Below are 71,733 nucleotides of genomic sequence, written 5' to 3'. Positions count from 1 at the left end.
TTTTTTATCCTGCCCCCCAAGTCTCCTCCCATCTATCACCCCAATAAATCTAGTACCCATCTGACATCATTCATAGTTATTACAATATTATTGACTGCATTCCTTATGATATACCTTACATACTCATGAATACTGTGTAACAACCAATTTGTACTTCTTAATCCCTTCCCCTTTTTCACCCACCCCTAACCCTCTCATATCTGGCAACCATCAAAATGTTCTCTGTATCTATGAGTTTGTTTCTGTTTTGTTTGTTTGTTTATTTATTTATTTTGTTCTTTAGATTCCACATGTAATCGAAACTACATTGCATTTGTCTTTTTTTAAAGATTTTTATTGGGGAATTGGGGGAAGGGAACAGTGCTGGGGAATCGGGGAAGGGGAACAGACAAGTTGCCATCCTTTTGTTCTTCAGTCTAGTTGTGGAGGACGTTGCTTCACTGGCCCACGTTGGTATTATCATTGTGCTCTTCCCAGTGAGGCAGTCGGTCGCCGGCTTCTGGACGGCCGCTCATGGCGACTCTTGGCAGGTCATGGCAGTTCTCGCCTGCTGCCAGCCGCTCACGCTGTCTGCCAGTCACTCATGGTAGCTCATGGCAGCCACTGCTGCCCCACTGCAGCCTATGCCGTTGCCAGCCACTCACGGCAGCTGAGCTCCAGGTCGAGCTGTTGTTCACAATCTTAGTTGTAAAGGGTGCAGCGTCACTGGCCCATGTGGGAACCGAACTGGAGGCCCTGCCACTCAGAGCCTGCACTCCCAAGCCAGCTCTTAACCAACTGAGCCACCTGGCTGGCCCTTCATTTGTCTTTCTTTGTCTGACATCCTCCACACAGCACAATACCCTCCAGGTCCATCCGTGCTGCTATGGATGGCAAGAACCCATTTTCTTCCATGGCCGAGCAATATTCCATTGTATATATTTACCACCTACTCTTAATCCATTCTTCCATCGATGAACACCCAGGCTGCCTCCACATCCAATGAATATATGTATACACATGTCCCCTTGAAGTAGCATTTGGGTTTCTTCGGATAAATACCCAGAAGTGGGATTACTGGGTTCTTCTTTGTCTTTTGTTATAGACTGTTTTAAGGTCTACTTTTTTTTCTGGTATAAGCATTGCTATTCCAGCTTTCTTGTTTTATTTTTGTTTCCATTTTCATGAAATATCTTTTTCCATCCCTTTACTTTTATTCTGTGTGTATCTTTCAATCTGAAGTGAATCTCTTGTAGGCAGCATATGTAAGAGTCTTGTTTTCTTATCCACTCAGCCACCCTATCTTTTGATTGGAGCATTTAGTCCATTTACATTTAAAGTAATTGTTGATAGATATGTAGGTATTGACATTTTATTATTCATGTTTTTGATCTTTTTCTTTTTTTTGTCTTAAAGAAGTCCCTCTAAGATACCTTATAATACTGATTTGGTGGTGATGAACTCCTTTAGCCTTTTCTTGTCTGGGAAGCTCTTTATCTCTCCTTCGATTCTAAATGATAGCTTTGCTGGATAGAGTAATCTTAGTTGTAGGTCCTTGCTTTTCATCACTTTGAATATTTCATGCTAATCTCTTCTGGCCTGCAAAGTTTCTGTTGAAAAATCATCTGATAGTCTTATGGGTGTTCCCTTGTAGGTAACTAACTGTTTTCTCTTGCTGCTTTTAAGATTCTCTTTTTGTCTTTAACATTTGGCATTTTAATTATGATGTGTCTTGGTGTGGGTCTCTTGTTTGGAACTCTGTGCTTCCTGGGCTTGTATATTTATTTCCTTTGCTAGGTTAGGGAAGTTTTCAGTCATTATTTCTTGAAATAGATTTCAATTTCTTGCTCTTTCTCTTCTCCTTCTGGTACCCCAGTGATGCAAATGTTGTATGACTGTTGTTGTTCCAGAGGCCCCTTAAACTATCCTAATTTTTTAAAATTCTTTTTTTTTCTGTTCTGATTGGGTGTTTTCTGCTACCTTATGTTCTAAATCACTGAATCGACCCTCTGCTTCATTGAATCTACTGCTGATTCCCTCTACTGTATTCTTTTCTTTTTTTTTTTTTAAAGATTTTTTTGGGAAATTGGGGAAGGGAACAGAGTTGGGGAATTGGGGAAAGGGAACATTGTTTTTTCCCAGGACCCATCAGCTCCAAGTCAAGTTGTTGTCCTTCAATCTTAGTTGTGGAGGGTGCAAGCTCAGCTCCAAGTCCAGTCGCCACTTTCAATCTAGTCATGTGTGTGTGGGGGGCACAGCCCACCATCCCATTTGGGAGTCTAACCAGCAACGTTGTTGTTATAGCATGTGCTCTAACCAACTGAGCCATCTGGCTGCCCCTTGGCAGCTCAGCGGCAGCTCAGCTCAGGTGCAGTTCACTGGCCCATGTGGGAATCAAACCAGCAATCTTGTTGCTCAGAGCTCACGCTCTAACCAACTGAGCCACCTGGCCAGCCCTCTAGTGTATTCTTTATTTCAGTTATTGTATTATTTATTTCTGACTGGTTCTTTTTATTTTTAGTTTTTAAAGATTTTATTGGGGAACAGAGTTGGGGAATCAAGGGAAGGGGAACAGACAAGTTGCTGTCCTTTTGTTCTTCAGTCTAGTTGTGGAGGACGTTGCTTCACTGGCCCATGTTGGTATTATCATTGCACTCTTCCCTGGTCACTTGCCAGCCATTGGATGGCTGCTCATGGCAGCCCACTGCAGCTCACACCGGCTGCCGGCTGCTCACCCTGGCTGCCAGCCACTCACGGTAGCTCATGGCAGCCCACTGCAGCAGGGGCTGCAGCCTATGCTGTCACTGGTGACTCATGGAAGCCCAACTCCAGGTTGAGCTGTTGTTCACCATCTTAGCTATAGAGGGCGCAGCGTCACTAGCCCTCATGTGGGATCCGAACTGGGGCCCTCTGACATCCCAAGCCAGTTCTTAACCAACGTGCCACTCGGCCAGCTCGGTTTTTTTAACCTTTGAGAAATTTTAGGAAAGTCTGCAATATGAGCCAAGACAGGCCGTTTGTATCGAAAAGCCACTGGAAGTGGCTTGGTGTGCCCGAAATTTGGGTGGGACAAGGTCTCAGGGAATCACCAGGGTGGGGCAGATGAATGGTGTTAGCCAGGTTGATGGAGACTCAGATATGGTGGCACCTGTGTCTGCATGCTGGGAAGGGGGAAGGCTCAGCAAAAAACAATGGCTTCTGCCAGCTCCTCTGTTCAGGAGACAGCTGTTCCACCAGTCCTTGCCCTGGAGTCAGTTCTTCCATGTATGTATCTGGCATCTTTTGAGCTGCTGCTCCAGCACTGGAGCTCAGAGCAGGTGAGTCTGTCAGTGAGTAAGTCTGTGCATGGGCCCTTTAACAGGAGAGAGAGTCTGGGACTGCAGCCGCTCTTGTCTCACTCAGCCACAATCTCAGCTGGTTTTCCCAGCCAGAAGTAATGGGGACTTTTCTCCCTGGCACTGAAACCCCTGGGTTGGGGGGCCTTGTGTGGGGCTGGGACCCCTCGCTCCTTTGGGTGGGGGGAACAACCTTCACAAGCCAAGATTTTTAATGGTCACACGCAGGTGTGGGACCAACCTTTTCCATGTCTCTGCCTCTCCTATCATTATTGAGGTGGCTTCTTCTATATGTCCTTAGTTGTAGGGCTTTGGTACAGCTAGACTTCAAGTGATTCTCAATGATGGTTATTCTGTAATTTATTTGTAGTTTAGACTAATTTTGAGGTAGTTGTGACAGGAGGTAAGCACATTTATCTATTCCTTCATCATGACTGGAAATCAGTCCATTTCCTTTTCAATTGGAAATGGTTCTATTGGCCATCACAGGATTGTTAGTAGGGAGCAAATGAAACAAGCTGTATGAGGCTGCTTTGAAACTACTCCAATATAAAAATGGTGATGAGGGCTGGCCGAGTGGCGCGTTGGTTAAGAGTTGGCTTGGGATGCCAGCTCTGAGCAGCAGGGTCTGGGTTCGGATCTCACATGAGGGCCAGTGACATTGCCCTCTACAGCTAAGATGGTGAGTAGCAGCTCGACCTGGAGCTGGGCTGCCATGAGTTGCCGGCGATGGTGTAGGCAGCAGCCCCTGCTGCAGTGGGCTGCCATAAGCTACCGTGTGTGGCTGGCAGCCAGCATGAGTGGCCGGCAGCCGGTGTGAGCTGCCAAGAGCCGCTGTGAGCGGCCGTCCAGAGGCCGGCGACTGATCTGCCTCATCCGGGAAGAGTGCAATGATAATACCAACATGGGCCAGTGAAGCGACGTCCTCCACAACTAGACTGAAGAACAATAGGACAGCAACTTGTCTGTTCCCCTTCCCCCAATTCCCCAGCACTGTTCCCCTCCCCCAATTCTCCAATTAAAAAAATAAAAATAAAAAATAAAAATAAAATGCATGTTATTTAAAAAACAATGGTGATGAAATAGTATGAAAAAAGAGCCTATGATGTGATAACAGATAACTGAAAACATTGGCCAAGGCCATCTATCACATTCAAAGCCTCTTAAACCAGAAGTGATTGCTTTTTCTGTTGACACCCACAGTAGTTTGTTGTAGGCTTTTTTAACTGCTAGGAAGTTCAGCACTAAACATCATGCTCCTTTATTATAGCCATTTCAGTCTAGGTTTGTTTTTGATTACTTCTTCCTCTTATCTTTGTACTTGTTGATTTTAAATGTCCATTTAATGATTTTGAACATGTAATTTTTTTTGTAACAGTTTTATTGAAACATAATTCACATATCGTATAATTCGCCCATTTGAAATGTACAACTCAGTGGTTTTTAGTGTATTCACAAAATTGTGTAACCATTACCACAATCAATTTTAGAACATTTTTATCACCCCAAAAAGAAGCCTGTACCCTCTAGCAGTCATCCCTTACTATGTCCACTTCCCCCAGCCCTAGACAATCACTAATCTACTTTTTATCTGTATAGATTTGCCTATTCTGGGCATTTCACATAAATGGAATCATAAATGTGTGGTCTTTGGTGCCTTTGATGTCTTCAAGGTTTATCCATGTTGTAACATGTATCAGTACACCATTCCTTTTAAAAAAATTATGGTAAAATACGTACACACACACACACACACGTATTTATATATATAAAACATAACATTTGACATTTTATCTATTTTTAAGATTACAATTCAGTGGTATTAATTATCCTCACAATATTGTTTGACCATCATTACTATGTATTTTCAAAACATTTTCATCACCCAAAACAGAAACTCTGTAACGATTAAGCAATAATTCCCTATTCTCTTCTCTCCCTAGCCCCTAGTACTCTGATCTCTTAATCTATCTTCTGTCTCTATAAATTTTACCTATTCTAGATAGTTGATATAAGTGGAATCATACAATATTTGTCCTTTTGTGTTTGGCTTATTGCATTTGACATAATGTTTTCAAGGTGTATCCATGTTGTAGCATGTGTCAGAACTTCGTTCTGTTCTATGTCTGAATAATATTCCATTGTATGTATATGTGACATTTTGTCTATCTATTCATCTGTCAATAGATATTTGGGTTGTTTCTACTTTTTGGCTCTGAACAAATAATGCTGCAGTGAGCATTCGCATACCTGTATCTGTTTGAGTCTCTGTTTTCAATTCTTTTGGGGATACCCCGAATGCTGGGTTGTATTGTAATTCTATAACCTTTTGAGGAACCACCAAACCGTTCTTAAGCATGCATCTTTTGAATATGTTTCAGTCCCCTCAAATTGTGAATAAGCAAATTATATGCTCCTGGACATTTATGGAGAAGTAGGCCTAGTTCTCATAAGTGAAGGTAATTCTAGTAGAAGATATGTAAGATCAGGTTCTAACTACCAATTAAGCACACAGAAGAATCTAATCCTTCTGCTTCCTTCCCAGCCCTGCTGCTGATTTGTATCTGAAATCCTCCTCCTCACCTTCTGATCACTCCTCTGAAATCTCACTGCCTAAAGTCCAAGAGGATAAATATCCCGAGGAGTTCAGCCTTCTTAAGTTGCAGACAAGTGAGTAAGTCATAGATTCTTCTCCACATGCCTCCATGCCCAGGGTCTTTTCAGAAGTCTGCCATAGTGTTGGGCATCATACACTGAAGACCCACTAAATGCCAGGCATTCAACACACTTCATCTCTAACTCTCACAAGAACTCTGCTGGGGAAAATATCATTGTATGTTTTTCAAAAATGAAATGCCTTTATGTAAAACCATAAAAGAACTGTATCAAAATGCTAAAATAATAAAGAAGTATACAGAGTCTAGAAACCCCTTCCCCCAATATTCTCCAATATTCCCCATTCTGCCCAATAGTTATGAAGAGTTTGATATATACACTATTCTTCCAGAATTTTGAAATGCATATGTGTTCATACATATATATACACACACATACATATATATTCATTATATATATATGTACATATATATACATATATATAAAAATATATATGTATGTGCGTATATATATATGGTGTAGTATACAATCATATTTTCAGTAGTAGAATATAGTATACAAACTATTTTCAAAGTAAATAAACCATGGACCTCTTTCTGTGTCAATATGTATAGATCTGTGTGGCTAATAGAGATCTACCCATTTTAGAGAAAAGGAAACTGAGGCTCGGAGAGATTCAGTCACCCATACAAGTATACATAGCTAGGAAGTAGAGTGATGGGATTAGAACTCAAACTTGCCTGCCTCCAAAGCCTGCATTCTTTCTTGGCCACCAGATAGTCCAAGTGTTTCTCAAGCAATTCTAGAGCTGTTAGGAAATCTTTTATTGCTTAAAATCTCTTTATAGGAAAAGTATCGAATGAGGAAACAAAGACACTGAGAGGTCCAGTAACTTACCTGAGGTCTTACAACAAACTTTTTCATTTGCCATAATCACATGTATACATAGTCCGGTGTCATTATAGTACATGCATGTGCTATTGTTGCTGCCAACACCATGTTCCATCAGTTAAGTTGCCATGGTTGGCCCAACCCGTTGATGGGAATTCTATTCTTCCTACCCATTTATCAGAGTGAAGGTTGGACCATAGGTACTTGTAAAACTGCCTCTGAGCTTCCCAACCCACAGATCACTTCCAACCATAAAATTGGCTTTATTTTTGGAGGAGAGGATAAAAAGGAAAAAAACAAGAGGCCTCTTAGACCGCTTTCTCCCTACTTCCCTTCCTTTCGTGCCTAGTCCCACAGAGGCTAACCCTGCCCTGATGTAGAACCAAGGAATTATACAGGTTGATAAATGTTGTACAGCCAGATAGTGCCTGGGGAGTTTTCACAACCTTTTGTCATCCCACTGCATTATGAGCCTGGGAGTGGTGATAATAGAAGGATTTCTGATGTCTTGCAGAAGATGGGCAGCGTCCTGAGTGGACATTTTACCCGCGGTTTAGCAGCAGTATCCACACCTACCATGTTGGAAAGCAGTGCTTCTTTAATGGGGTCTTCCTTGGAAACAAGAGGTCTCTATCAGAGATGACGGTGGACAAGTGCTTTGGGAGGAAGAAATATGGTAACATTTTCCTCCTGGACCTTGACTGTGCAATGCCTGAAAATACCCTTGAAACGTAACTCTGCAGGCCCAGCATTCTGTGGCTGGGGGCAGCCTGCAAGGTCACCATGCCACCCAAGGGCAGCCAGGAGGATAGGAAAGTGAAGGCGATGGTTGGCAGGCTGCGCTTTTTGGCAAAGAACTCACAACATACGCTGATCCACATTTTCGTTTTTCTCTGAATTTCATGAAATGCTAATGTGACATTTAAGTCATCAGATAAGTTCTCTCAGATACTTATTAATAGAAACTTTCATTGAAGTCTGGAGAAAATAATTCATGTTTCAATTAGATGCTGCCTCTCATATGCGTTTAAACTGAACTTTGTATTCTTCACAAGGAAAACATCCCATAAACCTTAGCCTGACATACATGTTATTTCATAGCTTATTTAATTACAAGTAATTGAGATGAGCATATCTATCTGTCTATCTATCTATCTATCTATCTATCTATCTATCTATCTATCTATCTATCTATCTATCATCTTCTTTATCCTTGGTTTGTAACTTGGTGAGTTCTCTGTCCCAACCTACCCATAATTTATTGAAAAACCCTAAAGAGTTGCTGAGTACCAACTGACCGTTTACGGCACACTGTTCTGCAGAAATACCTGTGTAGGAGGCAGCCACCACTTCAGGGATGATTAGAATTACTGTTGCAGGAATACAAAGAGAAAAAAATAGAAAGTTCTCATGTTTGAGTTTTAAAATGGACTTTTAAACTCATATCGGAGACAAAAAGTTTTGAAAACCAAGGCTTTTATTTGTATAGAGAATACACGAAAAAGCCAGGCTAGAGGAGGGGGGAGAGTAGCCACTGATGGGGGGACTTTGAGGAGCCCTGCATCCTGCCCAACTCCTGAGATCAAACTCTAATGGGTGATTGGACGTGAACCTAGCTGGGGCGTCTGTCTCAGAGTTTGGCTGGGGGATGACCTTGAGCCTCAGAGGGAAGTGGCATCTTGTCTGACTCTGAGCAAAACAGTAGTGATAGCTGTGGGCAATGGATGAGCAGAAACCAGCCTCAGGTCTCACCCACCGAGGAGATGTAGGAGAATAGCTGCGTTTCTGTGCCTGTGATGGCTGTGGGGGTTAGGACAGAGAGAAAGAATGAGAGAAAGAGAGAGCAAGCCAGGAGAGCTGTGCAGGTCTCACACTGGGACGCGGGAGGCCACAGTATGATGCGCTGTGGCTCATCAAGCCAGGGATCTGATGAGAATGAATTTCTGCTTCACCTGTGGCATTGTGGAGGGCGATGGCTTCCTGAGGATCAGACTGGATGACACATTTTAGCAGACAATAAAAATAGATGCCAACTCTCAGAGAGTAGCAGAGGTAAGTTGAACAGCAGATAACCAGTGTGGTGTGCAGACAGTAACCCAGGCCCCAAAGCCTTCTACAAAAGCCTCGATGTCCTGTAACCCTGCTGTGCACACCCCTACTTCCCGCTCCCAACTGAGATGCAGCCATAAGGTAGAACAGGAAGGATTTATTTAACTGGTTTAAATCTGAAACAACTGAGAAAAACCAAGAAGGTACTAAGTTTAGCTGTATGTTACTTAGGAATACTCTTGGCTGCATGTAAGAAAAAACCCAAATTATCAGAGGCTTAAATTGTAAGATATTTGTTATGTCCTTAACAAGAAGTTTTGAAACCTAGGTGGCCTGTATGGACTGGTTTCCCAGGGATGTCATCAAAGATATAGGCTCATTTTGTCTTTGTGCACTACCGTTCTCGGTAGTGTCGGATTTTTATCTTCATGCTTATCATCTTATAGGTAGAAGATAACTGTTGCAGTGCCAAACATCAGGTCTATATTTAAGACACGAAAAAGAAGAAATCCTCTTGTTGCCTTCCCCTTTTAGAAGGAAGGAAAAGTCTTACCATATGGTCCTTCGGAGACTTTCTTCCACTCGTCTCACTGGCTAGAATGGGAGCCAGCTGCAAGAATATATCAAAGCGAATGGGATTATCATGATTGTCCAATTCCTAACCATAACCTATCGCTTCTCTCCTAACTCAACAGTAAACATTATCCTGAATTTTGTGTTTATTATTCCTTTTCCTCCCTTCCTTCCTTCCATCTTTCCTTCCTTCCTTCCTTTTATGGTTTTTATAAATACTGAGTAAATGCAAAGGTATATTTATGAAATATTTATTGACTGTGTAGAATAAAATTTTCCAAACACTTGTATGCTTCTCATTCTATTTAAGAAATGGAATATCTTTATATTTGAAGCTTCCAATAGGCCCCTCCCTGAATACAGCATCTTTCTTTCCCCCACTCTAGTGGTAACCCCTATTCTGCTTTTTTTTAAAAAAAGAAACAGATTTTATTGGGGACATTTTTAAAGGAGTCAAAGTAGAGAGAAGAGCATAATGTAACCAAAGGTACCCATCACTTAGCTTCAACAATTGTCAAAATGTGGCTACTCTTATTTTCATTTTACCCCTTTCCCCCAGGGATTATTTTAAAACAAATTCCAGACATCATATACAGAGGGTGCCAAAAAAATGTATACACATTTTAAGACAGGAAAAAACTGTATTAAAATTGTATGTACTGATAACAAAAGATGAATACAAGTCATGTGTATACATTTTTTTGGCAGCCCTGGTAGTTTAATCTGTAAACATATCATTATGTACCTCTAATAGATAAGGATTATTTTTATTAACATGACTGTAATCCCATTCTCATATCTTTAAAAAACTAACAATAATTCTTTAATATCACCAAATATTCATTCAGTGCTCAAATATCCAATTGCTTCACAAATGCCGTAATTTAAAAATATTTGTAGTTTGTTTAAATAAGGTTCACATTTAGCAATTAGTTAAAAAGCCTCTAAGATCTCTTTAAATATAAAGGTCCTCCCTCCCTTTTTCTCTTGCAATTTATTTGGTGACGAAACTAGGTCATTTGTCCTGTAGAGTTTGCCATAGTCAGGGTTTTGCTGATTACATTCCTTGATACCATTTAACAGGTTCCTCTGCCCTATGTATGTCTTGAAAACTGATACTTGATTTGTCTTAGTGTGATGATCTCAGGTGATGTTGTGCAATGACTTATTTAAATATCAAATGCCATGGTCTTTTTCCATTTCTTTTCTTTCTCGATTTCACTGCAGCACTTGATATTGTTAAGCTTGACATGGAACACTTCTTCCTTTGTGAAATTCTCTCCTCCCTTATTATTTCTTTTTAAATTAAAATTTTTTTACAATTACAGATGACAGCCAATATTATTTTAGTTTCAGGTACACAGTATAGTGGTTCGACATTTATATAACTTATGAAGTGATTCCCCCCATAAGTCTAGTAACCCCTGGCACCATACACAGTTATTACAATATTATTGACTATATTCCCTATGCTGTACTTTATATCCCATGACTGTTTATTTTTTTTTTGTTTTTTTTGTTTTTTTTGTTTTTTTTTAGCTGAGCCATCCTGCTACCTGTTGGCAGCTCAGCGGCTGCTCAGCTCGGGCTGGACTTGAACCGCTGTTGCTCAGAGCTCAAACTCTTGAGCGAGCTCTTAACCAACTGAGCCACTCGGCCGGCCCCCATGACTGTTTTGTAACTGCCAATTTGTACTTCTTAATCCCTTCAGCTTTTTCACCCAACCCCCGCAAGCCCTCTCCCACCTGGCAGCTATCAGTTTGTTCTCTGTATCTAACCCTCATTATTTCTTGAACAAGATGCAGAAGCATCATCAGGGACTGCCAGCCAACTGCCATGTTGAACTGTTATCAACACATTTATTATAGAAAAGAAAATATTTAATTAATAGTTGACTCCCAGCTGCTATGATCAGGCTATTGGTAGAGTTCTCTAAAGGCCTAAATTGTTGTCACAGGTGGAAGAACAAAATGTTGTCTGCGGTTCTAGGTTGTAAGGAACTAGACCTCAAGTATATATTTTTTTCTCTTGTATGGGTCGTTCTACAATATAGTATATTGTAGTCAGAATAGGATGGATTCTGCTGCAGTAACAAACATCTGCTGAAATCTCGGCAACTTAACATTAAGGTGTGCTTCTTTCTCTCGCAAAGTCCACTGTGGATCCAGGGGCAGTGACTCACGGATTCCTTTTGCTTTCACCTTGTGACTTCTCCATCTCAGCACATGGCTTCTAAGGTTGCCATAGCAACCTTAGTGCTGGAGAAAGAGGATGTGCTGGAGAGTTCCACATCAGCTCTTAAATGCTTCTTTCTGCACGTGGCACACATCATCTCTGCTCACAGCCTATTGGTTAGAATGTGGCTCTACCCAGCTGCATCGGGGTGGAGAAATGGGGGGCAGAATATGTTATTTGGTGAACAGTTTGCTCCTTCATATAGTTCTTTGATTTTAATGTATACATCCCATTTTCTGCCTGCTGAACATCTTTATATCTCAGATATTAGATGGTTTGTCTGAAACACAAACAAGCATCAGAACTGATCATGATGTGTTATGGATCTATCAGCTATTAATACACAGTGGCTAGCAAAAACGGTACCTGTATTTGTGGACTATTCAGGAATTATACCAAGATCCCATTATTATACCTGATAGTGTTGTTTGGGAGATTTTCCCCTGAAAGTAACATCTTATACTTACACACAAGCCATTGGTTCTTTTTCTACTTGCTGACATTATCTCGTGAGATCTTTGACAATAGTAGATTTCTAAGTGTTGTCTTCAGACCACCTGTATCACAATCAACTGGAAAATTTGTAAAAAATGCTGGTTCTGGGAACTACCTCAGACCTTCTGATGTGTAATTTCTTTGGCTGGGACCCATAAAGCTGTGTTTTTAACAAGCTCCCTAGGAGATTCTGAGGTATGCTAAAATTTTAGGACAACTGTTCTGTAGTGTATGGGTGGCATTTACCACCTTATATAGCATTATTTAATCTCCTGTATACATGTCATCTCCCCAACTAGATAAGATTCCCTAGGAAAAGGTTTATACCTTAGCTAGATGGCAATTGTATTTTCCAGATTAAAAAAAAGAAATTGGAATTGGGGTGGTATTAGGCTAGTCTTGATTTCAAATAATAATAACTGCTACCATTTCTTGAGTGCTGATGATGTGTCCAGATTATTCTCACTTAGGACTCATGGTAACGCTGCAAAGTAGACATTTGAAATAAACAGTTTATAAATGAGGATTCTAAGGCTTAGGGAAGTTAAATAAATAGCCCAAGGGTACAGAACTAGAAGGTGCAGAACTGAATTTGCACTCAGGCATGAGGGACTCCCAAATTCAAACTCTTCTCACAGCCTTCTGCTGTTTCCTGACTTTTACTTGTCAAAAGATAGGGTCTCTCTACCCTCCTTGCTTTGAATCCCCTGCACCTCATGCCCAGCAGGCGCTCAACCCATGGGTATAATTGATGGTATTAATATTTCACTACACTTAAGAGCTAACAAAAAGTTTAAATGAAGAGTCTTAAGTATTGAAAAGACTTTTGAAGGAGAATAGTGAAAAACATTAAGTACTCCAGTCACTCAAGCACTGCCACCTATTGTAAGTTGGCTTCTCTGAGTTGGCAGAGGAATTTGGGTAGGTAGGAAACAGCTTTTCAAAAATCCTCCCTCGGGCCGGCCGAGTCGCGCGATGGTTAAGAACTGGCTTAGGACGCCAGAGGGCCCTGGTTCGGATCCCACATATGAGGGCCAATGGTACTGCCCTCCACAGCTAAGATGCTGAACAACAGCTCAGCCATGAGTCGCTGGCCATGGCGTAGGCTGCAGCCCCTGCTGCAGTGGGTTGCCATGGGCTACCATATGTAGTCAGCAGCCAGCGTGAGCAGCCAGCAGCGCAGTGATCGGCCGTCCAGGAGCCGGCGACTGATCTGCCTCGCCCGGGAAGAGCGCAATGATGGCGCCAACTTGGGCCAGTGAAGCAACGTCCTCCACAACTAGACAAAAGAACAAAAGGACAGCAACGTGTCTGTTCCCCTTACCCTAATTCCCCAATAAAAATCTTAAAAAAAAAAAATCCTCCCTCGCTCTCCCTCTGGCTTGCATCGTAGGTACAGTTGAATAATATCAAAACAAACATTTAAAAAGAAAAAAAAGAGTTTTGTTCATTGGGTGTGTGGGCTAAAAAGGAGGACGTGCCTCCAGCCACGCATCCCTGCTTCTGACCCTAAGGCGGGCTTGTCTTGCAGCCCAGGCTTGTTCTCTTCAGAGGTGCATCTGGTGGCAGGTGTATGGGTTTAAATGACCATCTAGTGTCAGCTGACTCCTTTCTAGCTCATGTGATTGGTTACGTGTTCCTGGGTTAGTTAAAGGGACTGAGCTGTCAGCATATGCGCTGAATAAGCAGTGTGCCCAGCTGCAGTAGACTTTCTCCCGACTCCTTTTCACCAGGAGCTGCACTGCCCTGAGTTCTTGAAGCAGGAGGAGCAGGACTCTCATTAGCTGATTTCCTCCTGAGACCCAGTCGGAGAGGCAGAGCCCCAATCACAGTTGCTTTGAGAGCCTTGTAGAACTCGGGATTGAAAATGCACTGATGCTCAGGAATGAAAAGATTTTAAGTCAGAGCTCTTGCTCATCATGGCAGAAATACCTCTGATGCACCATTCATTTTAACATCCCATCTGAACCTAAGCTAGTCTTCTTTCCCAGGGTGAGATAATCATAACAGCACTTTCTAGAAAATGTCCCAAACATAGGCTCACTTTTATCTTCTTCTCAAGGTGAGACAATTACAAACAGAACTTTAAAACACCTATGCATAGCTCATAATAAAATACTAAATTATCTTATTGCCATTGTCATGGCAAATCTGTGTATCATTTTCAACCCCCCCCTTTTTTTTTAGATTTTATTGGGGAATTGGAGAAGGGGAACAGTGTTGGGGAATTGGGGGAGGGGAGCAGCCAAGTTGTCCTTCAATCTTAGTTGTGGAGGGTGCAGCTAGCTCAGCTCCAAGTCCAGTTGCCATCTGGCTGCCCATTGGCAGCTTGCTGCCGCTCAGCTCAAGGTGCTGTGTTCAATCTTAGTTGCAGGCGGGCATAGCCCACCATCCCATGTGGAATTGAACCAGCAGCCTTGTTTTTAGGAGCACGTGCTCTCACCAGCTGAGCCATCCTGCCACCTGTTGGCAGCTCAGCTCAGGCGCAGCTCACTGGACCATGTGGGAATTGAACTGGCAACCCTGTTGCTCAGAGCTCGCGCTCTTAACCTACTGAGTCACTCGGCCGGCCCTCAACCCCTTTTTTTTTTGGCCGAGCCATCCTGTCACCTGTTGGCAGCTCAGCTCAGGCCAGGCCAGGAATTGAACTGCTGTTGCTCAGAGTTCAAACTCTTGAGCGAGCTCTTAACCAACTGAGCCACTCGGCCAGCCCCCTCAACCCTTTTTTAATGATTTTGTTTTTAAATGTCTTTCACAGATATTGATCCCAGGAACGGAATCCCAAAGTTAACTCCAGGAGACAATCCATATATGTACGCAGAACAGAGTAAGGGCTTCCACAAAGCAGGGTCAACTCTCCCACCTGTGAATTTTTCCACGTAAGTGTATGTTAATACCAGGACTATTTAGTTAACTTTAAAGGAATTGTTATCTTTAAAAAAAAAAGTAAAAATGAAAAAAAAAATAAAGGAATTGTATCTTTCTCTACTATATATAAATTATACTTTATAAGGGGTAGATCTCAATAAGACATGGTTGGTGAAAATTTCTAAAAAGTCCATATTTCGTTTTTAGTGTATGCATGCATATGTGTGTATAATTAAAATTATACACAGGATCTCAACTACAAAGAAGTGTTTGTTTATTTTATTCCTATTGTTATTACCACAAATCTGAAAACTTTTCAATTTTCATGCAGAGTAAGGTTGTTAATTAGTGCCTACTATTTGGGTTGACTTACACTTAAAACTAAACTTAGACCAAAGCAAGTGAGGAGAAAACAAAGGTCATTACATTAAAAGAAAAATAGTTGGTGTATTACATTAAAAATGCAAATTTAAAAATTAGCCATGTTTGATTTAGTGATGTTTACTGAAAATGATAAAAATAATAAGAATTGTGGCCCTTCCAGTTTTGAAGGCCATACGTGACAATTAAAATGAGAAAATAAGACATTTTATTGAACACAGTGATGTATTGATCGCTTTGCTGTAGAAGCCAAGCCAATTTTATCATCACCTTTTCTGTTTTCCAGGGTACCTTATGAAAAGAAATTTGATACATTTATTCCACTTGAGCCTCTTCCACAGATTCCTAAGTGAGTTCTCCCACCATGTTTTATATTATCTTATCTTTATGAAAATATCAAATATTTATTACTTTCGCCTATGAAGGAACTCACAGACACTCAACACATAGGAACCATCTGAATCGCAGCAGGTGGGTGGGGCAGTGTGTACGGAGGGTTTTTGGTGAGACACTTGGAGGCAAGTGTCTTTGGAGTCTTGCAGCTGGGTTTCTCACGCTTCAATGTGATTGACAGACTGACTACCAGATGCCATGTGGTGTGCTGGGTATGCATTATGGGGGAGTGTTATCTAGAGCAAAAAGACAGGGCCCCTGATTTCCAAACCATAAGGGTTTGTTGGAAAAGAAGGACGCATGCTTAAATGAGTGCAGCCAGGGAGAATGGTTAGAGTTGGAAGAAGCAGAGAGAAAGCCATTGGCGTTTTCCTGTATTTGAAGGAAGTATCGTGTCTCTGATCTAATATTTTTGCTCAGTTCCCTTTTGAACCTGTTTTTTTTTTTTTTTCCTAAACAGTGGTATCCTAACCTAGAAAGAGGTATACGTCAGTATATTGCTCTTCATCCTGCTTTTCTTACTTGGGCTTTTACTGTTGGGTTGTCAGCTTTCAATGATAACCTTGACTCCCACCTATTACCTAAGTGGTGATCCTGCACTTCCTTCTTGCAGAAAAGTCCCTACCCTCCGCAGGTTTTTCAGGGCTTTTTCCCAATCATGTTGCATTTCTCCCTAAAAGAGTGAAAATTCTAACTGCTAAAAGAGAAACACGTTCTTCAGCTCCCTGCTCTGACTCATCCCAGGAGTCACACTGCCTTGGTACCTCTTGGAACACCCAAAGTGCAGCCCAGCATGTGCCATTTCAAATCTCAACAGACCCGAGGACGCTGGGTGTCTGCATCAGCTGAGGCCCCAGCAGAAAACAAGGCGCACTCATCTGGGACTCTAAAGGCAGTTTAATGAAGGGACTGTTTACAGATGTGGGAGCAGGTTGAGAGATCTCACATGGGAGGGCGAAACATCCAGGGGCTCCCGACAGTGGGGAGCTCTTACTACTCTAAGGTCTGAGCAGCAAGAGGGGGACCATGGTTCACGGAGCCGTAGGAGATGGAGAAGGGCTGTCCAGAAGGAGTTGGGCAGTGGAGATGCAGCCATTGCCAGAACTGGGATATCTCAGGAGACAGGGCAGGAGCTAGGTAAGAAATACCCAACCTCTCTCTTCTCACCTTCTGATCTCCTGGGGGTGCCTCCTATTAGCCAAGCCCAGCTCAAAGGTGGGGGCAGGGAGGAGTCAAGGTGATGCCATCTGCAGGGGTCAGCGTCCTGGGCAGAGAAGGGCAGATCAAAGATCTGGGTTTGGGGCAGGAGCAAATGCTGAACGACTAACATGGTGTTTTATTTTGACACTGATCTTCTAAATTGGAGGCCATTTTACTTTTGGAGGCTGTCAGACAAACTCAAACTCAGGGTGCTGTTTTCTTCCTCCAGCTTGCCTTTCTGGGTGAAGGAGAAGGCCAACAAGCTGAAGAATGAGATAAAAGAAGTTGAGGAGCTTGACAAGTGGCAGCCAGCTGACAAGTGGCAGCCAGCGGTCCCCTTGATATACAGTTTATTCTCTCCTGGTGGGTTAAAGAGCCTTCAAAGAATAGCATAAAAACTGGAGGTGAGCCCAGAAGAGCAGGCTTTTGAGAGGCTTCTCCACAGAGAGGAGAGAAGGCAGAGCATCTCCCCGGGTAGATGGTGTCTTTTGTCCCAGGTGGTCCCTTCTGCAGATGTCGTGAGCCGAGTGTGTTGGTTGAAAACTCTTGATGGAATACAACCTTTAACTCCATGCCTCTGTCCACAGATTCTTTGGACTCCCCAAGGCAACCTTGAGCAGAAACAGGCCCACAGAGCACACACTGACTGAAAACTCCAGGGAGCCTCTTCCAGTTGATTGCTTCTGTCAGTGTGACTGTTCTAAATCAAATATTTGACTTTGATAAGGAATCAGTGTGCTTTGCTTTTTTTAAACTTTATATTTCGAAAAATTTCAAATTTACAGGAAAGTTGTGAGAATCGTACTTGAACAATCAATTGAACAATCTATCACCTAGATTCTACGATTGTTAATATCTGTCCAAATTTGTGCATATGCTCTCTCATATTATTACTATTATTATTTTGCTGAATTATTTGAGAATGAGTGGCAGACAGCATAACCTTTTACTCCAACATACCTTTATACTTCAGTATGTATCTCCCAAGGTCAAGGGTATTCTCTAGCAATCACAATACTGATATCAAGCTCAGAGCATTTAATATTGAGACAATACTCCTACTATACACTCCACATTCAGTTTTATTCAGGTAAATTTTGTTTTCTAAGGATGTCCTCAAATCCATGGTAAGATACACACAATATGTGGGCTTTCATTAATTTTGGTGAAACTATTCTCATTTCATTAATTCCTTTTGAGATTTTCTCTGCTATTCACTTGATATACATGTCAGAAAAACACAAAGGCTGATCTCCACAAGGCAATTAATACTATTGCCCGGTAGCTCCACTCCCCACTTTAGTATTGTCTGTCGACACAGCCAAGCAGGGTGACAGATCAGCCAGCACCAGTCATGAGTCTTTGGGTCTCTCATCACAGGTGAGAAGCAAACCTTTGGAAGAAAAGGTGGCAACAAAAGCCAAACCTATACAGTCAGGCTGTGACTCTCAGCAGTCAAACCAATGACTTCAGCATATCCATAGCCAATCTCCTTCTCCACTAAGGAGACCCCACTGGTAGGTTAATGAGGGGTTCTGATCTGGTCTGCCCAAAACCTGAAAGTGGAGAGAGACAATTGGGGCCCATGCTGAGACTCCAAGTGCCCAAGACATAAGACACACTTTCTTTCCCTGTCAAAACATTGTCTTCAGACAATTCCAAAGCAAATGAAACAGGCTTAGAACATGGTACATTCATGCTCTCTTCATACATGTCTTTACAGAAACTAGGAGAGATCACGTGGCCCAACCACTCCTTAGGTTAACATCAGCATATCTCTTGCCTTTGGGACACAAGGCCCACCCCACTGCCCAACAGAATCCAGGAAAAATAAAACCAAATAATTTAGAAAAGGAAAACAAGAGGTTGCCAACAGATTTTCTCAAATACGTTAACTTCTGAAAACAATTTTTTTGTGTGCTTCTATTACTTAAAATACAAAAATGTCAACTGCAGGGGTAGCAGGTTAGCTCAGGTGGTTAGAGCGCAGGCTCATTAAACCAAGATTGCCGGTTCGATTCCCACATGGGCCACTGAGTTGCACCCTCCACAACTAGATTGAAACAACTATTTTACTTGGAGCTGATGGGTCCTGGAAAAACACATTGTTCCCTAATAAAATGTCTTAAAAAAGAAAGAAATGTCAACTGTAATCACCTGAGTGGGTGGATAATGGAGAACACAATGTACATGAAAAGGAAGGTTCGGGCCGGCCGAGTGGTGCGATCGTTAAGAACTGGCTTGGGACGCCAGAGGCCCCGGTTCAGATCTCACATATGAGGGCCAGTGACACTGCCCTCCACAGCTAAGATGCTGAACAACAGCTCAACCTGGAGCTGGGCTGTCGTGAGTCGCCTGTGATGTTGTAGGCTGCAGCCCCTGCTGCAGTGGGCTGCCATGGGCTACCATGTGTAGCCAGCAGCCAGCGTGAGCGGCCAGCAGCCGCAGTGAGCGGCCATCCAGAAGCCGGCGACTGATCTGCCTCGCCCGGGAAGAGCGCAATGATGGTGCCAACTTGGGCCAGTGAAGCAATGTCCTCCACAACCAGATTGAAGAACAAAAGGATAGCAACTTGTCTGTTCCCTTTCCCCAATTCCCCAGAGCTGTTCCCATCCCCCCAATTCCCCAATAAAAATCTTTAAAAAAAAAAGAAAAGGAAGGTTCTTCAGGAATTTCCAGATGGGGTTATCTAGGTGGAACAGGAAACTGCTCTCAGTAGATACTCTGGTGTTTGGGGGGAAAGAGCAGTCCTACACAGTAAAGGTAGTACAAAAAGCAACCAAAATACAGTTTCAGAAGATTCGTAGTAGTCTTTAGATTTCAGAGGTCTGTAGAATTCCTCAGCACTGCTCTAAACCTGAATAGATACGATTTTTAAAAATGATTAAATGATTCAATTTCTGAAATTGCAGGGCCACATTCTATGCCCTGAAAATCAGGGCAATTTTCACTGGATTTGGGGTTCTCTGTGGGCACATCTCAGTTGTTCAATGGCAACTTTATTCAGTGGCACCCCTAATGGCTGATAGGTGAAGAGTTCCTTCACCAAATTTGGGCAGGCCATAGCATGAGTGTTTTGAGGAGACTGAGGCCAAATAGGAAAAAAGTGAGGGTCATAGCTGTTCCAGCCCTTTCTTTTTTCTAGGCACAATGAGGTTGAACCCATTATACATGAAGATCCCCTTCACCTCACTTTAGGTTCTTTAATAAATAAAAACGTGTGTGCCCAGGGTGTGTGTGTGTGTGTGTGTGTGTGTGTGTGTGTGTGTGTATTCATTTCTTACTTTCAATAACTGAAGTTTGCAGGTTTAATAGAAGCAATCTGTACATGACATTTCCAAGTAAATTCATTAGAGTACCAACTTACATTGCACATAAGATAGTCTAATCTCAGATCCCGGGAAAAATGAAAAATAGCCTCTGCGGACTAGAGGGAAAATTATGTTATACAGCTAGAGGCACTCACATCCAAATAAGCTAAATGAAGAGAATTCAAATACTGTTTTTATAGTCTCTATACTCTAAGTTATGAAAATATTAAGATATGAGGGCATTAAACTTTTAAAATTCCACAAACAATTTAGGAATATTCTGTGTGATTTCATTGTCGTATATTTCTGGTGTGAGGTATTCAGTTGGTTAGACTGTTTCCTTTTGCTCTTAGATATTCAGCCCTCTAAAGGTAGGTAGGTAAAAGCCTTGTTGACAGCATTTGACTCGGTGAAGTATTTTTGAGATGGAACTCTTCAAGATCATGGAACTGGTCCAAAGAGGCTTTTCTTTCCTGGCTGGAAAATCAGGAGAGAGTGCTATCTCGGCAATGTGCCAGGCATGGTATGGTGTCCCTTTTAGGGGGGCTACTGGCCAAGTTCCCAGTGGACTCTGGGAAAGGACAGGGGAGCCTGTTTGAGATGCCTGGCATCCTTTCAATGCTGGGAAACTCAAGGAGGGGTTATAGCCTGAGCCCACCCTGGGGTACGCGGCAGCCACTGCTGACTTGAGGAGCCAACACTGAAGCTTGCGAACCTGGACTTCGTAAGAAATACGTACATGACAAGTGAACATTTCTTGTTCATGAAGGAACCCAGCCTCAGATCAAAAAGGAAGCCAAATATCCCAATGACTTGTTTTCTGAGGAAATGTGGTTGTCTCCACTAAACATGGAGAGGGTGTCGGGGCAGCTTCTAGTGGTGATGGTGTGAGTGTGGGTATGATTATCTGGCTAGAAATGGGTTCTTTTGGTCGGGTGCAGTGTGGGCTGGAGTAAAAATTGGGGTTCTCTTAGAAAGGGAGGACAGAATGGATGCATGAAGCATAATTATACTAAAGTAATTTGTTTATCTGAAATTCAAATGTAAGTGGGAGTTGTGTATTTTTATTTGCTAAATCTGGCAACTTACAGCAGAGGTGGCACAAAGGAGAGGGATTTGAGAACTATCTAGGGGGCAAGAGGTAAAAATGGCAAGACTCTACATGGGATGGCTTGGATATGGGTGAGGCAAGGTATGGAAGGAGGAAAAGTGGCAGTAACATGGACTCTTGGTGGACACAGTCCCATGATGTACCGCTTGAGCAGTGTGAGCAGTGTGCAAGCTAGATTTCAGCTCCATTTGTCCCTTGTGCAGTGAACTACTTACACAACCGTACATGGCAGCTGTCAGCCTTGTGCTAGTCACTGAAATAAGGAATCCCCTGGAGAAGTATAGATTTTCTGTGGGAAGTTCAATTTTGGGAAGCTGAAATTAAGGAACCTGTGATACACACAGGAAGAACTGTCCAGGATGTTGTTGGGCATTTGAGTCTGGGGTCTGGTATATGCATGTGAAAAAAAAAGTCTCTTGTGAGAAATGTAAATTTATGGATGAAGGGTCTAGATATGAATTACCTGACTGGAATATCAATCCCAAACTGAGAAATGAACTCAAAAAGACTCTTGAACCTCTGGGGCCTGAGAGAAAAACAAATTCTCTTGGGGAACACTTCCCCACCTCAGGGACAAGGGCCTCCCTAGAAATAACACTCATGAAGATGAGCTTCTGAGAAAAAAATGACAAACTACAGCTGGAACTACCACAAGGAAGTCTCAGTAAGTGAACCTCAAGCCAATTAACATGATTAACCATGGTTCGTAATACGATATAAATTACTAGCATTTAGGGTGCATGGAATTCTATTTTGTAATAACTTTGACACCCAGACATTAATTTTTCCCAACACTAGCTGAGAAATTTCTAAATGGAGGGAGGGGCTTAGGGGTGGCAATCTGGTAGATGGGGTGAGGCTAGGAGACTTGTTTTGAAATTGTATTTGCAAAGCAGCACAGTGTTTCTACTTAAATTCCACCTGTTTATTTAGGAAGATGATGATTATGGGAGTGGCTAACCCCAGCCCCGAGGCATGCCTTGTTTTCATAGGCTTTTGACCCTTATTTTAGCCTTTTCCTGGACGGTTTCTTGATGCAAAAAACTGGATGAGACAGAAACTAGAATTTTGATTGTTTTCTCTACTAAGCAAAGTTAGCCCAGTTAGAGCCAGCTCCCCAAAAAGGGTTGTACAGTGGGGAAGTAGGGGATAATGCAACCTACAAAACCTTTCTGCTAACATCTCTTGTTACCTCCTTGTAAGCTAGATGGACCTCCAACCTCTTTCCCCTGGGCCAAAGTTTCCCAAGTTATCTTTCCTGCATGTCAATAGATACTATAAGAAAAATGTTTTCTAGGGTCAACTTAGTTTGGAAATGCTATATTAAAATGGGAGTGTAGTAGTTTCTTAGGGCTGCCATAGCAAAGTACCATAAACTGGGTGGCTTAAAACAAGAGAAATTAATTCTCTCACACACAGTTTTGGAGGCTAGAAGTCTGAAATCAAGGTGTCAGCAAAGTTGGTTCCTTCTTGGGGGCTCAAAGGGAGAATATATTCCATGCCTCTCTCTCAAGCTTCTGGTGTTGCTGGCAATCGACGGTGTTCCTTGGCTTGTAGATCCATCACTCCAACCTCTGCCACCTTCTTTACATACTGTTCTTCCTTACATCTCTTGTTTTTATAAGGACACCAGTGATTGGATTAGGGCCCACCCTACTCCAGTATGACTTCATTTTAGCTTGATTACATTTGTAAAGACTCTATTTCCAAATAAGGTTATATGTATAGGTACCAGGGATTAGGACTTTTGCACACATCTGTTTGGGGATGCAATTCAACCCACAAGAGGGAGAAACATTTCTTCATCTTCCAACTTCTTACAGGCTTTAATTTTGGTGATTCTGTAAAAGGGAGCTGACAGAGCATGCCTGCTTTTATCAAATTCAAGTAATCGTGAAAAACTTGTTTATTTTTAATGGGTTATCCTAGTGTTCTGAGGAACATATTTGGGTGAGTGAGGAAGAAGTGGAGGCTCTTTCTCATTAGCCTCTGTTTAGAAATGACCATTCACCTTCCTAAAGGTCACAGTGACCTATGGTACAGTTTGATTGACTGATGGTGACTGTTCCTTATGGATGTCTTTTTTTTTTTTTTTTAGCTGAGCCATCCTGCCACCTGTTGGCAGCTCAGCTCGGGCTGGGAATTGAACCGGGGCAACCCTGTTGCCCAGAGCTCACACTCTTGAGCAAGCTCTTAACCAACTGAGCCACTCGGCCAGCCCTCCTTATGGCTGTCTTGCAAGGGATCCTTGACAGCCCCTGGGGTGAGATGGCCTCTTTGTTAGGGCCCCGAGGTCTGGCTGGTGAGGCTGGGGAGATACGGTGGGGCAGACTGGCCAATCCAGGCTACGCTGGAGAAGAGCTTCTGGTGTTCATAGCTATGGGGCTCCGGTTTTAGGCATCCCAGATCTGGTATGATGTTGCATTTTCTGAATCCTAAAATGAAACATGCAGTCTGCGTGTTCAGGGATGCTTTGGCGGACATTTGACAGGGCTGCTCTGTCTGAATGGGCAGGTTGTATAACACATATCCTTAGGGGACACAATTCACATTAGATATGGTAGATCTAATTTCCTTATAGTAAGACTGTCCTGTTCTCAAAACACTAGTATTTTGTGACAATTTTCTGGCAGGTGTCAATAAAGTGCCTTGAAGAAGGGGCACCTTTTTCTAGTTGGTATCAAGGTGACATATGGGTGGTCCTGACTGGGAAGGAAAAGCCATCATCATGGGCTCTTGGAATGCTAGATCTGAAATGGCTCGAGAGAGGACTGGATTCGTTAGGAATCCTGCTTACAGATAATAGAAATCCAACTCCATCTGGCTAAAGCCCAAACGGGAACTAATCATTAGAACTCAAAACAGGGATGCATCTAGGACTGAGGAATATACTGCATCTAGGGTCTTCCTCAGAGTCAGGGCCTACCTCTGTCTTTCTATATTCCTTTCTGTTCCTCTTTATGCATCTGAGACCTGCTTTCTTCCCTTCTTAGTCTACACAGTACAAAACATTGTCGCAGAAAACTCCTGGCTGTCACATAGATTCATCAAGCCAGCAGAGACTGGCCTCTTCTAGGTTCCAGGGTCAAAATTCCTGGGGAGGAGACTTAATTGGCTCAGCTTTGATCTGCTAACTCAAATGGCCAGTGTGTGTGTGTGAGAGACACTGTAACCACGGCAACTGAGTTGATGTTGGGGGTGGAATGGGCAGGAGGTAAGAGTCACACATCCTACAGAGGGTTTCTGGGACAACCATGGATCACGTATCACGTGGGGTTGCCCTTCTTGTAATAACATGACATTTTGAGTAGTTACTATGTATCAGATTCTGTGCTGGGTTTATGATCTCATTTAATCCCTTGGACAACCTTATGAGGTTGGTACTATTATTATTTTTACAGGTTAGGAAATTTAGGCTTAAATAAGCTATTGCTTTTTCCTTTGTATTCTGTGCATAAATTCCTATTAGTTGAATGCCTAATAAAGTGGTACACTAATAATTAAATAAGCTCTTTTTAGGGCCAGCCGAGTGGCGCGTTGGTAAGAGCTGGCTTGGGACGCCAGAGGACCCCGGTTCGGATCCCACATATGAGGGCCAGTGACACTGCCCTCTACAGCTAAGATGGTGAATAACAGCTCAACCTGGAGCTGGGCTGCCCTGAGTCACCCAGGACAGTGTAGGCTGCAGCCCCTGCTGCAGTGGTTGCCATGGGCTTCCGTGAGCTGCCAGCCAGAAATTGGGACTGATCTGCCTGCCTTGGGAAGTGCGCAATGATGGTGCCAACTTGGGCCAGTGAAGCAACGTTTTACACAACTAGTCTAAAGAACAAAAAAAAGGACAGTAACTTGTCTGTTCCCTTTCCCCAATTCCCCAGCGCTGTTCCCATCCCCCAATTCCCCAATAAAAATCTTTAAAAAATAATAAATAAATAAAAAAGCTCTTTTTAGATCAACTGGGCTGAAACTCCACACGAGTGATGTGCCCACGCTCTGCCACTAGGTGACGTCACGGCCAAGCCCACCACTACTTTCCTTCTCGCGAAGATCGTGTTTTTCCTCCAACCTGTTTTGGCCGTGCGCGCGGCCTAGTGCGCTTTGGCTAAAGCGGCTCCGTGGTCTTCCGTTGGTCTTCTTATACTAGAATTTTAACAAGGCACTTATTTTCCTTTCAGCCATCCGAGTTCTCGCGATACTTGTAACTCTGCTCCCGCCCCCCCCCCACCCCCACCGCCTTGGCGCCTGCGCAGATCTTCACAAAGCAGAAGGTCGCGCCTGGAGGAAGTGGTTCCTTCGGGACCCGTGGCTGCAGCGCCGTTACTACTTCTCTGAAGCTCCTCTCGGCCACTTGCCGAGACACCCCGCCGCCAAGATGCCTCGAATTATGATTAAGGGGGGCGTATGGAGGAATACCGAGGTAAGTCCCCTTTTCCCGCCGTGCGCTGCCCTTCGCCCCCTCCGGCAGTTTGTGCGCACGCGCGGGGAGGTGGGTGAGGAGGGGAGGATGACCTGCGGGGTCTGCGTGGGGGGCCGCGCCGGGCGGACCCTCCGGGTCTTTGTACCCGATCCTGCGTTACCTGAGCACCTCAAGGACAGGGACCGTGATTTAACCTCCTGACTACCTGCCAGGCACTTGTTAGGCCTCCAGTGAACACCTATTGACTTGAGGACGCGCCCCTCTCGCTGGGGGAACTCAAGAGTATGGAGGGGGAGAAGGGACATCAGCGAGAGTTGGCCTTATGGGGCACCTCCGTTCCCCAGCCCGTGCACCGTGCCTCTCTTTGATACTCAAAAATAAAGAAGTGTTTGGCCGCAACTTTGTTTCTTCATTGACTTCCTTGCAAGGGGAAATACGCTTGAGTGCCACGTTCCAAGAGCCCCTCTATGCCCGCATATCTCTGGTTGTCTGTTATCAAGGCATAACTTGTCTGCTCTCCCGACAGGTCCCAAGTCTTGTCTCTTCTTGTCGCTCTCCCTCGCCCTGGGTAGAAGCCACATGGGATAAACTGACTCCAGTAGTTTCTTTGCTTCCGGAAATGTATTGGATAATGCTAGTGGTGAGCCAAAGAGCCGTAGAGAGGGAGTAAAATAGAAGTAAGATGTTAGTGCAGTTTGTGTTCACGGTTCGCTGAATTTGTCAGTTTCTGGAGCACATCTATCTTTTCATGATCTGGATCTTTTTATATCTTGTGCTTTCTTTAAATATCCTCCTACTCCTGAGCATCTTTCACCATCCTTCAAACCCTCCGCTTGAAATTTCTGCCCATTCATCCTGTAAAAATTAGTTGCACCCCAGTGGTCCCAGTGGCTCCTCTTTCATCCATTTGTTAGAGCTTGCTTTGTCCTTTTGCAGGCATCACATCCTTCTGTGTGATGCTGGATACGTTTCTTAACCTCTCAGAACCTCAGTTTTCTTATTTTTCTTATGGGGATGATAATACCTATCTCTTGAGGAGCAAATGAGTCAATATATTTGGAACATTTAGAAGAGAGTCTGGCACACAGTAGTCTTTTGGTAAGTGCTGGTTGCTCTGTTGCCCCCAGCAGACAGCACTGGAAGAGGACCAGATCTTAGTATCCCTAGAACCTAGGACAGTAACCAACATGAAGTAGGTTGCTTGGCCAGTGTTTGCTGAATGAATCTATTGTGGGAGGATAGATAACTGCTATCTATACTTAGTTGAAGATGTATTTAAGTATAGCAGTACTGCAACAAAGTGACAAGTAAAGTCAGTGATAACCTTGCATCACAGCTTGCACAGAGGGGAACCAAGCAATTTAAATTGGAGAAGAGATAACTTCTGGGGGAGAAACAGATGTACAAGATCAAGTAACAGCAGGATTCCCCTCCAGTGGCTAAAACCCTGAAGTCTCTTTTCATCTCTGATGATGGGAAGGTGGGGTGGAGTAGCTCATGGATGAGGCATCTAGCTCAAGTTCCATGTGGGAAAAAGCCTAAAAGCAAAATGCCCCAAGTGCATTCGTCTGTGTCTCTATTATCCCTGTTGTCTTTGGCTTAACTTGCTGGGCTCCTCTGGGATTGGTTAATTCCATATTGGAATGGGTGCCATGCTGAAATAGTGTCTAGATACTGGGGGAGGCAGGAGGGAGAGCCTACTAGTGAGGTGGGGGAGAAATTCTTAATCCTTAGGTGAGACCTGGGATGTGGATTCTTGGGTCAGAGGCGGGGTTATGGGACTGGAGAGAAAATGCCATTTGTAAACTGGAGGCGGGAAACCTAGATTGGAGAATGGAGTCACTAGAGCCATAACTTGCTACTTGAGGGTTGGATGTGTCCAGTTCAAGACCTGGTATAAGGTAGGTGTTCAAGAAATGTTTTTTGAATGAATGAATCAGTGAATGAGCTGTATACTTTTGAGGAGAATGACAGCCATACATTGGAGAATACTTTTTGCTATCCTCTATCAAGTAGGGTTTCTTAGATTGGGCTTTACCCATCTCAGTTTATTGGGGGTGGGGGGAGAGGTTGTCTGTAAAGAAGGATAACGGTGTCCTTTTGAGAGATGTCTTCTTAGTTTCTTGCATTTTGCTGATTCTGGCTTGCTGTTTATTATGATAGTAAATGAGATTTTTGTACTTTTTTTTTTTTTAAATGTAGGAGGTGTGTGTGTCTTTCTCTTTCTTGCTAACTATCCTGTCAGTTAATTTAAATTTTGTCTTTTTTCACTTGGAATTTTGTGACTGAATAAACTGTTTTTCTTTGACAATTTTTTAAGGATGAAATTCTGAAAGCAGCGGTAATGAAATATGGGAAAAACCAGTGGTCTAGGATTGCCTCACTGCTGCACAGAAAATCAGCAAAGCAGTGCAAAGCCAGATGGTATGTACCGTTAATGAATGGAAAACAGAAAAATGACCTTAATTATGATGAGGAAAATGTCTGTTCTTTGAGGCTTATCAAAGAAAGCAGGCATTGTGATACGACAGAAAGGATGGAGTGGGAGATGGGAATTTAGATTTAAGACTTAGCTGTCACTTGGTTCCTATGTGATCTTAGGCAAGCTATTAATATTTTTTCTATCCTCTACACCCTGCTCCTGTTTTCTCCCAATTGGGATGATAATAATACTTGGCCTTAACTGATGGAGCTATGAGGCTCAAGTGAGTTAATTTGTTTGAGAGTGCTTTGTGAAGCACAAAACAAATCTCCTTTTAGGTAGAGATGGACTGCAGCTTATAAATGGATTGTGTCCCCAAAGTTTAAAAGTTGGTTAGAACTTACTTTCCCAAAGAAATAAATGATAAATAATGGTTAATTTTTTTAGGCTAGTTCACAATAGTTGAGTTTCCTCATAATACAATTGAAGTTTGGTATATTTGCTCCCTCCCAAATATAACAGAAGCCAACACTACATCTGTTGTGTCCCCTTTTAAGTCATTGAGTAGTGGACACATTAAACTTCTACATGTGTTCGTGGCATGAGTGATCTGGCCCCAGCCCTGACCCATATGGTTCTAGGATCATATTTTGAATTGCACAAGAATGACCTAATTTCCTAGGCACCTGCTAGGGGAAAGGATCAGAATGTAGAGATTGGACCCCAAAGAAGATGATCCTCAGCCTGAAGAAGTGGTTTCTGATTTCTGTTTCTCTTAGTGGAGCTAAGCCCCTGCCCTAATGTTTGGTAAGGCTTATATTTTGTTTGCCAGCCTCCCATCCTGCTAAGTAGAATGGGTGGAAAAGGTGGGTCGGGTGGGACATTAATTAGGAAAGGAAAAACATAATGACGGTAGTTTTGCTTAAATGTAAAGACACCAAACAAAAGCAGTGAATAGTCTGTTGTAAAAAAAGAACAGGGTTCGTAATTAGTTACCTTGCGTTTTTCAGTCATTAGAAGTCAGTGTATCTAATGTATAAATAAGATATTCATGCTAAGTGACTGGTTAATATATAAAATTGTATCTTTTTAATAGGTATGAGTGGCTGGATCCAAGCATTAAGAAAACAGAATGGTCCAGAGAAGAAGAGGAAAAACTGTTGCACTTGGCCAAATTGATGCCAACTCAGTGGAGGACCATTGCTCCCATCATTGGAAGAACAGCTGCCCAGTGCTTGGAACACTATGAATTTCTTCTGTAAGTGAATCTCCAAAAATGTGTGTATATCTTCTGAATGAGGCTGAATAAACTAGCATTTTCTGCCTTTAAACATTTAGTTACAGATCTGAGTAAAGCTAAAGGAGCTAATGCTATTGGATTATATACTCCAAATCTCATGTGTTTGATCAAAATTATGTCTTCTGTTATATATTTTGTAAAATAATAATTAAAAAATACACAAATCATACATTTCATCGTAGAAAACTTGGGAAAAAATAGTAAAACAAATAAAAATCACCCATAATCACACTGCTGAGAGTTAACCATTGGAACATTTTGGCTCTTCACTAAAAGTTTTTTTTTTTTATTTGTATGGCTTTCTGCATTTGTGATTAAGGGGCTGCTTGGATCCTATTTTATAGTGAATGGAAACGCTCATTGAAATTAGAGGGAATTTTAATACCATCTCAGGTGAGGCGCTAGTTGAATGCTTTATTTTGTTAATGCCTATCCATTGGGTTTTTGAAAGAAAAGAATGCCAGTGCTAGGAAACCTGGTATTTCCAAGACTAAACTGTGTGATACTATGACTAACTCATCTGGACTCCTTTCTAGGGATAAAGCTGCCCAAAGAGACAATGAAGAGGAAACAACAGATGATCCACGAAAACTGAAACCTGGAGAAATAGATCCAAATCCAGAAACAAAACCAGCACGGCCTGATCCAATTGATATGGATGAGGGTAAGTATAGGCTCGTAAGGAATTTATTTCTTTGGTAACCATATACTCCTTAGGCTTCTTTTAAACTCTTAGTTCCTTTCTAAACTCTGACTTCTTAGAATCCCAATTAAATCTGCATTTGTTATTCTAAATCTCATTCTAAATGTGTCCAGACTTCCATTATAGAGTAATTGCTCTTTTTGGACAGTGTCCCTTTATCTTCTGTTAGTCCATTGATTTAATAAGTTAGCAGTGTAATACTAATGGACAGATTTCCTGGAGGCTAGAGCTAAGTAAGCCTTTGAAGAACCTGTATTCTCATTCCCATTCTGCGCAGAGAATCAAGAAGTCAGGATATTGGGCTCCAGGCCTATTAGCTGCTTCTTTGACTTGAGGCAGGAAATTTAATCTGTGAAAAAGCAACACTGCAAGACTGTGATGGAGATTTAGGATGACTCCTTGAGACATTGAGTCAAGAATCAGGAACTGGATTTTAGACCCATGTCTTGTCTTTTATTAGCTGTTTGACCATAGGCGAGTCATATAATCTCCCTGAGCTTTGATTTCATTTCTTGCCGATTGAGAATAATATCTATCTTAACTCACAAGATTGTTGTGAAGCACTTAATGAATACTTGTTGAGTTTTTAAAATTTAGAAGTTTGAGAGTAGTGGTTTCCAAAGGCAGACAATGGCTGGTCTGGCTGCATCATTGTCACATGGAGAACTTTTAAAGATACAGGTACGAGGTCCTCCCCTGGAGATAGCTGAGTTGGTAATTTTGGGGGTGGAGGGGTGGTCCTGGAATTGGAGATTTTAAAAAATTCCCTTGTGATTCCAGCTTTGTATAGGAATTGGTCTAAGGCATCAGTAATGACATTTATTATTCTACTCTGGGGAGCCATGGAAAATGTATTAGAGGAGAAAAATAGTTCTGAGGAAAGAAAGGTGAAGCTAATGAAGATGATCAATTACCTTATAATTAATTAGTAGATTTTCTGTATGTCACATTTTGCGCTGTGCCAGTTAGATGATAATGAAGGATGTGATAATTATAGCCACTATTTAATGGATACCTGCTGGATGCTTTACTTGTTTCATTTTCCTTAGCTTTTCTCAACATCCCTGTGAAGTAGGAATTGTTATTCTCATTTTATAGATGATGAAACATTCTCAGGGAGAGTAAGTTATTCAGGGTTGATAGCTAGCAAGTGGTGGGCCTAGTTTATAACTTAGGTTTCTCTGATTTAAAAACCCAAGCTATTTCCATTATGCTATACCTTATAATAATTATATGTAGTTTTTCTAATCTTAAGCACTAGGGTGTGTCTCTCAGATACCTTGCTTCTGTTGGAGAAGAACTTAAGTTTTTCTTCTCTTTATTTTTGCAGATGAACTTGAGATGCTTTCTGAAGCTAGAGCCCGCCTGGCTAATACTCAGGGAAAGAAGGCCAAGAGGAAAGCAAGAGAGAAACAGTTGGAAGAAGCAAGGTATGGTTGTTTTCATCCATAGTTGAACAATTGGTCTGTGCATCTGTAGGCCCAATAAAACTGTGTGACTTAGCCAACCCTGGTGGGTGAGTAATAGAATTGTTCAGGTCCAGTTTTGCTAATATTCATTAGTTTCTTTATTATTATACTTCAAAAAGTCTTATTCCCCTTCCCAATCATTTCAGAATATAGAAAAAAATACATATTAAAAGATGTTTTTGATACGGTATGGCAGAAGTAATGCCCAGGTAGTTCACGTGGCATATTGGATTTTTTTGTTAGCATAGGAGAGCTTCATTTGTTGTAGCCATCTTGGAGTCAGATGGCTAGAGGACTGTGTGACTTTTGCATGATTGTCTGTTAGCTACTCTCCTTGATTAGTGTTGGGCAAGCTGCTGGCTTACAACAGGAAACGCGACTGAACAGAGATGGAGTTAATGAACCTCAAGCCGAATTTTAGGCTCGCACAGAAAATTCTAATTAAAAAATGAGTGAATTAAGTATTGCCCACTTAAGGTTTTCTCCACTTTCCCCTCCCTTTTTTTCCTTTTGGTTAGCGCCATGATTGACATCATTCCTAATGGCCCAGAAACCAAGAGAAAGTGGGTAAAGGAAAAACCTAAACTGTATAAGAGCTTAATAACTTTTGGAATTCAGGCATTGTAATAAACTCCTTAGTACACTGCTTCCTGACCTGAGACTAGCTAGCATTGTGTTGATGGCTTCCCCAATAATGGCTTTAAAATGCCAGATCCTGGGATGGAGCATTCTTTCATGCCTGGGGATGCTTGTTTTGGTATCACTGACCAATCACTAGCCCAGAATAGTAACTTATGATGGAAGTATAACTGGCCTGGGACAGTAAACAGAAACCAGTAGGAGGTACTAAATTTGCCCAGTCTCAGCCACCTTTCTATTCTGTACACTAGTTAGGGTTAAATAATGTGAGCAAGGTTGAAAAAAAATTCACTCATCCATTTTTGTTGATGGTTGGTTGAAAACCAAATTTTTTTGACCCTTTTACCAGGTGGATCGGGCCAGGGATGTGGCAAGTGCATGTGTGAAAAATCTCCCAAGTATGGCTGACATTGCTTGCTTTAAGTAGATTTTTTTCAGGTTTAAATTTCCTACGCGTGTAGATTTTCTTGAAGAGTCTACACATCTTTATAACTTAATGTTGTATATATATCTTGTAATAGACTAGATGGGTCTGTATGCAAAGTGCAATGCAGGGCTATTTACTTTAAATTCTGAATTACAGATCTGTTTTATAACTTAAAGCTTCTTATTGATTATAAAAATAATACACTTTTCCTTTAGTGTTGCTCTGTTTTCTTTTTGGAGCATGGTTGATATGTATAGCTTGGTTGTATTCACTTAGTATTATATTGCAAAGGTTTTCTAATGTCATTTGAAGGCTTTATTTTCTTTATTTAAAGAATGAGGTTACTTTAACTTTTGAAGTGTGTCCTTTCAAGCCTTTCTCTCAATACAGATGTGCATTTAGGTATATCTACACACAAAATAACATTTATATAAGGTTGGATCATACTGTATATATTGTTTTGATGAGAAGTCAGCTGTTAATCTTATTGGGAGTCCCTTGTAAGTGATGAGTCATTTTTCTTTTGCTGCTTTAAAGATTTTCTCCTTTTGTTTGGCTTTCAGCATTTTAAATATGTTTCTATTTGTAGATTTCTTTATGTTTATCTTACTCGGAGTTTTGAGCTTTTTGGATGTGTAGGTTAATGATTTTCAATAAACTTGGGAAATTTTCAGCCGTTATTTCTTGAAATAGTTTGTCTCCCTTTTTTCTTACCTCTCCTTTTGGTATTCCTTTTGTGCATATGTTCGTGCACTTAATGGTGTCCCACATTTCTGTGAAGCTCTGTTCATAGTTCTTCATTCTGCTTTTCCTCTGTTGTTCATATTGTATAATCTTTATCCATCTGTCTTCTCGTTCGCTAATTCTTCTGTCAGTTTGAATCTACTGTTGAGCCTCTCTAGTGAAGTTTTCATTTCAGCTTTATACTTTTCAAATTCAGAATTTCCATGTGGTTCTTTTTAATCATTTCTATCTCTTTACTGATATTCTCTGTGTGATGCAGCATTGTCATCATACCTTCCTTTACTTCTTTAATCATGTTTTCCTTTTGTTCTTTGCGCATACTTGTAACGGCTCCTTGAAGTCTGTCTGTTAAATACAACATCTGGTAGCTCTCACAGGCAGTTTCTGTTGCCTCCTGTTTTTTGGCTGTATAGGTCATGCTCTCCTGTTTTTTTTTGCATGTCTTATAATTTTTTGTGGAGAATTGTAGATCTTAGATGAGATAGCAATTCTAGGTACTCATGTTCCCCTCACCCCCTCTTTGTTGTTATTACTTATTTACTTGTGTAGTGACTGGCAGGATTATACTGAGTCTGTTCTGTTCCCTCCCCATAGAAATGTGAAGCCTCCGATTTTGCTCTTCATGGGGGTGCAATCTTGGTATGCCCACAGCCACCCTGGGATGACGTGGTTTTGACAGGACTTTGACTTCTTGTTCTCTGACTGCACCCAGCTGTTAAACGCTACTAATTGCCAGCTGATTGCTTTACTGTTTTCAATGTCTTGGGGCATAAATTGCTCCATACATGAATCCAGCCAAATTTGGGCCCCTTTGAAGGGATACTTTCTGAAGTCAGTGCTTGATATTTGTTCTGCTTCCAGAGAGGCTCCTCCCACCGATCTCTTTCGATGTTTCTCTCTGGCAAACTAGTGGGCCTATAGCTTAGCCCATTTCTCCGATGAATCTCTCAGTTTTTCTTCCCAGTTGTCTTTCACCACAACTTCCACAGTTCCTGAGAGCATCCTTAGCCTTGAACTTCTCCATCCTCTGTTGCAAATGAAGTTACTGCCTTTGGCGAGATACCTGGAGTTTTCTGTTTTACTGTTGCACTCTGATATTTTTGTCTCTGAGTGACAGCCTCACGTTAGGAGCTGAATGCTCGGTGAAGGGGTGGGTAGCAGCTCCAGTTCTCCTTGGCCAGCCTCTCCTAGCATGGACCCCTCATCCCATAATCTGGGGCAAGGGCTCTTAGGACTCCAGTATGTTCAGTAGCACTGTGCTCAAGATAGAGCCTGTGTCTGGGCAGAGAAGGAAGCCACTGCTTCTCAGCTGCTTTGGATTGAACTAGCCTCTTCAGTGGGTATCTGGAGGCAGGATTACAAATGGTGCTACCCTTGCCCTTCCCTTTAGCCTCGGCAGCTGTTGAGGAGCAGCAGCCATGGCTCTGCGCTACCCCATGGCCATGGGCCGCAACAAGGGCCACAAGGTGACCAAGAGCATCAGCAAGCCGAGACACAACCACCGCTGCGGGCGCCTCACTAAACACACCAAGTTCGTGTGGGACATGATCCGGGAGGTGTGCGGCTTTGCCCTCTATGAGCGGCGCGCCATGGAGCTGCTCAAGGTCTCTGAGGACAAGCGGGCCCTGAAGTTCAAGAAAAGGGTGGGGACACACATCCGAGCCAAGAGGAGAGAGAGGAGCTGAGCAGTGTCCTTGCAGCCAGGAGGGAGGCAGCAGCCGAGAAGGACTGAGCCCCAGCCCTTCTGTGTGTAATCAAACATTTTCGGAAAAAAACAAAAATAAAAAAATAAATAAAAATGGTGCTACCTTGCCCCTCCTGCAGTGGAAGCCCTCCTCCTGGGAGTTGGAGGGGAGGGAGAACCCTGTTCATGGCTGCACCAGTGTGGAGTGGCGTTTCCACCTTCCTAAGCTGGGCTGGAGGAAGAGGGGAAGGAGTGGGTCTAGATTCAAATATCACAGACTCTCACTTTTCTTACCAAGTTTTAGATTTCCTTGAATAAATGCCTCTTCATTTGCTCTATCCCCTTAGGATCTTTTTCAGAGACTTAAAATAATTTAAAAAAAAATTTTTTTTTTTTTTACTGATTTTTTTTGTCAGCTTTCCTGGGGAATGGGTCTGCAGAGCCTCCTGAAGCTGGAAGTTGCTTCTGTGTACTGTTTTAAAAATTTATCTTCCCTCATTTAATATTGTGAATAACTTTTCTCATCAATTAAGTCATTAAAATGATAACATCATGGGAAAGTACAAAGAAAAAAGTAAAAATTAAATGAAATTCCAACTTCCAGTGATTATCACTGTTAATATTTTGGCAGACATCCTTCACATCTCCCCATGCATATAATAATTGATAGATATGCATATAATATGTGTTGCTCTGTAACATGTAAATTTTATAATATGTACATAACTGTGTCTTGGGCATCTTTCCATGTTAGAATAAATTTATAGGCTTTTTAAAGGTTATATAGATGGCTGGGCCGGCTGAGTGGCTCAGCTGGTTGAGAGTTGGCTTAAGAGCGCGAGCTCTGAGCAACAGGCCCGCTGGTTCGATTCCCACATGGGCCAGTGACGCTGTGCCCTGAGCTGAGCTGTCGCTGAGCTGCCAACAGGTGGCAGGATGGCTGAGCTGGTGTAACAAGAACATTGCCTGTTCAATGGTGGGCTATACTCACCCGCACCTAAGACTGAACTGGGCACCTTGAGCTGCGCTGCTGCCCAGATGGCTCAGTGGATAGAGCGTGCGCTCTTAACAACAAGGCTGCTGGTTCGACTGTCGCGTGGGATGGTGGCTACGCCCACCCACAACTAAGATTGAACACAGCACCTTGAGCTTAGAGGCCACGAGCTGCGGATAGACAGCCAGATGGCGACTGGCGCCCTCCACAACAAAGACTGAAGAACAACAACTTGGCTGGTCCCCTCCCCCAGTTCCCCAACACTGTTCCCCTCCCCAACTTGCCCAATGAAATCTTAAAAAAAAGATTATATTGATGGCTATATAATACCTTATCTTATAGTTATGTTATACATTTGTTTAATTTCTTATTTTTGGATGTTTAGATTATGTCTGGTTATACACTATTATGAACAGCGTTAAGGAGCAGTCAGTCTTGTAGCTAAGTTCTTGTGCATGTTCTTATTAATTTCCTTAGACTAGTGGCTGAGGAGTGAAATTGCTGGGTTAAAAAAATTTTTAAACTCTAGTGTTTTAATGTATATTTCTAAATTCTCTTTGGGAAACGGTATACCAGTTTACTTTCTTATTACCATTGTGGGAGAACGGGGAATGTCTACTACTTTTTGCACCCTTGCCATTAAAACGAAAAGCGGAATGCTATTAGATATACAGAAATGGTACTTGTTGATTTAATTTGTGGTTTTCAAGTTATTAGGTAAATCTTTTGTCATTTTAGCAACTTGCATTTTTTATGTATTTATTTATTTTTTTGGGAACTGTTTCTTTTACTCTTTTTCCTTTGGGTTACATTTTTAAGAAACTTTCAGTGATTATATCTAACCACTCCTAATATTAACTGCAAATATTTTTCTTATTATTTGCCTTTTAATTTTTTTTTATGATTTCTTTAAAAAGAGTGCTACAGAGATATAAAATTTAAATTTGAAAGCCATTGATCTCTTTTTTGTCCTTAATTTATAGTTATTGAGTACATTCTCATCCAGAGATAAGATAACATATTTACTTATGTAGTTCCTTCTGGTTTTTCTTTTTGCTTGTGTGTGTGTGTGTGTGTGTGTGTGTGTGTGTGTGCGTGTGCGCGCGCGCGCGTGTATGCATGCGCACACACACGTACCTTGAAATTGAAACTGAACTATAGTTTGGTGAATGGTATGAGGTGAGGATTTATTTCTTCCCCAAATAACCAATTAGTTTTCTTAACTCTTTCGGATAACCATCCCATCCCCATGGCATATGATTTTGAAGGTGATGTTGTGTTCTTTTTCTTCAGGCGTCTTGCTGCCCTCCAAAAGAGAAGAGAACTTCGAGCAGCTGGCATAGAAATTCAGAAGAAAAGAAAAAAGAAGAGAGGAGTTGATTATAATGCTGAAATCCCATTTGAAAAAAAGCCTGCTCTTGGTTTTTATGATACTTCTGAGGAAAACTACCAGGCTCTTGATGCAGATTTCAGGAAGTTAAGACAACAGGATCTTGATGGGGAGCTAAGATCGTAAGTTGCCTTTCTGGTTTTGAAATCGGAGTTATTAGTAGGAATTTTATGGAGGGCCAAGTATTATCCTTGTTAGAGACAGATTTTTATTATTTAGCACAGTGTGGCCCACATATGCTTTTATTTATTAATGGGTTCACCTTTCTGAGAAAATCAGTGACCCTGGCTGTCCTGTTTTTAGCATAGAATACTGTTTGTGTCTCTTGAAATGTCTGCACTTTGGGTCTTAGTGAACTGTCTGCTCAGGGTCACAATCTTAGGATTTATGCACATCTGTGACCAGGTTAGTTGTTTTACTGATAGCCTGAAGGAATCTGTCAAAATCTTGTTTGGTTCTTTTTATCTTTTTTTTTTTTAAAGATTTTATTGGAGAATTGGGGGAGGGGAACAGTGTTGGGGAATTGGGGAAGGGGAACAGACAAGTTGTTGTCCTTTTGTTCTTCAGTCTAGTTGTGGAGGACACTGCTTCACTGGCCCATGTTGGTATTACAATCACGTGCTCTTCCCGGATGAGGCAGCCAGTCGCTGGCCATTGGATGGCTGCTTACGGTGGCTCACAGCAGTTCAGCCGCTCATGCTGGCTGCCAACCACTCAGGGTAGCTCACGGCAGCCCACTGCAGCCCCACTGCAGCTTATGCTATCGCCTGCCACTCACGGTAGCCCAGATCCAGGTTGAGCTGTTGTTCACCATCTTAGCTGTAGAGGGCGCAGTGTCACTGGCCCCTGTGGGAACTGAACCGGCGGCCCTACTGCTGAGAGCTCGCACTCCAAAGCCAACTCTTAACTAGCTGAGCCCACTCGGCCGGCTGTCTTTTTGTCCTTTCTAGTGAAAATTTGATCTCATTTTTCTTAAAATGAAAATGAAAAAAACTCACCAGTACAGTCTAAAAATTTTCACTTATTGGGATTAGTAGGTGTATCTATAAAATGTTTGTCTTAGGGTGCCTAAGATTTTGCCTATTTTAGGGATTTTTAGAGTTTCTTGAATTATTATATCTGAATGTTGTGGGGAGAACCTTTATGGCTGTCAAAAGTATTTTTTTTTTTTTCTTCCCGATTGACTTTCCATTTCTACTGACTTGAGTTGTTACTAAACAACAGATATCAGCCATTGTGAAACAAGATTTTCTTGGGTGTACTCCATTGAATTTTCTCAAATTACGACCTTGCTTTAGGTAGCTTCTGCAAATAGAGATTGAAGATGAAAACTAATCATTTGGAAGGAGTAGATTAGATGGGGGAAGAGGATGACACACACAGGGGAGGGAGGCATTCCTGAGCTTTAGAAGATGACCTTGAGCCTGGCTTTAGACTTCCTAACAAATTTTTGGTGTAATTTGTCAGAACTTAAATACCGTTTTTAAAAATTTTGTGAATTTTAAAATCATAACAAGCAATTGAATAACAGGTTTAAATTTAAAAATTAACAATGTTTTAATTTCATTTCCTTCATTTAATTGTTTTCCTTTTATTTTTATTTTATTTTTAGAATACTTTATTTTCTTATGTGCATACACATACTTATGTATGATACTGGGAATAGTTCTGTGTTTTTTTAATGTTATATGTAACATTTAGCTTATCGTCATAGTTTTTATAGTTACATAGTTTTAACATTTAATGCTTAAATTACTTAGTGTATCCTATTTTATTAATAATTATTAACTATTCTAAGTCTGCATTCCTCTTGAATATAGTGGGTATGTAATGGTGTAAGGACCAACTTAATGTATATAGTTTTTGTCTGCTTATTAGCAATTTTCATAGAAATGGGATTATTTTGTTCAACTGTATGAGTATTTATATGGCTTTTAATGTTATTGCCTTTATGTATCTTTAAAAAAAATCTCTTCTTTGTCTTGACCCATGACAGTGAAAAGGAAGGAAGAGACAGAAAAAAAGACAAGCAGCATATGAAAAGGAAAAAAGAATCTGATTTACCATCAGCTATTCTTCAAACTAGTGGTGTTTCTGAATTTACTAAGAAGAGAAGCAAACTAGTCCTTCCTGCCCCTCAGGTGATATGATAAAAGCAGTATTTTCATTGTGTGTACTCATATGCTAATCATTCAAATATCTGAGGGCCTATGTACCAAGGTTTTGCTAGGTGCTGGGTCCCCTAAGAAATTCAAGTATAATAGGTGAGCCACATAAAAACAAGTCATTGTGATATATTAATAGCATGATAAATAAGCACCAACTCCTCTGCATAATGATCTCAGGCCTTAAACTACTCATATGATGCTTTAGTAACTAATGGTCAGCTGTTACTAGTTTGTCAGCCGGTTAGGGCTCCCAGGCCTCTCTTGTTGTTGACCAGGATAAAGGTGTTTGGCTCTGTGGACTTTACATTGCATTCTTTTAGGAAATGTTTTGTGTCATTTTCATAGCAGTGAAAGTCACCGTGGGAATTGTGGAGAAGAGAGATAGGAACATTTCCTCATTCAGCTTATCATGGGCTCTTTTCCTTTGACTTAATTATAGTTGGGCAGAAACATAGGAATTTTATTTTTTTTTAAAGATTTTATTGGGGAATTGGGGAAGGGGAACAGCCAAGTTGTTGTCCTTCAATCTTAGTTGTGGAGGGTGCAGCAAACTCAGCTCCAAGTCCATTAGCCATCCAGCTGCCCGTAGGCAGCTCAGGGCAGTTCAGCTCAAGGTGCCGTGTTCAATCTTAGTTGCAGGCGGGCATAGCCCACCATCCCATGCTGGAGTTGAACTGGCCGTCTTGTTGTTAGGAGCAGGCACTCTCACCAGCTGAGCCATCCTGCCACCTGTTGGTAGCTCAGCGGCAGCTCAATTCGGGTGCAGCTCACAGGCCCATGTGGGAATTGAACTGGCGACCCTGTTGCTAAGAGCTCGCCCTCTTAGCCAACTGAGCCGTTCAGCTGGCCCTGAAACATGGGAATTTTGAATAAGCCCTTCGTGTCTTTTTTTTTTTTTTTAAAGTTTCTGCAGATGAAAAAGGAATTATTGATTGATTGCTGCAGGAGAGGAGCTGAATAAGCCCTTGTTCTGTTTTGCGTAGTACAACTCTGTAGAATTGGACAGTTGAATAGAGCATAGTGATGGACTTAGGAGGCCAGAGAAGGTTCTCTTTCCAAGTGAGTGCACTGGCTGTATCAACACAAGATTCTTCAGCTCAAGCAAAATAATTTGGTCAGATGCTGCCATTCCCAGTAGTGATATTATTTAAATTTGAGACTTTGCGTTTTATTTTCTTAGTACTCCTTAGAATATTAATTTTGGTAAAATTACTAAGATAATACATTTCCTTTATTTTTTTAAAGATTTTTATTGGGGAATTGGGGGAGGGGAACAGTGTTGGGGAATTGGAGAAGGGGACCGGCCAAGTTGTTGTTCTTCAATCTTAGTTGTGGAGGGCACCAGTCGCCATCTGGCTGCCTGTCAGCAGCTCATGGCCTCTGAGCTCAAGGTGCTGAGTTCAATCTTAGTTGCGGGTGGGCGTAGCCACCATCCCATGCAGGAGTTGAACCAGCAGCCTTGTTGTTAAGAGCACATGCTCTATCCACTGAGCCTTCCGGGCGGCAGCTCATCTCAAGGTGCCCAGTTCAGTCTTAGTTGCGGTGGGCATAGCCAACCATCGAATAGGCAACCTTTTTGTTACACCAGCTGAGCCATCCTGCCACCTGTTGGCAGCTCAGTGACAGCTCAGCTCGGGCGCAGCATCACTGGCCCATGTGGGAATCGACTCGGTGGCCCTGTTGCTCAGAGCTCGCGCTCTTAAGCCAACTCTTAACCAGCTGAGCCACTTGGCCGGCCCCTAAGATAATACATTTTGATTTTCTAAGGGATCTTGGTGCTGAGTGGACTCTCTGTGTGATATTTTAATGTGTTTTCGGTCATCCTACCATATGATTGTTTTGCACAAACACTGTTATTTTATGTGTTTGGTTATTAATATGTTGAAATTAAAAGAATTTCAGTATGGAAATACATATAAGATTTTGCAGCTGATACCATAGAATTCCCCACCTCCGCACCTCCACATTATATAGGAAAGACTTAAAAACTTCTTCATGTGGAAATTTTCAAACACACAAAAAGTAAAGAAAGTAGTACAGTGAACCCCATGTACTCATCACACAGCCTAAGCAATCTGTCTTTCTGGAATATGGACATTTTAAGCTGTGTTCTCTGATTAAAATATTGTTTACTGTGATAACTGTCTTTTTAGATTTCAGATGCAGAACTCCAGGAAGTTGTGAAAGTAGGCCAAGCAAGTGAAATTGCACGTCAGACTGCTGAGGAATCTGGCATAACAAACTCTGCTTCCAGTACGCTTTTGTCTGAGTACAATGTCACTAACAACAGCATCGCTCTTCGAACACCACGGACGCCAGCTTCCCAGGACAGAATTCTGCAGGTAAGCTGTGATACAGCAGAGGGGATCCCGTCTTTCACTTTGTTTATTCTTGAAAGCAGGAAGGTGAACGCTGAGTGGTTTGGTTTTGTTTCTTTTAGGGTAAGCAGTTTGAAACTGAGCCCTGAATGCACAGATCTTAGAGATTTCTAGAGCAGGGAAGCTAAATCAGCAGGTTCAGTAATTAGGTGGTTTCCTTTCTACATGTATTAAGACATAGTTCTTTTGTGAAGCCAGCCCTTCTACCTTCTAATAAAATCGTTAGTATCTGTCAGTAAAGCACAGCGTTTTAATATTTCATGTTGCCTAGCCATCCTAGAAAGAAATCAGATATGTATAGTCAGTAGGTTTTAAAGCTTCCTTGAATTTCTGGACGTAGCTTGTCATAGGCTGCCGTCAGTACTACTTCCTTCCTCTCCTTAACACACGACGTCTGCAGCTCTGCGTTCTTAGGGTGTCCGCATGCCAGACAATAACAAAACTCTGTTGAGTCTTGTGTTATCCTTAACATCTCATTTCCTTTTTTCTGATAGTCAGGAATATAATTTTAAAGTCTCTATTTAGGAGTCAAGTAGTTCTTTAAGGTTTAGTAAGAAAAGAGTTGAGTCCCTCATCACTTGCCCTTTAGAGGCACCAATTACAACTCTTTGTTTTTATCATCTTATTGCGAAGACACTTGTAACATGTTGGTTTTTTTTTCTTTCCAGTTTTAGGCATTTTTCCATCCAGAATTTGAACATTTGGCTCTCTTACATCTTCTGCCTCTTATCATGCATGCACATTCTTTTCCATTCCCTCATCTTCCATTACAGTTATGTCGTAATTTTGGTTAGCTCCATATTCATGGTTTATCTTATAACTGTGTAAACCATATTCATTGCTGAGCCACAAAGTGCCTTATAATTACTGCATGGTATTTTGTTTTTCTTTGAGTTAATACTTGTTTTATTCAGTTGCTACATTTTCTGATTACTTAGCACTAATTCAACTCTAAACTTTACATTAACTGCATAAATCTATAACCTGGGCAAATTTTAGTTATTATCTTTTTGAAGAAGTCTTTCCCAGAACTTCTGCATGTTCTCGTCTGGACTGATTACTCTTTAAGATTTGTTTATAGCTGATTACTCTTTAAGATTTGTTTATAGCCCCTTCTCTTGATTACCCTTCACTGTCACCGTTGAAAGTCCTTTGGGTCTCCTCTTTCCTGGTTCCCATGTCTTTGGCTTTCTTGATTTAGTCCTTGTTAATGAAGCCTCTCCTTCAGTAGCTTTCTGAGGAAACGTTCATGGGAGATGGAATTTTTAAGACCTGGCATATCTGTAAATTACTATTCTCTTTTCTTTTTTGATAGGTAGTATAACTGGGTATAGAATTCCGGATTGAAAGGGCTTTTGTTCAGTTTTGAAGGCAGTGCTCCAGTGTCTTGTGGCTTCCATCCATTGTTGCTGTTGAGACCTCCGGTGTCATTTAGGTTGTTAATAAGAAACCTGTTTTTTTCTTTCTCTGGAAGTTTATACGATGTTCTCTTTTTCACAGGCATGTTTCTTGGTGTGGGTTTGTTTTAAGCCACTGTGTTCAGTGCTTGGTGGACCTTTTCGTTTTGGAGTCTCAACGGCCTTCAATTCTGGGAAATTATTTTGAAATAAAAAAATATTTCCTCCCTTTCACTGATCTGTCCTCTTATGGACCTTAAATTTTCTTATTTTTTCCTCTCAGGTTTCTGTTTTAATTGCCTTTTTGACGTATTACTAGGAAATTTTATGAATTTTATCTTTACGCAGTTTTAAAATTTCTACTGTCATATTTTTAATTTCCAAGAGTTTTAAAAAATGTATTCAGTTTTTAAGATTTCATTCTTATTTATGAATATCTTCTTTTATTTCTCTGAGGCAATTAATGGTGGTTTTGTTCTGTTTATATAGGTTTTTTTCCCCCCTGCATGTTATTTGTTTCTTTTGTTACTTTTATTCTCTTTCATATGAGATGTTTCCTTAAATATCTTTTGATCTTTGGCTCTGTGCCTATATTTAGGAGGCAGAGGTGGGGCAATTAAAGCTGAGCAGAAACTCCTTGGGTGTGCGTGAGGCTCCTTGACTCTGGGCTTCCTTGTAGGCTGAGCTGCCTGCCTAGGGTGTTTCATTGGGGAATTATTGATGTCAGTGTTTCTCGATCTTTTTTCTTGGGTTAGTTAGATCTTTTTTCTTGGGAACCTAGATGGGGGAAAATGCTTTGTATTTGGTATAACAAAAAGAACACACATAGGACTTTGATAATGTGAAATTCAAGGATCTTTTCATGAATAAAGACATACTGTATAATAAGCCTTGCTTCAGCTATCTTCATTTTGCCCCAAAATTTAGTGGTGTAACCCTTCTGTTATGCTCATGGTTTCTGTTTGTTCAGGAATTTAGACTGGGCACAGAAGGAATGGCTTGTGTCTTCTCTATGATGTCTAGGGCCTCAGCTAAGAAGACTCAGCATTTGGGGATGACTTGATGGATAGGGCTCGGAATCATTACCTTTCCATGTTTGGTGTTTGATGCTGGCTGTGGGTTGGGTCCTCATCTGGGAATATGGAGTAAATCCGGCCTCATTGTGGCTTGGACTTTATCACAGCAGATGGCTTCAAGAGTTGAACTTCCCCCATGGTCTCTCAGGGCTTCAATGTGAGTGTGGTGGGAAGCTGCAGTTTTTTCTACCTGGCCTTGGAAGTCAAGCAGTGTCACTTAATGCTGTATTCTGTTAGTTACAGGCGAGTCACAAGCCCACTTAGATTCAAGAGAAGGGACCTAGACTCCGCCTCTTGATGGAAGGAGTATTAAGGTTGGATTATAACAAGAGCATGGGAGATGAGAAATATGGTTGTGACGATCTTTAAAATTAAGTCTTTCACAGACCCTACGCTGGGGATTAAGAGACTTACAGGTGCAGTGGTAGTAATGAATACAGAGTTATAATAGAGGGACTAAAGAGAGTATAGTCAGTCCTTCCTAAAGCGGTCAGACAAAACTTCAGAAACGAACCTGCCCAGATGAGTGCTCGTGAGGTAATAGGCCAGCGGGCAGTGTCTTAAACTTTCTAGTGGGAGAATCTGAGATTCAGAGAGGCTGATGAACACTAGATAAAGAATTAGTGATAAAACTAGATTAACGTTTAGGTGTTCTGACATTTAGCCTAAGATCACATTGGGAAATTTGAATTCTTAGTTCTTTATGATTCTGAAGAGTTTGGCACAGATAATAGGAGCATCTTTGGGTAATGGTAATTTCATGTGAGGCCACAGAAGCATTTCTGGACATAAAAACTTTGTTCTTAAACTTCTGAGGTGCTATGTTAGGTTGACAGAAGGAATGGAAGTATTGAATTCTGCCACGGCTCGGTAATCAGTTTGTTTCTTGGCTTTCATGGAGAAAATGTATAAGAATTCTGCCTGTTGTAAGGTTTGTGTAGTAGGACTAGAAGAGAGGATTCTGTTCTTCTGTCTAAACTGTTTTTTTTTAAGCTGAGCCATCCTGCCACCTGTTGGCAGCTCAGCGGCAGCTCAGCTCAGGCCGGGCATCGAACCGCTGTTGTTCAGAGCTCAAACTCTTGAGCAAGCTCTTAACCAACTGAGCCACTCGGCCAGCCCTCCTGTCTAAACTATTAAAACACACTTCTTTACCCTCTCATTAATCAGGAAGCCCAGAACCTCATGGCCCTGACCAACGTGGACACCCCATTAAAAGGTGGACTAAATACACCTTTGCATGAGAGTGACTTCTCAGGTGTGACTCCACAGCGGCAGGTTGTACAGACTCCAAACACAGTTCTTTCTACCCCATTCAGGTATTGTAAATAAGCAAATGTTTTCTGTTTTAGAAAAACTTGAATCTGAGGACTTGGATAACATGTTTGCTTTAGTAATGTTAACAGAGAATCGTTATAAATAAGTGACCAGCTTGCCTTTTTCATTTCACCTCACTTACAGTAGTAAATAACAAAATAGTGTCCAGGAAATGGTTAAATACTATATGGAACTTCCTTCTTTTTGCAAAATCTGATTTAAAAGCAAATTAATCCGTTGTTAATGATCATTTGGTGAATTTAATAAAAATTGCAATTTTTTAAATGTACGTAATGTGGTCTGACAGTTAAGTTTGCGAACTCATCCTAGAAAAAGTGCTGCATACCTCATTGCTGAATATCACTATGGTCACCTTCGAGGTACTCCCCTTGGGAAGCTATGCACCCATGCCAGCTCCTAGTCCACCCTTCAAAGCAGCTTTGGAATTCTTTTCCTGGAATGGCCATCAGAGCTGTTGCCGTATTGCCCTTGATGTCCTGAATATTATCAAAATGTCTTCCTTTCAATATTTCCTTTATCTTCCGGTGAAGAAGGAAGTTATTGGGGGCCAGATCAAGTGAGTAGGGAGGGTGTTCCAATAGAGTTTTTTGTTTTCTGACCAAAAACTCCCTCACAAACAATGCCGTGTGAGCTGGTACATTGTCGTGATGCAAGAGCCAGGAATTGTTGGTGAAAAGTTTTTCACATCTTACTTTTTCACACAATCTTTTCAGCACTTCCAAATAGTAAACTTGATTAACTGTTTGTCCAGTTCGTACAAATTCATAATGAATAATCCTTCTGATATCAAAAAAAGGTTAGCAACATCGTTGCAACAAGTTTGCGAACTTAATAGTCAGACCTTGTAGGTATTATTGCTTTTCCCCTAATATTTCATTATGAAACTTTCTAACATTCAGAAAGGTTGAAAGAATGGTAAAGCAAACATCCATATACCCACCACTTAGATTCTATAGTTGTTAACATTTTACAATGTTTTATCACATACCCATGTATCTATCAATCCATCTTATTTTAACCCATTTCAGAGTAACTTGCAGGTATCAGTCCATTTCACCCTTAAACCCTTCCTCGTGCTTATCATTAAGTAGAGTTCAGAGTTCAGTATTTGTTTGCAGTTCTTTGTTTTAAGCTATTGTGTTTTTAAGAAGAATTTTTAAGATACCAACATTATAGAAGTTAGTCGAATTAAAATGGAATTGGAGCTTTTAAAGGTTGGAAATATATGGAATTTACTTTTAATTTTAAATGTTAGAATATGTCCTCCTACTGGTTGTTTAGTATGGGAAACGTCTCAGACAGTTACAGCTGTACATGATAGCAGGATCAACAAACATTGGCAGCCAGATCCTTCTATATTAACACTTCTTGCAAGGCTTGTTAGAGAGCCTAATTCCTCTTCCCCTGTGTATGTCTTGTCTCTCAACTAGATTGTAAGCTCCTTGGGGTCAGGGACCATAACTTATATGATAGCACCTCACTTCACCGTTCTCACCTTTGGGGAACAGCTGTCTGGCAGCACCGCCTGTCTGGAACACAGCCAAAAAAAAAAAAAAAAGGCTTTGAACAATTGAAGTGTAAGTTGCAAAGTTTATGGACTTTATTCCTAAGAGATTCTCTTAACCCTCACTCAGAACTATTCATATTTAAATATGATTCTAAAAACCTGGTGTTTGGTTGCCAAACAAAATGGAAAGAGAAGAATGACTTAAAGTAGGCCCAGTGTTGATGATGATGTGATAGTGAACAGCTAAAGGCAGGGAGGACACAAATGATACGATGAGGACCCTGAACTCATCTTGTGAGTGTGGTGGCTCACCTCTCTACCTCCTGTGTGTTTTAGCCACCCTGATGTGTCAGGAAAAAGTGGAAATAACGTTTGGTGGACCTAGTTTGGAAAGCAAGAAAATGTTAAATGTAATGACTATTTGAAGTCATGAAAATGAAAATACTGTATGTAAATACTAAGCTAGCTGAGGAACACCTTTATTTTAACCTAGAAATCTAACCCAAAACCAGGTAGGGAGACAATTTCTGGAATCCTTATTTATTGTTTTCCTTGTAAAATGATTCACGTGAAAACCATTTGAAAGCACAATACAAATAAAAGTGGCACTTTTATTAATTAGAATTTCTGTTTTTCTAGGACTCCCTCTCATGGATCTGAAGGGCTGACTCCCCGGAGTGGGACAACTCCCAAACCAGTTGTTAACTCCACCCCGGGTAGAACTCCTCTTCGAGACAAGTTAAACATTAATCCTGAGGATGGAATGGCAGACTACAGTGATCCCTCTTACGTGAAGCAGATGGTACATATCAGTTCCCTTTTAGTACTCTTCAAAAAATTAAAAAAAAAAAAGTCTCATGGGTGCCAAATTAAAATTATCCCCCTTGTCAGTGCATATTACATATACCTTAAGAATCTATACACCTATGGATGTCAGAAAAGTAAAATGGTTTGGAGTACATGAAAAGGGAACCTTTTGGTCTCATGCCTACTTTTTCTTATTCTTAATATGTTTGTGAATATTGATTATGTCTATAATAATGCTCCTTGTATCTGTTTTATGATTTTAATTTTTATAACTTACTAATTAATATATATATATTTGTAAAGATTTTATTGGGGAATTGGGGCAGGGGAACAATGTTGGGGAATTGGGGTTGGGGATCAGCCAAGTTGTTGTTCTTCAGTCTTTGTTGTGGAGGGCGCCAGTTGCCATCTGGCTGCCCATCAGCAGCTCATGGCCTCTAAGCTTAAGGTGTTGTGTTCAATCTTAGTTGCCGGTGGGCGTAGCCACCATCCCATGTGGGAGTCAAACCAGCAGCCTTGTTGTTAAGAGTGCATGCTCTGTCCACTGAGCCATCTGGGTGGCAGCTCAGCTCAAGGTGCCGAATTCAGTCTTAGTTGCGGGCGGGCATAGCCCACCATCGAACATGCAATCTTGTTATTACACCAGGTGAGCCATCCTGACATCTTTTGGCAGCTTAGCAACCGCTCAGCTCGGGCAGAGCATCACTGGCCCATGTGGGAATCAAACCGGCGGCCCTGTTGCTCAGAGCTCGTGCTCTTAAGCCAACTCTTAACTAACTGAGCCACTTGGCCAGCCCTAATTAATATTTTTTTGAGTGATACTTTTATTGTATTTAAACATTTTTTTTCTGTAAAATAAATTTTGTTTTAAATGTCTCATAAATTAGATTTTGACCCTTGAAATAGGACAATCTAGATCTCAAAGCCAAGTTAATTTGTAGTTTATTGCTGATCTTAGTGAAGTTTTCATTTGTATGTTTTGCATGGTGATGTAGAAAGGTGATTATAATAGTTACAGTTTTGCTCTGCCCACGTCATTGCTTTTTGTACATCACTGTCGGGCCTTATCTGATGCCCTAGAAATAATTTGTCAGATTTGTTTTTTTAATGAGTTCCAGTGATGTTGGCCTGTTTTCAGTTTATAAATTAATTCTAGCTTCATGTATAGATTTGGTTAGCTTAGAATTTTTTGATGCCCAAGTTGATATCAACATATGCCAACACTGAATGGCTACATTAGAATTACGTAAAAGAAGAAATCTAATGTGTGCAGAGCACAGATCTGGATGCCTCAGGGGATTTCAAGTTGAGTAAAGATGCCCATTATCATAAAGAAATTTATACTCTGGAGAGATTGGCAGTACGAAACCAAGTTTAAAAATAATTGTATAAGAACTACAATTGAGTACAACCAACATGTTTAGGGTGGCCAAAGAAAGAAATAATGACATTTGTTGGGTGAGTACTAGGAAAGCCTTACTTGAAGAGGGATGCTCAGGTGGGTGGCAGCTGTCCCAGATGGAAACCACAGTGTGAGTAAGCATGGAGCAAGTTTTTAGCAGCTCTTAGCGACTCATCTCCTCACATCTAGCATACGTGTAATGGAGCATTAGGGAATCAGACTGAGAAGGTGAGCCAGGGATGTACTGGGGAAAACTCTGGGCACCAGGGAGTTTCCTTCGGGAACAAGGGGCTGTTCTGTTTGGCCTGCATATGACCTAGTATTTCTATTAAGTGTGCTCTCGCTCTCCCACTCCCCCTCCCTCCCTCCCTTTCTCTCTCTCTCTCTCTCTCTCTCCCTGACATCTTTTCAGATTAGGTTTTATTAGAGGACAGACTGACTTTTTAGCTTGTTCTTTTCATTTGCTACTAAATTTCAGTGTCAGTAATGTTTTCCTTAAATGGAAATCCTGAAGGGCTTTTTTCCTGTCCATGAAGAGGTAATTCCCAAACCTCCTTCTAGAATATCCCAGAGGAACTTCACTGATTCCAAATTAAAGTTTTTGATGGGTCTTAATGTGGGTAAAAAATGGAGATAGAAATTAAACAAAAAAACTCGTCTCTGCTCTGAAGTTAGGGATCGTTTTCTAGAATTAAAATTAGCCTAATTATTTTTTAGAAACTTACAGAATATTGGTTGAATACTTAATGTGTGTAACTTGAGAAGGACCAATTCTTTTCTACAGGAAAGAGAATCTCGTGAACACCTCCGTTTAGGGTTGTTGGGCCTTCCTGCCCCTAAGAATGACTTTGAAATTGTTCTACCAGAAAATGCTGAGAAGGAGCTGGAGGACCGTGAAATAGACGACACCTACATTGAAGATGCTGCTGATGTGGATGCCCGAAAGCAGGTGGGTAATTGTGCTGGAAAGGAAGTGTGAGCTCGCGGGCTATGCCAGTAGGCCGATAGAATGCAGAAAGGCCTTTAAACGGCTCGAGATCTCTATTTAAAAGTTTTTTCAATATTTAAAAAACTTACCATAAAGTAAATTATTTATAGCATTAATAATATATACTCACATAATTCATAATATACTCAAAATATCTTGAATAGGCATTCTTTTTTATTTATTTTTTTTAGCTGAGCCACCCTGCCACCTGTTGGCAGCTCAGCTTGGGCCGCGAATTGAACCGGTGACCCTGTTACTCAGAGCTTGCACTCTTGAGCGAGCTCTTAACCAACTGAGCTACTTGGCCAGCCCGAATAGGCATTCTTAAAATGTATATGTACATAGCAATTTAAATACCCTCTGTCAAGTTCATTATGCTTCTTTAAGATACATATAAGTAGGCTTTTAGATGTTGCTTTTCACTCTAGCCAAGAAAAGGTGTTACTGAGCAGTATTAAAAACAAGCACATTTTGGATTGGTTGAGTAAATGGTTTTAGGTCAGTGTAAACTAATAAAAAATGTGGATATGGAAATTAAGAGTGTGCCAGAATAATATTAGTAACACTTTGTACCAACATATCGTATAGTTAATTACTTTCTCATTGCAATAACAACCCAGTGATGTACATAGGATAGGTGTTAGCTTTATTTTAGAAATGAGGAAACAGGCTCAGGTGAATTAAGTTAACTTTTCCAGGTCTCATGGCTGGAAAGTACTGAAGCTTGAACTAAAACTGCGATCATGTGATCCCTATCAGGAATTCTTCCTGCAGTTCATTTCATGATGGTTTTGGGTTGAATAATTTCCTAAGATTAGAGTGAGAATGACATCAATGGAAATCATATTTTATAGGGAAACCACATGAATGTACTTTTAGGTGAGGAACATAGGATAATACTTTTTTATGTTTAGTTTCTTAGCTACTTTGAGTTACATTTACTCTCTCAGAAATGGTGTGAAATTCTAATGTGTTATCCCACATTATTCGTAATTCGAGAATCAGAACAACACGTTTATTGGCTGGCTGTTTAAATTAAGAATTGGTAGCTTTGGGGGTGGAAGGGAAAGGAAGGGTTGTGTTGCAAGAGGAATAATTAAGAGGCCCCTCAAAGTTTAGGATCCGATTTAGACAAGAAAAGGATGATTATTTGATGGATACAGTCATATAAATTTGGAGAATGCTGTAGTAGACACTGAAAGTTCTTAGTTTCTGTTTTATTGAGAGAATGAATAGACTAATTTCTGTTGCCTTATATTGCCTTTCTGCAAACTTACAGATGTCTATAGCTGTAGCTCTTGAACATACATGTTCTTATAGACTAAAATGTTTTCAGCTTTGTTGAAATGTGTCAAATACTGTATAATTGCAATAATAGATATAAAAATAATTTTTTAGGCCATACGAGATGCAGAGCGTATAAAGGAAATGAAACGAATGCACAAAGCTGTCCAGAAAGATCTTCCAAGACCATCAGAAGTAAGTGTTAGAATTCTTGGCTTAGGACGTTTTAAGTTTCTTTTAATGTGATTGATATTTTTTATATCATTATAAAGTGCATAAAACAAAATTTCGTCTATCCTCTGGAATATAGTAAAGCAGTTTCCAGATCCAATCACTGGTACAAACAAGATTTTAGAAGAAGAAAATTTTTTTTGAAAATGTGTAACTGCTGTCCAATTTGAGAACAAGTAATAATATTAGTATTTTGCAGTGATATGTTTGGTAATTATACTTGTTTTAAAATTTCAGGTAAATGAAACTATTCTAAGACCCTTAAATGTAGAACCACCTTTAACAGATTTACAGAAAAGCGAAGAATTAATCAAAAAAGAAATGATTACAATGCTTCATTATGACCTTCTACATCACCCTTATGAACCGTCTGGAAATAAAAAAGGAAAAACTGTAGGATTTGCTACTAATAATCCAGAGCACATTGCCTATCTGGAACATAACTCTTATGAAAAGTTCTCCAAAGAAGACCTGAAAAAGGTATGATTGAGCCGGAATATTTCTGTCTTGAGATATAAGTATTTGTTTGATACCTTGTATCATGGACAAATACTAACCCCCCCCCCCCCATACTGATATTCATATTCATAAACAACTGAAATCGAAAAGGAGGACCCGCTCCCCCTTCATGTTCAGTGATAGACCTTTATCAGATAAACACTGGCTTTGGTGGTAAGGTGTTTTTCTTTCATGGCCATGTGCTGATTGACAGTGATGGCAGTTGCCATTTTCTCTGCAACTCTGCTATCTCTGAATAGAATGGAATGCCTTTAATCCTTAAACGTCATTTATTTAGATTAGTATGAAAAAGCAAGAATATAACCTTTCACCTCTTCAAAGAAAGGAAATCATATTTTTTTTACTGAACTTATTCCCTCACATGATTTCCCTCTGTCCTTTGGATAAGGAAATGTTTTATTCTATAGAGTCTGTCCTGCCTCTTCCTCCATGTGTGTTTTATTCTTTCTGCTCTGACAGAGCAAACAGCTGTGGTTGTGAATCTGTACAACGGTGTAAGAAAATACAGTTTGGTTTTATGGTTGGAAGCAGAGTGGTCATTAGCTTAAAAGTCTTTTTTCTTTAATCCTTATCCCTGTGGGGCAGTGATAAACCCATCGATTGGAATGGGGTAATACATACTTGGGAGAAAAAATAAGATTTCTTTTTCTGTCTTTTCTCCTGCACTTTTCCTTTCCCTCTTTCTTTGTGTTTTTCCTTATTGTATAAGTAATACATGTTTATTTTAGGATTTTTAGAAAATAGGGAAAGGAGGAGGGTTTAGATTTCTATTTCAACAACTTGCCCCTGGTTGCCGAGTAGCTTTGAGTTACTTTTTTTAAAGTAAGTGCGATGGGAAATGGACGTGTGTTGAGCACCTGCACTGTGGCATGCACACTTAATCATTGATGGGGTGGAGAATTGGACTATGAATGTGATACTTGAACAGTTCCCTCTTTTGAGAGTGAAAATGTGAGGGGATTTTGGAAAGAAGTTTTCCTAAATTTATTGTATTATGGAAACTTGAAATAAGGATCACATCATTGCCTCTAGAGGTTCTGTAGGGGATAGATTCTAACAATTTTTGAAAATGATAATTGTAAGTAGTGTTTTGGAATTATTTGAAACAAAGCAGTTTAAATATTCTCCCATATTTTATTTATCTATTTATAGCCTTGTTTGTTCCAAAAAGAATTCGAAGCAGCTATTTACTTAGCAGATTCTTTATGGACAGTTTAAAGATAGCTTAGCTGTACTCTCTCAGAATTATAAGAGCTGGAATTGTAAATTTTTTACTATGTACAGTTTCAGAGTGAAATACCATTTCTCTTATAATAAAGTGTCAAATTTTCATTAAGTATATGAAATTGGTTTGTTTATTATTTTCCTTAAGAGGTACTGTTTAAAGTATACATTCTTTACGTTTTATAGATGTGATTTTCCACATTTTTGTTGAAATTTTTTTTGTATGCTGGTCATTTCTCTTGATTTTATATATTTTGGTCTGTGTTTATTTTCTAACATTACTAGAATGATTGAAAGCTTTCTACAAAGCACAAAATTGGTTTTCAGTTTTTCATGAGCCATGAAGCAAAGGGCTGAAAAAGTTGGTGTGGCACGCTCACGGAGTCTGTGTGTCTGATGTTGGACTAGGCTCTTTATGTATAGTATCCCCGTTTTACAGATGAGAAATGGTCTCAGAGATGTTAAGGCCTGTGATCCATCATTATTTGATTTGTGCCCCCAATCTCATTCTCTGGCAATATCAGGGGCATTCCTTCAGATGAGAAAAAAGGCAAGTGTCAAAGAAAACGCCTAGTTCCCTTTCACGATCCTATGAAGTCCTAAGTGTCGGGAGGGAGTGTAAGAGTTGAAGGAGCTCGCGAGCACTGATGGCCTTTAGCTTGGGCACGATGCTGCCTTGTCTGCTTGTTAGTGGGGTGCTTTTGAACAAGTTGTTTAATCTCTCTCATTAACTTCAAAATGAAGTTAATATTGGCTACTTTGTAAGGTGGTTGTGGTGTTTGCAGATAATATAGGTAAAACGATTAAATCCAGTTCCTGGCACATAGTAGATACCTGAGGAATGGTAGCTGCTGTTTTGAGTGAAGGAAAGGACATTTATGTTATTGGGGATACATGGATACTTGACTTTTCAGACCAGTCTGCATTGACTTACAGGCTTCTTCATTCATTTTGTTTAAGTATTGTTCCCCTCTTCCAAAAAAACCCCAGTCAACCAGAACGCCTTTCCTTTGCCCAAAGAAGGAGGAAAAACTAGTCTTTTAAAGCTTTCTGTTGATGGCAACTATTTCTGTCTTACTCAAACTTACTGAAACAATTATTGTGAACAGGCTCAGGATGTCCTGGTACAGGAGATGGAAGTGGTAAAACAAGGTATGAGCCACGGAGAACTCTCAAGTGAAGCTTATAACCAGGTGTGGGAAGAATGCTACAGTCAAGTTTTATATCTTCCTGGGCAGAGCCGCTATACACGGGCCAACCTAGCAAGCAAAAAGGACAGAATTGAGTCGCTGGAAAAGAGGCTTGAGGTTGGTATCCTTCTACCGTTCTAATTGAAATGTACTTTGACTGAAATAACCAAATAATGTCACTGGAAACAACTTCAGAAAATTAGACCTGCGGTGACTTGCCTGTGCTGTTCCTGAGGGAAAACTCCACTGAAGCGTTTGATCTCCTTTGGCCTCCTTTGTCGGACTTTTCAAAGTTGCTGGCCTTCCTGATAGAGTGCCCTCCAAGTTGGCCACAGGTCAATCAGAACCTTTTAGATGTGGGAGCAAGGAGCCAGGAAGTTAACACTAGGCATTCGAAACTGTAAATCAATGCTAGAGTAAATTGTTTTCTCTAAGAAGGGATCTCAGTGGTACCAAGGAGCCTTTTTTCTGTAGCCAAAAGAGCACATTTACAAAACTTGGATACCTTTTTGTTCATCCACTGATTTCCTGTGAGTTTGTTACAGAGAGAGTGCTGAGTTGGATTATCTAGACAATGGCGTCCATGATTTTTCATGTCTGTGAAAATGTTGAAATGTAGTGGATGGGAGTTTCATGACATGTGGTTTCTTAATATAGTCTGCATTTTTTGAATTCCAGAATCTGTGTAGGCATTTTGCCAGTGGCATGGAAATTGTGGTTCATGGACCACTAGACTGCCTTGTGGATTCTTTTCCTTTAAAAATAATTTCTTTTTAATAAAGTTTATTGGGGTGACAGTGGTCAACAAAACTATATAGGTTTCAAGTGTATAATTGTATAATACATCATCTGTATATTGCATTGTGTGTTCACCACCCAGAGTCAGTTCTCCTTCCATCACGATATATTTGATCCCCTTTATCCTCATCTACCACCTCTCCCCCCAACCACCCCCCATACCCTCTGGTAACCACTAAACTGTTGTCTGTGTGCCTTGTCGATTCTTGGTGGTTGTCTTCAGGGATGTTTCTCGGGCCACAATGGAGCAGGAGGGAAAAAGGGGTGCTTCAGGCAGTCACATGCAGAAAATGGCCTCAGTTTTCTCTTATGTGATTATCCATTTCTCTGTACAGAAGGCAGACTTGAAAAGAATTTAGGGTTAAAATCAAAAGTGGTAAAATCATTGGGATGGTTGGGGCTGTGTGGGGCTAGGGAAATGAGCGGGAAAAATCAGTACTTTTATTTTGAAATTATTCTAAACCTTAATTTTACTTTTAAGATAATATGTGTAGGCACATAATGTTTAATGCCTGTGAGCCTCTTTTATCATTTAGGGAGAAATTAGAGTTCCTTTCTAAAGTAATTCTGATCTTGGATGAAATCTGAGCAATCTAGTGCTACTGGTTACTCTTAGTTGTATCAGTTACCTCCAGCAGGGTGTGCTGTTGCTCTGTGTTTTAATTCACAGTTAAAGTGAGGGAAAATAGAACGTCAGTGGTTAAATTTTAAGTTATGTTTTCTGTTCTGTAGGCTTCATTTCTTATAAGTGGTAGTTAGCAGTGTAATTCTGATCTAAGGTCAGTATCATAGTTGATTGGAAAGCTATTTGGAAAGCTTTCTTGTAACATTTACATATAAATACTTAGGTCTCGCACTTAGTTTGAAAATCTTCTCATTTGAGGTCGGTACACTCTGTGTCTCAAATGGTAAGGACATTTTGTGCCGTTTAAAATGTAAAAAAAAAAGTTTTTCCCTAAATCTCATTTACTTTGTTGAGGCACTAACTTTCATGACAGCAAATAAATGTGTCACAGAGTGAGTGGTGCCATAAAGCGCAGTGATTTTGATTTCTGCGTTGAATTGGTCTTGTGAGTTTTGAAGGGAAAAGGACAGAAGGAACCACTGCTGTTCTTCAGGAGATTTATTTGGGTCCTTTATGAGCAACCATTAAAAACATGTGGTTCTCTTTGTTCAGTTCAGTACCAGGAACCGAAATCTTCCGTTGAACTATTTTTGTTGAAGGATTGGTGATTTTGGAAGAATATTCATAAAACAGTCTGAAGTAATTTTTCTTTTCTCGACTCCTGGATCACTTACTTTATTGTTTACCCAACTAGTTACTTTTAAAGAATATGTAATCAAATCCTCTAATTTAGTAAACCATGCTTATTTCAAATGAAAGTTCATTAAATCTTTAAAAAGAAGAAAAGAGACTCAAAAACCCAAATAAACAAATCCCCCATTTTATTTGTATCCATCCCTAATTCAGACTAGGTTTGTCTTCGCTTGTTTTAGTTTTTGAAGACACAATTCTACTGGTTTGAAATACATAAATATTTTATTTCAATTGTGGTAATTCTTTCATCATTTCAGTTGATTGCTAAATTATAAACATTATTCAGAGTTTGTTGTGGGGAAGAAACTCCAGTTGTATTATATAAACTAAATACTATACTGAAATTATCCTTTCCACTCTTAGGTTCAGGGAGATATGCCTTTCTCTGCAAGTATAGTGCACCATGGCTGCCAGTGTGTTTGATTTTTGCTGCCATGAACTTTGGAACAGCGAATTTAAATTATGGCCCTATCACAGCATATCAAGCAAGATGAAATCCAGCTTTGTCGTGGTTGGTGTCTCCTAAATGGATTAAAAAAATATGCCCTGAGGTTTATGTTGGAGCTAGTCTTTGAGCCATTACTCATGATTAATATTTGAAACTTAGAACTTAAATGAAAATCCTTAAGATACTCGTATAAAGCTAAGAGAATCATCTTAGATTTTATGTAGAATATGGTGGGTGGTGCAAGGAGTCTGTTAAATAAATAGAATCAGAATGTAGTCACAGGTCAGAAGTAAGCGAGAACGACTTTTGAATTATAACCAAGTCCATGTATTTTATTCTGCTTTGGAGGCAGAATTAATTTTAGAACCTTGCCAGACATTTGTGTGTAAAATCAGGCGGCAGCAGCAAACAGAACTGACAGCTAATATCAGAAAAGGAAAAGTTAGAAAGCACAGCATGTTGAGGCCATTGAAATATGGTGGCAGAATGCCCTGTGTATTTTTATAGCTTCTGTGAGGTCATTATAAGTGTATGATAGGAGGGTAGAGTGATTGTTTTTTATAGTGATACACGAAATACATAAGAGAAGCTTAATTTCTGTTCAGTGGCATTTTTTAAAAAAGTGATGGCTGTAATTGTAGAAAAGTTTTCACCAAATGGGTTATAAATAAAAGAGCTTTCGTACTTTACTTAATCCCATGTCCGGTGACGATTACTGAGCATCTACTATGTGCCAGCCCCTGTTCCAGGCCCTGGAGGTACAGCAGGAAACAGGGCAGATGAGTGCTCCACTCCCGTGGACTTCAGTTATCTGGAAAACGCTTAATGTGGAGAACCTCATTTTCAGACGATGCCAGATAAATGAGTCATTACTGTATTTGGGAAGTGCAAATAGAATGTGAAGTGTTCTAATTTGTTTCCACTTTAAGTGGAAATAGGAAATCGTCTGAAGACATAATTATTTTAAGTGAAATAATTTCCAGTAGGTGCAAAAGTGAAATGAGAAGTCTGAATTTAGGCCTGCTATTAAATTTAATAGTATTTGAAATAGTATCTAAACTGCTGTGTTGAGGAAGTTTGGCTGAAAAGTAGATTTTGTCATGTTAGCTATAAAAATGGGAAGGCTTTCCTTAGAGGTGGAAACTAGGTCCAGAAGTAATACTTTCTCCCTGTATTTTATTGGCACAGTCAATTTTGTCAAGAAATATTATGTAACACCAACTTCTTGGAAATAAAGTAACTTAAAGAACACAGATAACGCATTTAAAATCCTTTTCAGTGTATTTGTAGAACTCTACGAGGACCCCTGCCTTTACCAAATGGTTACGTTTCAGCAAAATTGGCTGCACAGTGGATGCCATTTTCTCGGTGATTTGTGTTACAAAGTCAGATGTTTTTACACAGGAAAAATATCCCCTCAATACTTGTAAAGAGTGAAAACTTAGGGTAAGGATTAGTTGGTGGGCAGTTCTGGGTGAAGGACACTGTATCTTGTGTCTCAGCAGGCCTGTGCTTATATTCCCTTGTGAGGGCTGGGGGGGGGGTGTGGGTCGTTGGCATGGGGTGCAGGAGAGAAGTGCCCAGTACTTTGGAATGCTGTTTCTCATCTTCTGCTCTGCCATGACTCTTAAAAGCATGGGCAGATTTCTTGGTAGTTTCTAGCAAGAACTCCAGAGCTGGACCAGAGATCTCTCCTTGGTACAACCACGTTGCTTCTGTTATGATAGTTTCAATGTTGAGTTGAATTTCTTTCATGCAGTTTGTGTTTCATTTCCTAATTTATGTAGATGTAAAGTGCTCTCGGTATTGCTTTGTTGAGTACATTACTGTTCTTGGAAAGTTTTTTGTTAAGGTTTTACCTTACTGCTTAGCATGCTTTGCCAGGTATGCATTCTGCAGTTGCTAGCTCTGAGGGATGTTGATAATAATCACTTACTTGGACCTGCATCTCATCAATATAGAGAAGGTTCACTTAATGCTAGTGAGCAATGTAGAGATTAGAGAGTCACTCATGGACTCTTGTTTACAAACATTTTGATGGTGGAACCGTATCTTTACAACTACAGGATCATGTTGCTGAATGATGGGCTGGAGCTGCCATGGACTCTGTATTTATTTTGGGTATCCCTAAATCTGGTTTTCCAGTGGTATAAGGTTATATTCTGGGCCCCCCAAGCAAGAGTTTCAGTGAGGGATGCTCTTAATGTTTCTGAACTTCACTGTAACAGACTTTAACTGAAGACAGTACTGGAGACCCAAGGATAATGTGTTTATTTTGGAATTACTTAAACTTAGTAACCTTAACAAACTTAGTGAGTTTGAAAGTAACAATTACACTTTTATAAGTCCCATACAGCCCCCTTTTGTAATGACCCAAGGAAACACTTATGGTTCCACTGATTCATCTCCTGGGGACCATCAGTTTTCCATTGGTCTCTGGCCAGTCTTTTTTAGACAGTTTCTCTTCTATGTATTTTAAAAAATAACATTTGTAGGGCATTTTTCTAAAAATAATACCTGTACTTTGTAGAAAATTTAGAAAGACATTTAAAAAGTGAAGAAAAGAGCCTATCATTTAGACATAATCACCTTAAACATTTTGCAGGGTGTGTGTATATGTGTGTGTGTGTGTGTGTGTGTGTGTGTGTGTGTGTGTGTGTGTGTATGATTAAATATGATAGGAAAAAGATTACTCTATGTACATACACATATGTGTTTGGACGAAAGGAGGAAGCTGTTTAAAATTGGGGTCATCATATACTACTTTGTTCATTTAATAGTATAATATTATAAATGTTATTAAAAAGTAAAAAGACACATGATGACTTGCTCTCATTTAAAGTTGATGGCAAAGATTAGCTTTGGTGAAATCTCCAAATAATTACGGGAGTTATATTCTGTCCAACTTCTTAAAAAGTTGTCAAGTAACTTTTTATACCCCATAAAAACTTTCTGAGATGTTTGTTTTCCTATAGTTTTATAGCTTGTTAAGAAGAAAAGAATTAGGAATTTAAAAATGCAAGCTGGGAAGAGTAAAGGCTTTTCTGAAGTGTCAAAATTCTGAAGTGGCTGTGTACAGGTTAATGTGTTAAGTCAGAGAAAGAATGATGTGCAGATGCATTAATTAAGATCTTGTTTACATGTGTCTAGAATAATTTGTTTTTCAGGGAACTGTCTGGTGGCATTAAGCCATTTAGTCCCGCAGCTTGAATTTCTTCAGGCATGTTTGTGGTTCGGGAGCTGAGGCGGGGAGGACTTGCAGTTTATTAGCAGTGGTTTGGCCTAAAGTGTTGGGCTTTCAAGTAGGACGCTACTGCGTAGCTTCATCACTTAGTGGCTGCGTGGCCTAGCACAAGTTACTTAACCTCTCTGGGTCTCAGATTTCCTTACCTGTAAAACTTGGGTAGGTAATAGTTTTTATCTCATGGAAGTGAGTGTTTAGATAATGTAAGATTAAATGAGATACGAGGTGCCTGGCAAATAGCAAGTTTTAGTGAATGGGAATTCTCTCCCATGTCTCTTCAGGTCTGTTTCACCCTCTGTTATCTAAATGGGATAAACTTGGTTTGATGCTTTAAGGAATAAGAAGTAACTTCACCTTGAACAGCAGGGTGGCTGAGTTTTTATTCTATGTATTTTGATGATTGTTTGAAATTTGAGACGTGTCGATTTTAGGAGAAGAATCAATCAGATTTTGGTTAGTATAAATGGGTCTTATGTAACTGAGGATTTTAATTTAACATTTCATATGTAAATTTGGTGTTGAAATAGGTGACATACATTATAATATCTCTATTATATTTCATTGTATTGATGTTTCATGGTTTGTGGTGTAAGTCTTAAAATAATTAGCCTTTAGAGTAGATACTGAATTTGAATTTTGAAATATCTTTTATTTTGGGAATTTTAAAATAACGCCCAGAAGTAGACTAATGTAATGAGTTCTTATATATTATCACATATTATCACCCACCTGACAGTCATCAACTTATAGCCACTTCATTTCATCTAGTTGCCCTTCCCCATCATTTGAAGCAAATTCCAGACATCATATTATAATACAGAATTATGGTGCATGAAATTTGTCAACTTGGTTTCCTTACACATTTATATGTAGGTACATTCTCATTTAAATTGAATTTTACTCTTTCATTTTGGATGTAGTCAGCTTTAATTATATCAAGTGTTTCCTACTTTAAATTCCTAATAGTTATAGTAAACTTTATTTTATTTAAGATTATTAGAAATTTAGTGCTGATACACATTTAAAGCACAAACTCCCATTATAAACATATTTGGGAGGCTTGTCTGGTGACAAGTGAACAAAGTACTATTTAATTCTACCCACTACTAACTTTGTTAGATGTTTTAAGGAGACTTTGAAGTATATCTAAGTGCATATAAGAATTTGAAAAAAATTTTTTGAGAACTTTTGGTACATCTGCTGTAAGATGCAGTGCAAGCTCCTTAAGCTAATATTGTTTTTTTCCAAAGTAAGTTGTCCTTTAGGGCAGTTGCTAATGCTTAATTGTATTTTTTTAAGGGCTTAGAAGTATGAATCTGAGTCTGGTTCTTCTTGATTCTTTGTATTTTAAGCAATTGGACGTCAGTGTTGCTTCTGTGTGTGTATGAGTATAGGGCTAATTGAAGGTAGTTCTGTCCTATGTTTGCATGTGCATTTCATGCTTGGGATTTATTAGCTAGAAAAAGGCCAGACGTTTTAGGTTAGTTATTTTCCTCCTAAAGTGTATTGAGTAGTCATAGATTGAGCATTTTACAAAGTATACAGATACCTTCCTTCACATTTTAATGATCAGATGGCAGACATAAGATGAGTAAGCTAAAACTGAATATTAAAAGCTGTATTCCATTTCTTCCTTATACTTTTAGTGACTAGCTTTATATAGCTGACTACATTAATTTTTTCCTGTACTTAAATTTTCTTTGTATAATTTGTTTCCATATTTGCTTGGAATCTTAGCACAACATTTGAGTCAGAAGACTTTTATAAAGCTCGAGCTAAATAAAATTGTTGGCATTAAATGGAAGATAACAACTTCGCAGTTTTGAAGTCTTTGGTAGTTTGGGAATAATAAATGACTCAACTGTGTGAGGTGCGGTAATTCCCAGATATAAGGTACCAGTCATACTAAATGTGCCTTGATGATAGTTAAACTATTATGCTGTTACACCAGACTAGAAATTGAATATCCATGGAGCGTAGCATATAGCTAATTGAATTATCTTAACGTATGAAAATGTTAATTTGTATGACTAATTTTTAAAAAGCAAAAAAACCCAACAACAAAAAAACGCTATATGCGACAACAGGGACGGACCTAGAGGTATTATGCTAAGTGAAATAAGTCAGACAGAGACAAATACCGTATGATCTCCCATGTGGAATCTGAAAAACAAAACAAAACAAATGAATAAACAAAATAGAAGCAGACCCATAGATGCTTTATTTCCAGGAAGGGGTCCATGGCAGTTTTTTATTCCAGTTGGAATTTTAAAGACGGTTCTAAAGTCTCATCCTTAGTCCCTTGGTCCATTAGAGAGGAGAGCAAAAATGCTTTAACTCTTAGTGCCTATAAAATAATTGTAATCAGAGCTAACATTTCTTGACTGCTTACTCTATGCCAGTCATTGGGCGGCTAACGGTTTCATGTATATTGTCTTAAGCGTCATAATAACTTTTAGCAAAGGCTGTCGTTTTACTGATGATGAAGTGGAGACACAGGTTACATAACTTGCGTCAGCTCAGAACATGGGGTGGCAGTGCTGGGTAGGAGCAACTCACTCTTACACACTGTGCCGCGCTGCTCGGCTTCACCCAGCGTTTCCTGACTCGTATATATCATTGCCGTGAAACGAACTTTGATTTGTTATCTGTTAGAAGAAAATGGCTCCTTTATAAAGTATATTATTTATTCATGGGTTTATTCTTTAAGTGAACTGCAGAGGAATAAAAGCTGTCAACTTTTATAAAATGCTGAAGATATGACTGGTTTTAAAAGGGCTTTATTTAAATTAATTTTAGATTAACCTCACGGCCTTAAGGCACACACATGCAACATGTCCTTCCCCTCCCCCTTTCCCAAAGGCTTATTTGACTTTTGACTTTTAATAAACTGAGCTGGAGACGGGTAGGTATGAGGTGCTGGTTTTGAAATGTGCTTTATATTATATTTTGAGGAACACTTTAGTTTTTGGTGTTCTTATATGTTCTGACTTTACATAGAGCACTGAGATGGATATCTTTGTTTTTAAATCAGATGTTATGCATTTGTAGGATGTTTCAAAGTTGTTTTCATGGAAAGCTATGTGTTTGTTTTGGAATTATATTGTTTCTAAATATTTAAAAAACATCCTATGTTCAGTTTTCATATCAGCCTTTTGCGTGTGACATTTTCCCTTGGTACCTTCTCCGCTTATTTATTGCCACCCCCACATTTAGTATCTCAGAAAAGTATTTATATTTTCACACTGTCTCCTTGGTTATACAGTGCTCTCAGTTACAATATTATGAATTACAGAGTATCATTTGGGTATTCATTGTGCTGAAACCACTTAGTTTTGACTACTTGTGGATGCCACTTGATGGAATCGGTTTGAGAGAGAGGGAGGTGGGAGAAAGGGCAGAGAGAGAAAGTAAGCTGATGGAGGGGTGGAAAGGAGGAACAGACAGATAAAAGGAATCAACACAGATTTAATAATTATTCCTGCAGCTTTGACCTCACAATTATGTTGTGTGTTGAAAACAAGCATTTGCAGATCACTTTAAAATAGGAAGCGATTATATTGTGGGATGTAAGAATATACACCTAGCGAAGGTGTTATGCCAGTGAGGTTCGGCATTACATGCCTGCTCCATTCTCAGCCACCTTTCCTCGGACCTTCTCAGCTGGGCTTTCTCTGCCCTTGTGCATCAGCTTTAGAATTTTGTTCAAATCTTTCTGCTGTTAATTGTCCCTCTTCTGTTCTTTTGTAAGTTTATACATTTTTACATCTTTTCCCCCAATTTAAAAATGACCCGAGAGGCAGTCCACCTGTGCTTAACATACATGTTTAATAGGAAAACTTGTTTCTCTTAATTTTATGGTGTCCTTTCAGTCCTCAAAAATTAAAAAAAAATTTTGTTGCCAAATGTGATGGGGAAGGGGAGCAGTGTTGGGGAATTGGGGGAGGGGAACAGCCAAGTTGTTGTCCTTCAATCTTAGTTGTGGAGGGCGCAGCAAGCTCAGCTCCAAGTCCAGTTGCACCGCTCAGCTCAAGGTGCTGTGTTCAGTTAGTTGCGGGTGGTGGGTGTAGCCACCATCCCATGCAGGAGCTGAATCGGCAGCCTTGTTAAGAGTTCACGCTCTATCCACTGAGCCATCTGGGTGGCAGCTCAGCTCAAGGTGCTGAGTTCAGTCTTAGTTGTGGGCGGGCGTAGCCCATCATCTCGAACAGGCAACCTTGTTACACCAGCTGAGCCATCCTGCCACCTGTTGGCAGCTCAGTGGCAGCTCAGCTTGGGTGCAGCTCAACTGGCCCATGTGGGAATCGAACCGGCGATCCTGTTGCTCAGAGTTCGCGCTCTAACCAACTGAGCCACTCGGCCCCCCATTTCCCCCCCCCCCCCCTTTTTTTTTTTTTTGGTGAAAGCAGTTTATTTGAAGAAAAAGTACATTTCAAAGAAGCAGAAGCGGGCCCGAGCAGTAGAGAATGGCTCAAGGGCCATTATTAAAAGAGAAAGTACACTCCAAAGAGTTGGGAGCCGGCTGAGCAAATGGAACTCAAAAGGCCAATAATCGAGTAATTTTATAGTTTGAGGGGTTATGTTTTGATCACAACTATGGTACATCAATTGGATATTATTCAGTTATTAAAAATGTACTACATGTGTAATGTAGAAGTGCAGTTTTGAGATACTGGTGGTAAAGATGGGTCTCTGCCAGTTCCAGAATCAATGCAGATTAGTAATAGCAGAAGTTATTTTCAGAAGTCTTGATTAGTTTTTACCATACTGTAAAATTCAAGCCTGCTTTGAGATTGAATCATGGGTGAAGTTACTATAAATAGATTATTTGGGACTAGCCTGTAAAACTCCTCAGGTGCAAGACAGACTCTTTTTAAGCCTAATTTTGTGTTGTGGTAGCTGAAGTATAAGGTATAAGGGGCTCTAATGTCCTGCTTTGAGGCAGTAGATGAACCAGCAGTGCCTTTTCAGCCCTGTTACTTAGTCTGCTTTTCTCTTGTGTACTGATATGATCCCTTCCCCCCCGGCCCCCAGATCAACAGGGGTCACATGACAACAGAAGCCAAGAGAGCTGCTAAGATGGAAAAGAAGATGAAAATTTTGCTTGGGGGTTACCAGTCGCGTGCGATGGGGCTCATGAAACAGCTGAATGACTTATGGGACCAGATCGAGCAGGCTTACCTAGAGTTACGCACTTTTGAAGAACTCAAGAAGCATGAGGATTCTGCCATTCCCCGGAGGCTAGAGGTAACATTGCTGGGCAGCATTGCTTAGAAAGAGCTGCAGAGAATTAGCCAGCGCTTTTCTTTTTTCTCCTTCTTCCGGTCCAGGCTGTCTTCTGAAGTCGATACTGCCTGGCTTCTTGCAGTGAGAGCCTAAACTTTGACTTTCTAATCTAGAATTGCCCGGGTGTGGATGGATAGACCAGGCCAGCGGTGGACACAAAGGCTTTCCCTTGACTCGTTTTCTGTTTTGTGTAAAGATATTTTATGACATGGAATAAATAACCCTGTGATTTGTCCCTCTGAAAGTTAATTGCATCCCATTCAGATAGCTCTCCGAGGTACATTAAATCAGTGTCTTTTTCTTTAGTCACTTGGGATGCTGGGATATAGCGAGTCATTCCAAAGCATCTAATTCCTTTGGTTTAACTTTATTTCTCAAGTGACATGATAGCTGCTGCCCAGATAAAAGGACAGCCAGGGCTTACTGACGTGCATTTGTGGGTAGTGATAGGACAAGAATGGCTTGTTGATTTGCGATAGAAGCAGAGCTTTTACAAAAAGATAGTAGTCACTCATATGACCAAAGAATGGCTGGAATCGTACTTGTTTTATAGCAAAAGTAGTTGCTATTTTTGTTTCTCTTTGGGAAATACTTGCCTTTTAAAAGAGTCAGGACTCAACTCAGCTGTTTGTAAGATGATAAAGTACCATAAGATTTTTAAAAATTACAGTGTGCTTACATAGGAAATAATTATGTAATATTTTTGTCTCTTCAAGTGTCTAAAAGAAGATGTGCAGCGGCAGCAGGAAAGAGAGAAGGAGCTTCAGCATAGGTACGCTGACCTTCTGCTGGAGAAGGAGACTCTGAAGGCCAAATTCTGAAGCACAGTTTATCTTCTGTCACAAGATGAATTCACTGCTGGTTTTCCTGCTCTGGAAGGCTGAAACTGATGTTTATCTTCATTGACAAATTTGCCCATGATCGGTGGTTTTTCAGTTGTTTATTTTAAATGATATCAATCTTACACATTCTATGTATAAAGACTTTAATTCCACAGGACATTTTAGGGTTTAAATTATTAAGACGATCATTCTTCTAGCAGTGTCGTATTTTCAAAATTTTTTTTTTTAGTTTTGGCCTTTATTTTAAAAGCCTGATTTTAAAGTGCTGCCTGTGAGTTTACTCTTAAATAAAAACAAAATATAAAAAATGGAGAATGTAGCTTTTTGTTTGAAGTAATTAGATACTTAGAGTGCCCACAAACCAGGGACTATGTACACTGTGTCATATTTAGTTAGTAACTTCCGGGTAATCAAAATGGTGATCCAATATCTTAAATCCTTACGAGGCGATCGTTCTGTGGCTTTGTTAGTTTTGACTGTTTCAGCATAGTGGTCATTTGTCTATATACTGACAAGATTAACTTTTTAATACCTAATTTTTTTTTTCAGTGTAACTTTAGGGAAGGCCTCTTCTCTGCCCAGCTACTTACACAGTTTATGGGTTAGGACTAAAAAGATTTAATTTTTCTTGACCTGTTATTTTCTTGTAAGTATTTTTTTGACAAAGGTATTTTAAAGATTAATTTCAACAAGGCTGTGAAACTTTATTAAAGCTCTGTGTTTATCTTAACTTATCACACACATGTAGAATTCGGGGAATGGATGGGTAGAGGTGGGAAGATCTTCTTTATACAGTTTATATGAAATCATTTAGCGTATTATTAGTTGGCTATAAGTTCAGTACAGGCCAGCAGTGTGTTAGATTTACCAGAATAGTTTGCCCAAACTTAGAATATTATGGTCTTAAAAGGGAGGGAGGGACATTGATTCATTCATCAGATATTTATTGACCATATACCCAGCGTCAGAGTCCTGGGGATACAACAATGAACAAAATAGGCGTGGTTCCTGTTTTGTGGAGTCTACACAGTCTACTGAGAATGACAGACAACTAAACGTCAACTGTTTACTGAGTGACTCTTACGTGCCATGCACTTACTTATGTGTTGGAGTTGAACAGCTATTAAGACAGTTCTTGCTCTCCTGGAGGTGACATGATTGGGAGGAGGTACTAAACACACAGGAAGAAGTGTCAGATCATGAACTCTAGATTCTCTGGAGGGAATTAAAATAGGTGATGGGCAAGAGTGACTGTGTGAGTGACTTTCTAGAAGGAGCCGTCCTTGTGACGTTCAAAGGAAGAGCAGTGCCAGCAGGGTGAGTAACTAGCACCAAGGTGTGTGAGGAACAGAAAGGAAGTCGGTGTCACTAGAGTGTCAAGAATGGCGTTTGCATAAAGCCTGGTTATACAGGGCTATGTTTACAAGGCCACGGTAAGGAATTTGGGTCTTATTCTATGAAGGGAAGCTATGAGCAGATTCTAAGCAAAGGAATAATATGATCAGATTTGTTGTAGAAACATCCTGTAGCCATCCTGTGTAGTAACTTCACTAGGCTGAAGATAGGGAAGCCAGTTAGTTTAGGAACCTGATGCAGTAATCCAGGCAAACAGTGACTCAAACTAGGGCAGAAGCCATCCAGATGGAGACAGGTGGGAAGATTTGAGCTGTAATAGTTCTGTAGTCTCATCAGATTATAAATGTATATTTTCCTGGTATCCATTTAATTCTAGTACCTTTTCTAGTAATTTTGCATGGGTTTTCTAGGAAATACTTTGCTATCATCTATGAATAATGATGTTTCTTCTAATTTAATTTTTATTGCATATTTTGTTGGCTGAAATCTTTAGGAGAACGTTAAAGAACGATTATGATGGTAGACATTCTTGTTTTGTTTCTGATTTTAATGGAACAGCCATAATGTTTTATCTTTAGGTTGGCTGTTCGGAGTCAGCTAGTCATTTAGAAAGGAAATTTCCCGCTATTTGTAGTTCTTAAAGAATTTGAATTAGGTATGGCTCTGGAATTTTGTCAGATACGCTTTTTGGGTATCTGTTAAGATGATCATATAGTTTTTTTCATTTGATTTCTGGATGACATATTAATAAATTTTCCAACATTGAATCATCTTTGAACTCCTGGAATCAGGTAGCTTAATTAAAAAATTTAGACAAAAAGGATATACAGTTCACTTGCATCTTATGTAAACTTGAATTATACGGATTTAAAATCATTGATCTAATAATACTAGTAAAGATTCACTTTGCTTTCAAAATTCGACATAATGCATATATTTACAGCCTAAAAAATGACCAAGAATTACATAATTTCAAAACTGGCAGTCTTAGTGTATTGTAAACTGTTCATGCTTTTGCCACATAGCAGTGCTGCTTTGACTGGTAAACAGACATGCCATCATTCTTTGTTACTATCCTGTCAAGCCCAGGGGTCCCTACCAGCACCACTGTGAGAGTGATTTTGGTGACCTTTAACATTCATAATGATCATATTCTCTTACAGGCATTCATTCAGTGGTAGTGTTAAAATGTGTTGAAAAGCATGTTCAAGTCTCAGTAACTTTGTGACAGAAATTAAATGTGATAAAGACCCAAAAGAAACCACCACTGAGTGAGAGTTTTTTTGGAAATATTAGAAATAATTGTGAGATAAGAAAAAGCAGTCTCAAAGAAAACATACAGTACAGTGATTATAGACTTACGCTGTCCAGCCTTGTACCCTTCCTATTTTTACATTTATTTTTCTGGGAAAATTAGTTTTGAAATACGTGATGGCCTCTGGAATGCATTTTTCCTAAAATGTGACTGACTGCCTTATTGGAACTATGGACTTTGATTTGCTAATATTTTACTTGGGAAAATTGCATTTTTGCATGAGTGAGTTTGGTCTTTTTGGGCTGTCATCCAAGTTTTGACATAGGGATTTTGCTAGCTCTGTAAAGCGGATAGGATAACTGTATATATTTTTCTATGCATTAAGCAGTTACATTATAGCATGGGAGTGATTTGTGCCACGAAAGATTGAAGGACTGTGCTTCTAAAACTTTAGAGTTCAGAGCCCTTTTTGGAAATAATTTCTTGGTAATTATCAGTTTCTTCTGTGACTGTTAGTACGCCATCTATTTTTAAATTTAAAATTTTGTTTTAAAGTATATTTCTCCTTTTGTGTTTATTATGTACTAAATTTAGATAATTTATACTTTTCTAGCAAACTTCATTTTTTGAAATTTAATACATTTATTAGTAGAGAATTGTAATAGAGAATAAGGATTTCTATTAAATTTGCTACTTCCAGGTTATAAGAAATTTACCTTCTCTTCGTTCTACCACCATTTCTTATTTTTTCCTTGTTTAGACTTGCTAAAGGTATCTTTTTTTCCCTTTAAAAAGACTAGTTTGGATTTACTTGTCAATTGTGATTTTATTTTAAAAATGTATGTATTTCTTATTTTATGCTTATTATTTTTGTTTTCTCTAGATTTTTTCCCCCCTGTAACTTTTTGAGTCTGATACTTATTTTTTGTTTTTGTTTATATACAAATGAATATATTGAAGGCTTTTGCTTATCTCTAATTTCAAATATAGTCACAGCCCAGCTATGCTGATGTGTTTTGTTTTCTAAGTAGTTTGTGTGTTAACATTTTTGGTTCAATAATTAAGAATATTTAAAAATTTCTGTGTGGTTGGCATTTATTTGTTTTTAAGTTTTCTGCTTGTAGGATTTTTACCTTGTGGAAAGAAAATATGGCTTATGTAGTTTTTGCTTTTTAGAATTTATTGAGGTTTTGGGGTCTAACCTTTTGAAAAAGTGTTCTTTGGATGTTTTTAATGACGGTTTATTCAGTTTGTGTGGGACAGATGAATATGTATTCAACCACTTTTATTATTCAAATTTTATTTTTTTATGTTTGGTTATAAAGTACCATAGACTAACAGTGTTGTCTTAAAGTCTTCTATATAGTTATTTCTTTCGATTCCATCTTGTCCAGAGCTTTTGCTTTATATACTTTGATACTGTTACTTAGTGTGCAAATACTTGTGTCTGTCAGGTACAATTCATAAAGAAGACTTACTAGTCTATAAAGTTACTCTTTTTGTCCTATTTATGTTTTTTGCCTTGAATTTTACTTCTTGGATAATAGAATATTTCTCTTTTTCTGTTTATATTTGCTCCATAAATTGTCTATTCTTTTACTTTTATATAATTTTTAGTTGTCTCTTAAAACAGCACATCTTGTTAGATTTTGTATTTCACCCCTTTAGAGGGTCTTTGCATTTTAGTGGGGGAGTCTCATCCATTTGCTTTTATGTTAATTACTAACTTTGGTCTTCTGTGATCATGTTTTTTGCTTTCTCACTGATTCCTCTCATTTCCTAAATGGACTGTAATTTCCTGGCTTTAATTTTCTTAGTGATTTAGAAAATATACATCCTCTTTTAAATTTTACAAATGATTATGGTATCATTTAGGGTTCAGGATTTATTCAGGAGAAAAAAACCATACCAATAATTTGAACAGGGAAAATTCAATACGAACAATTATTAACTAGTAATGGATTAACCACCAAGAAGGTCCAAGACATCTCTAAAGAATACAGGACTAGCAGATGTAGGGAGCCTGCTTATGGACTGAGTGTACCCGAGGTGAGGAC

The 71,733-nt window shown here is 40.0% G+C and overlaps 2 protein-coding genes and 1 pseudogene across 5 annotated transcripts in view; all 3 read left to right on the top strand.

Annotated features, from left to right (window-relative positions):
• Nucleotides 1-18,987, top strand: part of SPATS1 (spermatogenesis associated serine rich 1) — a 45,038-nt gene extending 26,051 nt beyond the window's left edge. The window contains exons 4-9 of one of the 4 annotated variants that reach the window (XM_019642642.1): nucleotides 5,860-5,984; nucleotides 7,336-7,497; nucleotides 14,932-15,052; nucleotides 15,709-15,771; nucleotides 17,245-17,378; nucleotides 17,603-18,987. In XM_019642642.1, coding sequence (XP_019498187.1) covers nucleotides 5,860-5,984; nucleotides 7,336-7,497; nucleotides 14,932-15,052; nucleotides 15,709-15,771; nucleotides 17,245-17,378; nucleotides 17,603-17,631 — 634 coding nt within the window. In that variant the 3' untranslated portion in view covers nucleotides 17,632-18,987. Of the gene's footprint in view, nucleotides 1-5,859; nucleotides 5,985-7,335; nucleotides 7,498-14,931; nucleotides 15,053-15,708; nucleotides 15,772-17,244 lie in introns of all 4 variants that reach the window. The other 3 variants (XM_019642641.1, XM_019642640.1, XM_019642643.1) reach the window with 3 other exon arrangements.
• Nucleotides 18,988-25,685: 6,698 nt separating this feature from the next.
• CDC5L (cell division cycle 5 like) lies at nucleotides 25,686-70,754 on the top strand. The gene is made up of 16 exons (XM_019642789.1): nucleotides 25,686-25,851; nucleotides 28,172-28,275; nucleotides 29,370-29,531; nucleotides 30,110-30,237; nucleotides 31,607-31,706; nucleotides 37,527-37,745; nucleotides 39,620-39,764; nucleotides 41,945-42,133; nucleotides 45,810-45,958; nucleotides 48,124-48,286; nucleotides 50,478-50,642; nucleotides 52,080-52,160; nucleotides 52,434-52,676; nucleotides 55,049-55,246; nucleotides 65,972-66,184; nucleotides 66,940-70,754. The coding sequence occupies exons 1-16, from the start codon at nucleotides 25,807-25,809 to the stop codon at nucleotides 67,042-67,044; spliced, it is 2,409 nt and encodes an 802-aa protein (XP_019498334.1). The 5' UTR covers nucleotides 25,686-25,806; the 3' UTR covers nucleotides 67,045-70,754.
• On the top strand, nucleotides 34,880-35,786 carry LOC109382926 (60S ribosomal protein L36 pseudogene; annotated as a pseudogene).
• Nucleotides 70,755-71,733: the final 979 nt, after the last annotated feature.

Source organism: Hipposideros armiger, unplaced genomic scaffold (assembly GCF_001890085.2).
Source record: "Hipposideros armiger isolate ML-2016 unplaced genomic scaffold, ASM189008v1 scaffold_72, whole genome shotgun sequence".
Taxonomy (NCBI): domain Eukaryota; kingdom Metazoa; phylum Chordata; class Mammalia; order Chiroptera; family Hipposideridae; genus Hipposideros; species Hipposideros armiger.
Note: the sequence above shows the minus strand (reverse complement) of the source record. Positions and strands in the feature narration are given on the sequence as shown.

Bases quoted from the DNA above. Each gene is read 5' to 3' on its own strand.
- CDC5L (XM_019642789.1), top strand. From the start codon at position 25,807: ATGCCTCGAATTATGATTAAGGGGGGCGTATGGAGGAATACCGAG. The intron at 31,707-37,526 runs GTATGGTTGTTT...CTTTTTCTTCAG, and splicing joins AAACAGTTGGAAGAAGCAAG to GCGTCTTGCTGCCCTCCAAA. The intron at 45,959-48,123 runs GTATTGTAAATA...CTGTTTTTCTAG, and splicing joins GTTCTTTCTACCCCATTCAG to GACTCCCTCTCATGGATCTG.